The sequence below is a fragment of the Malus domestica genome, chromosome 15 (genome assembly GCF_042453785.1).
Source record: "Malus domestica chromosome 15, GDT2T_hap1".
Classification (NCBI taxonomy): domain Eukaryota; kingdom Viridiplantae; phylum Streptophyta; class Magnoliopsida; order Rosales; family Rosaceae; genus Malus; species Malus domestica.
In genome coordinates, this window is record NC_091675.1 from 50600349 (window position 1) to 50656831 (window position 56483).

The 56483-nt window shown below is 38.4% G+C and overlaps 4 protein-coding genes and 1 long non-coding RNA gene across 6 annotated transcripts; 2 read left to right on the plus strand and 3 right to left on the minus strand.

Annotated features, from left to right (window-relative positions):
* The first annotated feature begins 341 nt into the window (after nt 1-341).
* Nucleotides 342-1713, plus strand: LOC108169526 (uncharacterized). Of its 2 annotated transcripts, none has more exons than XR_001785776.3 (3): nt 342-589; nt 874-1055; nt 1506-1713. It is a non-coding gene; the product is annotated as an uncharacterized lncRNA (long non-coding RNA). The 2 variants fall into 2 exon arrangements; XR_001785775.3 differs by having other exon boundaries at nt 343-589; nt 1501-1713.
* A 4634-nt stretch (nt 1714-6347) lies between these two features.
* Nucleotides 6348-23432, minus strand: LOC114821433 (pentatricopeptide repeat-containing protein At4g28010-like). The gene is made up of 3 exons (XM_029093535.2): nt 23048-23432; nt 22876-22940; nt 6348-6668 (listed from the first exon to the last, which is right to left on the minus strand). The coding sequence occupies exons 1-3, from the start codon at nt 23430-23432 to the stop codon at nt 6348-6350; spliced, it is 771 nt and encodes a 256-aa protein (XP_028949368.2).
* Nucleotides 23433-30093: 6661 nt separating this feature from the next.
* On the plus strand, nt 30094-32472 carry LOC103402107 (uncharacterized). The gene is made up of 3 exons (XM_008340847.4): nt 30094-30569; nt 31706-31820; nt 32240-32472. Exons 1-3 carry the CDS (start codon nt 30342-30344, stop codon nt 32311-32313), a joined length of 417 nt encoding a protein of 138 aa, XP_008339069.1. The 5' UTR covers nt 30094-30341; the 3' UTR covers nt 32314-32472.
* Nucleotides 32473-34950: 2478 nt separating this feature from the next.
* On the minus strand, nt 34951-37332 carry LOC103425292 (GDSL esterase/lipase At1g71691). Its single transcript, XM_008363379.4, has 5 exons — nt 36856-37332; nt 36333-36454; nt 35938-36177; nt 35465-35714; nt 34951-35359 (listed from the first exon to the last, which is right to left on the minus strand). Exons 1-5 carry the CDS (start codon nt 37283-37285, stop codon nt 35121-35123), a joined length of 1281 nt encoding a protein of 426 aa, XP_008361601.3. The 5' UTR covers nt 37286-37332; the 3' UTR covers nt 34951-35120.
* Nucleotides 37333-44062: 6730 nt separating this feature from the next.
* Nucleotides 44063-54234, minus strand: LOC103402108 (suppressor of mec-8 and unc-52 protein homolog 1). The gene is made up of 16 exons (XM_008340848.4): nt 53936-54234; nt 53356-53566; nt 52097-52249; nt 51583-51631; nt 50963-51046; nt 49237-49340; nt 48846-48932; nt 48704-48757; nt 48274-48369; nt 47098-47225; nt 46622-46748; nt 46469-46528; nt 46230-46337; nt 45946-46046; nt 45486-45537; nt 44063-44485 (listed from the first exon to the last, which is right to left on the minus strand). Exons 1-16 carry the CDS (start codon nt 53962-53964, stop codon nt 44387-44389), a joined length of 1542 nt encoding a protein of 513 aa, XP_008339070.2. The 5' UTR covers nt 53965-54234; the 3' UTR covers nt 44063-44386.
* Between the last annotated feature and the right edge of the window lie 2249 nt (nt 54235-56483).

The following is a 56483-nucleotide window of genomic DNA, read 5'->3' on the forward strand; positions in this document are numbered from 1 at the left end:
AGAGTCTCATCACACCTTGCAGCTTCAATATGACCAATAAATTCCACGCTGCACTGTTAAAACTGCAATTGCATAAAAAAAAAAAAAAAGGAAGTCATGATGCGGTGCCATTGTTCTTCAACTGTGTTTATACCACTACTACAAAATAGGGCTTTCATGACACTTAGAATTTTTTTTAATGACATTCTTTTATTAAAAGCGTCATTGAAATAAAATTATGACGCAACTTATAAAAAATATAAATAAATTAAAATAAAAAGATAAGAAAACCAAGAGACAATTATCAAAAAGAGATCAGTTTCACACCCATTACAATTGCACGTTTGAACAGTTAACCTCTTCAGCCTAAATCTCATCCTTTTTCTTTAATATGCTCGTACAAAAAAATATAACATAAACGGTGGAGTGGGACTTCGTTCCCCATCAGGACTTTGTTCTGCCATTGGAGAGGACGATATTCAACAGCAAGGCTGCAAGCCAGCAAAAGTCCCTCCCGCGCTACCGCCATCCAGCCATCTGAACACCATGCGTCGTCGCCCTCACGGCTCCACGCTTTCGTCAGCCATCACCGGCCATCGTCAATTTTTTGGTAAATCCCTTATTTTCATTTACATAAGTTAATTGATGATTTGAGATCTATGTGATATGGATTTTATATGATTTAGTGTGAGTTTATCTGGGCTTGGTGCTATTTGTGGTTTTCATGTTCAATCTGTTGTCTAGTTTGAGTTGGGTATTTTGTTGTTTGAGTAGGTTTGGATGGATTTGGAGCCAATTCGGTAGTAATGTCGATTCACATTTTATTTTGCTGTGAACTTATATTGGTTTTGTTTTTCTAATTGTTAATTTACTGGGGCTGGCACTGGTGGGCAGTTTAATTATGTAAATTGTAGGTTTCAACAACTGCTGGTGCAAAACGTGTGAAGAAAGGCTCATTAGTCCCATAGATTTCTGCATTAAGTAGTCAGACAAATAAGGAGTCTGAGGCCTCATCCAAATCAAGTGCCTTTGCCCCTGCTACTAGTCAATCCTCCGTTCATGCAGATCCTATGCAAGTGAGATTCTTTCTCTTCTTGCCCTTAATTTTTTGTGCTATTTTTTTATGAAACAATATGATTACTGGATGCTTTTGTTACTTGTATGTACAGCTGTCCTATTTTCTAGATTATCACAGATTAATGGATGCCTTTTTTTATTTTTATTGCACGGTTACTTTAAATCAACCTTTGATTTTATACTAGAATGGTTAAAGAGAATTTATTGTGTTCGTTTATTTTCTTCCATGTGATCTTAAAACTACACTGCACTTTTGTTGATCTTTTTGTTTGACCTGATTCATCTGTGCAGGATACGGAAATAATGATTTTAAGTTCAAATTTTCCAAGATTCTAGAGATAATCAGAATGACCCTTTGCAGTTTTATTTTTGGTTTTAGCATGTGAAAGTAAGAATTGTTATTCTTATTGATTTTTTTAATTAATGTTGATAATTTTTGTGTAGAAAAGGTGGGAGTCTCTCCTGCGTCAAGGGAGAAGGATATTTGTTGTTGGTGATCTTATGCTCAACCAGATTGTGAGAAGAACCAGATTTTAAATTAAGTGAACTTACAGTTTTATTAGTAGGAAAGCTCTATACATTATATTGTCTTTTGTAATACTTCGATGGTGGATAAATTTCAAATTTATGAAGCAATATTGTTTCATTTGAGGTCAATATCTTGCTCTTTGGATGAATTATGTAGGTCATGCTTTCAAATTAAAAATACATTATATATGTCATCAAACATATTTCAGGACATGTATTGAACGGTTTATGACACGCTTTGCGTGTCATTGCTAATATTCAATGACGTTGCAAATGGTTTCGGTGCTATAGTACATGACGCTATATAGATGTCATGTTTAGTATACCATGACGCTCATTTCTCTGTATATGACACTTAATTTGCGTCTTAAATGGTTATAGATGACACAAGTTCTTAATTCAATGATGCTTGTTAGGCGTCCTTAAAATTAATACATGACACTTTTTCAACGTCATAAAAAGTATCTTTAATGACACCCACAAAGATGATGCTAAATGCTTGTGTCATTAAACTTTTAACATGACCCATAAACTGCGTCATGTATGTTAAAATTTGTAGTAGTGTACATAAACAAACTAAAGAAAACGCTTGATCTAAGAGTAACTGTGCTCAACATCATGCAAAGTCAGAAAGACCCACACCTGACATGAGCTCACCCAAACACCGAACAAAAGGGACAAAGATCACAGATCCTAGCAACAGGACAGTGTAGTAATAGATGCACCACGTCACCCCTTTCCTCTACACATAGAACACTAAACCAAAGCAATGATATTTCTCTCGGGAGAGTTCTCAATTTAAGGCAACCACTGTTACTGACATAAGGTTTGACTTAAACAAGAATTTTTCAGAACAGGATAGAGTGCAGACATTCTCTTTTCCAAACGCCAGCAAACGAAAGAGTGCAACCAAGTGGCACCAACAACCAAAATAAGTATAATATGTACAAATTGAAGTAATCAATGTTGTTTGTCCAAAGACCTCAATCTAAATGCTTCCAATGCAGGTGCACTTATACCCTCTAATGCAGTAAGGGTGCGTTTGTTGCACCGGACTATCTCGGACTGAACTAACTTCCTGGACTAAGCTGGATTGGCTTAGACTAGACTAAGCTGGACTGACTTAGTGAAGCGTTTGATGCAGTGACGGACTAAAAGAAGGATAAGTAACAACTACAATATTATATTATTTAATCTAATAATATTTTATTCAATCTTTTTTCATTTTGTCTCTAAAGTGTCTAGAACACTCTTTAGTTCTGTCCCCTTTATTAATTCAATAATATTTTAATTTTTTATTCAATCTCTATCTGGACTCTCTTTGGAGAGTTCTTTCTTTTCTTCCTTTAGTTTCGTCCCCATAACACTCCCTTTCTCCATCTTTTGTCCTGCAAAACCGCAACCTTCAAAATCATTTTTCCTCTGCAAAATCGTCCCCAAAAGTACTATCTCCTCCCTCTCCGTCTCACCATTTCTCTTCGTCCAAAGCTACTTTCTCCCCTTCTTTATCCATTTCTCTTCGGAATTTTCTGGGAAAAAGGAAAACTTTCTGGGAATTTTCGAGAATAAGGAAGAATTTTTCTATTAGGATTGTTGTTATCGTTTTGCTTTTTTTTTTTTTTTGAATTTTGGTGTTGAGATTTAGGCAGTGGTGAGGCTGGTTTTCAGATCTGGGAAATGGGTTGGCAAACAGAGTTGCCCAGAAGCATGCTTGCAGACTTGTAGCATTCATAAACTTGCAGCGTACGATCGTCTTTGGAGATGGGATTAGCAATCCCATGGTTTTTGGGGGGTTTCGTTAAGACCGGCTAGTCCCTTGTTTAGTCGAAGCGAGTGAGAGCTAGTCTCATTAAATCTAAGCCATGTAGGAAACAAACACAGGACTGGACTAACTCTTAGTCCAGTCCAGTCTAGTGAATTTTAGTGAGGGAAAACAAACACCCCCTAAAAGTATTATGAGTCTGGTTAAACTTACCAAGTACTAAGTAATAACTATGTATGGGAAACCTAATGGGTTTGACTAGCGGATTACTGATGTTAATGGGTAGTTGTTGGTATTAATGATGTATGGGAAGTTTAACGGGTCATTTTGGAAGGGTCTAGGAATTACTAATGTAGTATAAAGGGGAAAGTCCCGTGGGCGAAGGAGTTAGGCTGGATGTATTTTACTTGAAGTATTATCAGTTTCTTAACTTTCCTAAAGGCTTTTTTCGTTTGATTTGCCTTTAGAAACCTAGGCCCGGATGGTGATTGGAGTAACTCCCACCAAGCCAACATTTTCCTCCCTCTAACCCTACCCCTAAATCTACCTGAAAAACATTATAACCATAACTAACTACCTCAACTTTCAAATTGTTTAAGTGGAAAAAACATTCCATTCTACAGAACTAGACAACAAAAAATTCCTTACTTGATAATTTTGTCTTGAAAGAAATGATTGTCGTACACCTGGAAACTGGTTATTCCATTGTTGTACATTGGAAACTGGTTATTTCATGAGAAAGAGAATTAATAGGGTATTATGCAGAACTGTACAAAACAAAAGACAATACAAGACTTACATATGATATGATAGAACAAGCAGCAGGTTTGTCGTGGCACTGGAAAGTCCCTCTTGGAATGAAGAACATCAAGCAGCATATAATCTAAGTTCTGGGTGAGAGTTATTGAGTTTCACCAATAGCTCATCGCAGGTAATGCTGGCTCCTTTTGATGTTTCTTGGGAAAAAGTTGGAAGAATCTTCATCACATCAACATCATCAGAGATTTCACTAAGGCATTCCAAGATAGTAGAAGTTATTTCTGAGTCAAGAACAACACCCTTGTCTGCCATCTGATGAAGCAAATTAACGATTTCTTCTGTGTCACCCTTTAAACAATAGCCCTTTAGTAAAGAATCGAAAACAAAGGCATCAGGTTCAACACCACAAGCAATCATGTTCTTGAGAACCATTTTAGTCCAAAAGCCCAAGTTTCGGGAACCGGCTTACTAATATGGAAAGGTAATGGCATCATAAGTTAAATCCATTTTAAACATGTCTTGTAGCAAGTCTTGAGCAGATACAACATCTCCCGCTTTTAGAGTTTCATCAATTATTGTATTAAATGAGACCAGATTTGGCACACAATTTGTACGCCTCATCTCTTCAAATAGCATCCTAGCTTGCTCCAAACTACCCTCCTTGCACAAGGATCCAAACTAACCTCCTTGCACAAGGGTACCATCAAAACGTTGTAGTCAATCACAGTAGGACTAACCCCAGCAGCTCTCATTTGACTAAAGAGTCCTTTTGCAAACCTAAGCATGTGAGTTTTGCAAAACCCATTGATCAAGACACCATAAGTAATTCCGTTCAGAACCAATCCCAAGTCAAGTGCATGTCTCAAGAATTTTATGGCCTTGCCCACAAATCCTTCCTGTAGACATGCATCTATCAAAGAATTATAAGTAGATAAGTTACATGCAATGCCCCCTTCAACCATTGTATTGTAAACATCCATAACTTTATCAAGATTGCCTTCCTTGCACAGTCCATTAATCAGGATGTCATATGTGATTACTGTTAGGTTGATATAATAGGTATATTTTGTATCTCTTTTACCTATTAATTTAGTCATGGTTTGATATAAAACAGTTGGATTTGATGTATTTTGTGTGAATTTTATAGAAGTTATTTTTTCGGAGAAAACTGGATTTTTTAGAAGAATTACAAGGAAAGCACGAAAGAATAACGAAGTGGACTGATGCTATGTGAGAGTGGTGCTGGAATTTGGGCTTTATCAAATTAAGTCCAATTTGGGCTTCATAAAAACGGCATGTGGATTAGAGAACAAAAGGGATGGGATAGAAGAAAAAAAGAAAGAAAAAAAAGTCCAACCGGGGGATGTACGGAACCGACCCTTCTCTCCAATTGCTGGGGAGTAGATGAGAAGCAGCCGCAAAGGGGGGATATAAGGAGATTCCAGCCTTCCAGTGGAAAAAAACGCTGGAGAGAAGGTGGCAGTTTTGGGGTTTATCGCATACGATTCCAGAATTGGGGTTTTGGGGTTTCTTTATGTTATCGAATTCATCCATGTTTGTGATTAGTTTAATCATGAACTAAGTCCTTTTGCTTGGATTAGGGTGTACTCTTATCATGAACATCTAATTCTTATTATTTCACATTGATCTCGGTTGTTTTCCATGTTGAGTAATTGTTATTGTGCTTTATCGTTATCAAATAACTGGCCATTATTTGTGTGAAGAACTAAATTGGGACTGACAGGTTGAGTTTAGTAGATTGCTTCTCATAACGATTACCATGAATTACATAATTGAGTAGACATACTGGTTATGATTTGTGTAGTATTGTGAAATTATCCATTTAGCGTAAAGGGATTCGATTATCTACTTCTGTGGCTAGACATAGCAATGGTAGATAGTTAGAAACACAGTTAGTATATTCTGAAAGGAAATATTGACGAATCAAGGGATAATTGCTAGCAACATGGGAAAAAATTGAGTTTAATATGAATAACGGGATTAGATGGGATTGAGAATGAGGAACCTGATGTCCTAGTGCTTCAATATATTAATTTTTCATAATTCATTCACTTTTACTTCGTGTTTGTTCAATTGATATTTTCAATTTCGTTTGGGTTTTTGCATATTTGAATTTGTCATCGTTATCCATCTTTTATTTAAGTTTAGTTTGAAGTCAATCTCAATAGTAAATTTAGGTAAATCCGATCCTTGTTTGAACGACACTCTACTTATCACTATATTACTTGGACGATATTGTACACTTGCAATTATCAACAACAATTACATCTGGCTCAAGAAGGTTCTCATCCTTTGATATCACACTGAAAAGTTTCATTGCCTCATCTACCTTCACATGACAAGAAAGTCCCATCAGTAACATGTTGTATGTAATTGTATCAGGCTGCTTCCCCTTACCCTTCATCATTTCGAAAATCTTAAAAGCCTCGTCCACCAAACCTTTCTTGCACAGTCCATCAATCATAACATTGTACGTTACAGTGTTAGGCTCTTCACCCTCGATAACATTAGACTGAATAGCTCCATGGCTTTTGTATCCCTTCTGTTGATGCACAAAATCAGTGAGGACTTTGGTACAACAGAAAGTGTTAAGTTTGTGACCTTCGCTAGATTGCTCCGGTCACTAGTGTGGATAAGTATGTAAATGGATAGAGACAGGGAAGCAAACACAAGATGTACGTGGTTCACCCAGATTGGCTACGTTCACGGAGTAGATGAGTTCTCATTAATTGTGAAGGGTTTACACAAGTACATAGGTTCAAGCTCTCCTTTGATGAGTACTAGTGAATGATTTGGTACAAATGACATTAGGAAATATTGTGAGAGAATGATCTCTATTTATAGAAGAGAGTTTCTAGTTTCATTCTGACATTGACACGTGTCGTGTTGTAATTGACTTCTGATGTTGACACGTGTCACGCTATGATTGGCTTCTGATGTCGACACGTGTCGCACTGTGGTTGGCTCCTGGTTGGAGGGAAACTCTTCTGGGTCATTGACAGTATAACGTTGACCGGTGCTCAGTAGTTTCGGGATTGGTCAAGTATGGTACAAACAGTGCTCCCCTAAGTTCCCGAGTGAGGGAAGCTCTTTGGTTGGGGACTTGCAAGATCCAAGCTATTGAGTAATCACGAAACTTCTAAGTACCGATGTGTGGTATCATTTTCACTTGCCTTATCTGTCTCAGATATGGATGGGGCATCTTCTCTGGAAGTACTTTTCCTCCATCTAGGGATGGTATCTTTAACCGATGAAGATGCACAAGGTAATGCATCAATTTCACTTGAAGCTTACTTGTAGTTTCGGGCTTGGTCAAGTGCGATACAAAACCTATAGTAGGAGTCCCCCAAGTCGCCGAGCTAGGAGATTTGCCGAAAGAGGTAACAGACAAGGTAAGCAATCAGACTTCCAAGCAAGCAACCTGGATCGGAGGTTCGACTTTGGCTTCTGGTTGATTGTTCTCATTCTCCTTGTGTCGTAAATAGCACCAAGGATAAGGAGAAGCAAATGGAGAAGATATGATATGAGATACTTTTGCTTTTGAAGAAGTAACTTTCCACAAGTTTATTCTTGAACTGGGCTGGAAGGTTTTCCGGTTTCCTCCAGAGTATAAGGCCGACTCAAGAATTTGAGGGTCAAAATAATTCCATCAAATCTAGAGTACGTTCGACCCTGATGATATGGGATACTTTTGCTTTTGACAAAGTAGTGGATGTATCGACACGTGTTTTGTTACGCTTGTCTCCACATGCTTCCTTGTATCCTTCTCACTTGCCCTATCTGTTCCTCAGGCAGATGTGGTATCTTCTCTGGAAGTATAAGATGTTGAAGATGAGTACTCGAGAGCAATGCCAGGTAAGTAATCAGGCAAGGGGTTCCAGGCAGTCAGTTCCTGACTGGAAGCTTGATTCCAAGTGCTGACTGATTATTATCTTTCTCTTTGTCTTGTAGGTAAAAACAAGGTCAAAGGAAAAGACAGGGAAAAAGCATGATATGGGATACTCTTGCTTTTAACCCTGATGATATGAGATACTCTTGCTCTGGTGTGGCTTGTTTGCAGAGGTATTATCGAGAGGAAAAAAAGATGAGTATTTCGAGAAACTCTGCTGAGAGTGCCCTCCCAAATGTGAAGAAAAGTTGAGCATTTTTTTTATTTGCAGGTTTGCCTGGATGTAGAGGATGGAGGTCGACATATATAGGATTCTCCCTAACAACAAGTAGTAGTGCTATTCCTTTACCCTTTTTTGTCATAGCAATGTAGTAGGAGCTGCAAGCTTCACGTGTTTTAACTTTGTCAGAGCAATTAGAAAAAGTGGTCTGTGGTATCTGGAAAGCTGATGTTGCGTGTGAAGATTGCAGACAAGCTTTATCCAAGGAAATCTGGCTCTCGAAGTTTGGAGAGCGGTGCCTCTTCGGTTTTCGAACAAGCAATCCTGTGGGGGATCTGGCTCTCGAGATTCAGAGAATTATGCCTATTTGATTTTTGAGAAAGCAATCTTGTTGGGGGTCTGGCTCTCGAGATTCGGAGGGCAGTACCTCTTCGATTTTTGAGCACATAATCCTGTTAGAAGTTTGGCTCTCGAGATTCGAAGAGTGGTGCCTCTTCGATTTTTTAGAAAGCAATCCTGTTGGGAGTCTGACTCTTGAGATTCAGAGAGCAGTGTCTCTTCGATTTTTGAGAAAGTAATCCTGTTGGGCGTCTGGCTCTCGAGATTCAGAGGCCGGTGCCTCTTCGATTTTTGAGCAACCAATCCTGTTGGGAGTCTGACTCTTGAGATTCGGAGAATAGTGTCTCTTCGATTTTTGGGAAAGTAATCATGTTGGGAGTTTGGCTCTCGAGATTCGGAGGGCGGTGCCTCTTCGATTTTTGAGCAAGCAATCTTGTTGAGAGTGTTTTCTCGAACGTGAGTAAAGGTTGGGCATTTTTGCCAGTCTGCCTTGCCAAGGAGCACGGAGGTTGACACACATTGAGACTTTCTAGTTATCAAGCAGTGGTGTTGTTCCTTTACCCTTGTGGGTAATAGTAGGGTAGCTGGACCTTCAAAATTTATGTGTCTAAACTTTGTCAGGGATATTTGGCAAAGTTATCTGTGGTACCCGAGGAAATGATGTTGCGTGTGGAAAGTGGTGCCTCTTCGGAATCCGGAGAGTGGTGCCTTTTCGATTTTTGAACCAACGACCGTGTTGCCCTTTCTTTTATAAGGGCACCAATTGTGTGCAAGAAGTACATTCAGAGAGTTATTGCTTGTAGGAATTTTCCCTTTACTTCAGAGATTTATTGCACCTAATTTCTCCTTCATCATTTCTAAGAATGTCTGGCCCACTTGACCGTCGTTTTGACTTGAACTTTGGTGAAGAGGCAGCCATGCCTTCTCAAGACAACATATGACGCCCATCCTTCTTATCCTTTACTGGTCCTCTTACCGTTGGGGACTCTATGATGAAGAATGATATGACTGCTGCGGTGGTGGCCAGGAACCTTCTCACTCCCAAAGATAACAGACTACTTTCCAAACGGTTTGATGAGTTGGCTGTTAAAGATTCTCTGGCTCTCAGTGTTCAGTGTGCAGGTTTTGTGTCTAATATGGCCCAACGCCTATTTGTTCGAACCCGCCAAGTTGAATCATTGGAGGCTGAAGTGATAAGTCTCAAACAGGAGATCAGAGGGCTCAAGCATGAGAATAAACAGTTGCACAGGCTCGCACATGACTATGCTACAAACATGAAGAGGAAGCTTGACCAGCTGTAGGAATCTGATGGTCAGATTTTGCTTGATCATCAGAGGTTTGTGGGTTTGTTCTAAAGGCATTTATTGCCTTCGTCTTCTAAGGCTGTACCGCGTAATGAAACTTCGAATGATCAACCTTCGGTGCCTTCTTCTTTTAGGGTTCTGCCCAATACTGAGGCTCCGAATGATCACCTTCCGGTGCTTACTCTCTCTAGGGCTCTGCCGACTGCTGAGACTTCTCATGAGCAACCTTTGTGAATGCTCCCTCTTGTTTGTTTATTTTGATTCATGTATATGTACATATTTGTAACTTATCGGAGATATCAATAAACAAGCTTTGCTTCATTTCAACATATTGTATTAAATACATTAAGGCCTTCTTCACTAAGTTCTTTGAATTTTTTCTTTTGTTGAAGTTTGTATATTGAACCTTTGAGAGTGAAGCATGTATGTTGAGGTAGTGCTCCCTTAATTTCCCGAGTGAGGAAAACTTCTTGGTTGGAGACTTGAAAAATCCAAGTCACTGAGTGGTCGTGAGACTTCTGAGTATCAAGATGCAGTAGCATATGGTAGGTGTCCCCCAAGTCTCCGGTCGAGGCAGTTGACAAATGAGGCATTTCCTTTCTAAGTGGTAGCCCAAAACTCCTCCTTCATATATATTTGTTATGAAAGTTGTTAGGCCCAAAGAAGATGAGGCCTAGGCAATTTTTATTTTTTTGAATTTTCGAATTTTTGAATTTTCGAATTTTTGAATTTTGAAATTTCTGAATATATATATATATATATATATATATATATATATTTAGCTTTGTTGTTGAAGCTTTGTTGGGCACTATGAATTGATTTTGCTTCTTACTATCTTGATCAAGATAGTGTGAAGCTTTTATAGGTGAAGCTTTTATAGGTGAAGCTTTTGTGTTGAAGCTTTGTAGGTGAAGCTTTGTAGGTGAAGCTTTTGTGGGTGAAACTTTTGTGGGTGAAGCTTTTGTAGGTGAAGTTTTTGTAGGTCAAGTTTTTATAGGTTGAGCTTTTGTCGGTGAAGCTTTTGTAGGTAAAGCTTTTGTGGGTCAAGCTTTTGTAGGTCAAGCTTTTGTGGGTCAAGCTTTTGTCGGTCAAGCTTTTGTGGGTGAAGGTTTTGTGGGTGAAGGTTTTGTGGGTCAAGCTTTTATGGTCAAGCTTTTGTAGGTGAAGGTTTTGTGGGTCAAGCCTTTGTGGGTGAAGCTTTTGTGTTGAAGCTTTTGTAGGTAAAGCTTTGGAGTTGAAGCTTTGTAGGTGAAGCTTTGGAGTTGAAGCTTTTGTTGGGTACCATGAATTGATTTTGCTTCACACTATCTTGATCAAGATAGTGTGAAGCTTTTGAGAATTTGTAGTTGTCCTCCATTGATGAAGCTTTTATTGGTGAAGCTTTTGTGGGTGAAGCTTTTGTGTTAAAGCTTTTGTAGGTGAAGCTTTGGAGTTGAAGCTTTTGTTGGGTACCATGAATTGATTTTGCTTCACACTATCTTGATCAAGATTGTGTGAAGCTTTTGAGAATTTGTAGTTGTCCTCCATTGATGAAGCTTTTGTTGGTGAAGCTTTTGTGGGTCAAGCTTTTGTGTTAAAGTTTTTGTAGGTGAAGCTTTGGAGTTGAAGCTTTATAGGTGAAGCTTTGGAGTTGAAGCTTTTGTTGGGTACCATGAATTATTTTGCTTCCACATTGTTGAGCAAGAGATTGTGATGCAAGCCACACTTTGTAGTAGTCGAAGGTTTGGATGAACCATATAAATTGAATTTGCTTCGAACAGTCTTGAATTTACTTCGAAAGTTTGAGAATTATAGTTGCCCTCCATTGATGAAGCTTTTGTTGGCACCAGAAATTGGTTTTGTTTCACACTGTCTTGATCAAGAGTGTGTGAAGCTTTTGAGAATTGTGGTTGAACTCATTTGATGAAGCTCTTGTTGGCACCATAAATTGGTTTTGCTTCACACTGTCTTGATCAAGAGTGTGAAGCTTTTGAGAATTGTGGTTGCCCTTCATTGATGAAGCTCTTGTTGGCACCATAAATTGGTTTTGCTTCACACTGTCTTGATCAAGAGTGTGTGAAGCTTTTGAGAATTGTGGTTGAACTCCTTTGATGAAGCTCTTGTTGGCACCATAAATTGGTTTTGCTTCACACTGTCTTAATCAAGAGTGTGTGAAACTTTTGAGAATTGTGGTTTCCCTCCATTGATGAAGCTCTTGTTGGCACCATAAATTGGTTTTGCTTCACACTGTCTTGATCAAGAGTGCGTGAAGCTTTTGAGAATTGTGGTTGAACTCCTTTGATGAAGCTCTTGTTGGCACTATAAATTGGTTTTGCTTCACACTGTCTTGATCAAGAGTGTGTAAAGCTTTCTACGAGTTGTAGTGTTTGCATTGTTACAGAGGGGAAATGTTTGAAGCAGATGCAAGAGGGCCGAATAGCTTGATCTTCGTATGCCATGCACTGAAGTTGTTGTTGGCTTGCAATAAGACTTTGTTGGTGACTATAACTCTTGTTGGGCATAAGTGCTGCCCTAGTTGAGTTGTCAAGCTTGAGTGTTTTTGATTATTTGTGAATGCTGGGAGTTCATATGTACAAGTTGTACCACTCGTCTTCTGGTAGATGGAATGAATGGTGAGTTGCTTTCATCACTTGGTTGGTGGTACGAAGGTGAGTTCCTTCATCACCTTTCATCATATTTCATCATCTGGTTGGTGGCACGAAGATGAGTTCTTTCTTCCCCTGGTTGGTGGCATGAATGGCAAGTTGCCAAATGATATTAGAGTACAGGTTGTACATTTTATCACCTGGTTGGTGGTATGAAGGAGAGTACGAGTTGTACATTTCATTACTTGGTTTGTGGCATAAAGATGAGTTCCTTCTTCACCTGGTTGGTGGCATGAGTGGCAAGTTGCCAAATGATATTAGAGTACGGGTTGTACATTTCATTACCTGGTTGGTGACATGAATGGCAAGTTGCCAAATGATATTAGAGTACGGGTTGTACATTTCATCACCTGGTTGGTGGCATGAAGGAGAGTACGGGTTGTACATTTCATCACCTAGTTGGTGGCATGAAGACGAGTTCATTCTTCACCTGGTTGGTGGCATGAGTGGCAAGTTGCCAAATGATATTAGAGTACAGATTGTACATTTCATCACCTAGTTGGTGGCATGAAGGAGAGTACGAGTTGTATATTTCATCACCTGGTTGGTGGCATGAAGATGAGTTCCTTCTTCACCTGGTTGGTGGCATGAGTGGCAAGTTGCCAAATGATATTAGAGTACGGGTTGTACATTTCATCACTTGGTTGGTGGCATGAAGATAAGTTCCTTCTTCATATTTCATCACCTGGTTGGTGAGAATAAGGGCAAGGTTTCTAGGCATATTGTAGCAAGTGTCGAATGACACAAAGTATGTTGAACCCTTTCAAAGCAAAGTTGGCTTATGTATGAATGTGTTGGAATGTATGATTGAACGAATATACTGTGAAGCTGTTCGTTTATTTGTATAGTCTTGTTGACATATACTTAGACTTTGTTTCATGTTGGAAGCATTCATGTTGAAGCTTTGAACCCGAGTGTTTCATTGCTAGGAATGTAAGAGGATTAGGACCGAGTTGTCTAAATCACCTGTTTATTGAATCCATGCCAAATAGTCTTCGTTACATAGGATGCCGAACGGCTGAAACTTAACACTTGTACAATGTGAGTTTACTTGTAATTGTACTTCAAGTGATCAGCGTTCCATGGATGGCCAAGGATCAGCGGTCGAGGGAGTTTACAAATGAGGCATTTCCTTTCTAAGTGGTAGCCCAAAACTCATTTTTCATATATATTTGTTATGAAAGTTGTTAGGCCTAAAGAAGAGGAGGCCTACGCAATTTGTTTTTTTTTCGAATTATTATTATTATTTTTTTTTGAATTTTCCAATTTTTGAATTTTCGAATTTCCGAAAAAAAAGTTATATATACATGTATATATATTTTAAAGCTTTGTAGGTGAAGCTTTGATGTTGAAGCTTTGTAGGTGAAGCTTTGTTGGGCACCATGAATTGATTTTGCTTCACACTATCTTGACCAAGATAGTGTGAAGCTTTTGTAGGTGAAGCTTTTGTGTTGAAGTTTTGTAGGTGAAGCTTTTGTGGGTCAAGCTTTTGTAGGTGAAGCTTTTGTAGGTGAAGCTTTTGTGGGTCAAGCTTTTATGGGTCAAGCTTTTATGGGTCAAGCATTTGTGGGTGAAGCTTTTGTAGGTCAAGCTTTGTTGGGCACCATGAATTGATTTTGCTTCACACTATCTTGATCAAGATAATGTGAAGCTTTTGTAGGTAAAGCTTTTGTAGGTTAAGCTTTTATGGGTCAAGCTTTTGCAGGTGAAGCTTTTGTGGGTCAAACTTTTGTAGGTCAAGCTTTTGTTGGGTACCATGAATTGATTTTGCTTCACACTATCTCACACTATCTTGATCAAGATAGTGTGAAGCTTTTGAGAATTTGTAGTTGTCCTCCATTGATGAAGCTTTTGTTGGTGAAGCTTTGGAGTTGAAGCTTTGTAGGTGAAGCTTTGGAGTTGAAGCTTTTGTTGGGTACCATGAATTGATTTTGCTTCACACTATCTTGATCAAGATAGTGTGAAGCTTTTGAGAATTTGTAGTTGTCCTCCATTGATGAAGCTTTGTTGAATTTCTTTTTTTTTTTTTTTTGGGAAACTAGAAATTTGAAAATGTGAGAGAGACAACATATACAAATTTTGCTTCCACATTGTTGAGCAAGAGATTGTGATGCAAGCCACACCTTGTAGTAGTCGAATGTTTGGATGAACCATATAAATTGAATTTGCTTCGAAGGTCTGAGAATTGTAGTTGCCCTCCATTGATGAAGCTTTTGTTGGCACCATAAATTGGTTTTGCTTCACACTGTCTTGATCAAGAATGTGTGAAGCTTTTGAGAATTGTGGTTGAACTCCTTTGATGAAACTTTTGTTGGCACCATAAATTGGTTTTGCTTCACATTGTCTTGATTAAAAGTGTGTGAAGCTTTTGAGAATTGTGGTTGAACTCCTTTGATGAAGCTTTTGTGGGCATCATAAATTGGTTTTGCTTCACACTGTCTTGATCAAGAGTGTGTGAAGCTTTTGAGAATTGTGGTTGCCCTCCATTGATGAAGCTCTTGTTGGCATTTTAAATTGGTTTTGCTTCACACTGTCTTGATCAAGAGTGTGTGAAGCTTTTGAGAATTATGGTTAAACTCCTTTGATGAAGCTCTTGTTGGCATCAAAAATTCGTTTTGCTTCACACTATCTTGATCAAGAGTGTGTGAAGCTTTTGAGAATTGTGGTTGCCCTCCATTAATGAAGCTCTTGTTGGCACCATAAATTGGTTTTGCTTCACACTGTCTTGATCAAAAGTGTGTGAAGCTTTTGAGAATTGTGGTTGCCCTCAATTGATGAAGCTCTTGTTAGCACCATAAATTGGTTTTGCATTTCATCACCTGGTTGGTGGCATGAAGGAGAGTACAGGTTGTACATTTCATCACCTGGTTGGTGGCATGAAGATAAGTTCCTTCTTCACTTGGTTGGTGGCATGAGTGGCAAGTTGCTAAATGATATTAGAGTACGGGTTGTACATTTCATCATCTGTTTTGTGGCATGAAGGAGAGTACAGGTTGTACATTTCATCACCTGGTTGGTGGCATGAATGGCAAGTAGCCAAATGATATTAGAGTACGGGTTGTACATTTCATCACTTGGTTGGTGGCATGAATGAGAGTACGGGTTGTACATTTCATCACCTGGTTGGTGGCATGAAGATGAGTTCCTTCTTCACCTGGTTGGTGGCATGAGTGGCAAGTTGCCAAATGATATTAGAGTACAGGTTGTATATTTCATCACCTGGTTGGTGAGAATAAAGGCAAGGTGTCTAGGCACATTGTAGCAAGTGTCGAATGACACAAAATATGTTAAACCCTGTCAAAGCACAGTTGGCTTATGTATGAATGTGTTGGAATGTATGATTGAACGAATATACTGTGAAGTTGTTCGTTTATTTGTATAGTCTTGCTGACATATACTTAGACTTTGTTTCATATTGGAAGCATTCATGTTGAAGCTTTGAACCTGAGTGTTTCATTGATAGGAATGTAAGAGGATTATGATCGAGTTGTCTAAATCACCTGTTTATTGAATTCATGCCAAATAGTCTTCGTTACATAGGATGCCGAACGGCTGAAGCTTAACACTTGTACAATGTGAGTTTACTTGTAATAGTACTTCAAGTGATCATCGTTCCATGGATGGCCAAGGGTCTTGCCATCGGAGCTTCTAAGCTTGTAGGAGCCAGGGCGACTGATGCCAACAACTTCAAACGGTCTTTCCCAGTTTGGACTACGTGTTACTTCACTCGGGACTCTGTCGCAGAGTAATCTTTTCTTCAATACCAGTCCCTCACTTTGAAAGAACGAGGTTTGACCCTTGAGTCATAGTAGTTGGAGATGCGCTGGTTGTAGGCGACATTCCTCAAGTGAGCCTGGTTTCTGTGTTCCTCGACTAGATCTAAGTTGAGGGTAAGTTGTTTGTCATTTTCGCTTTGCACGTAGTTCTGGAGTCGGAACGTTGCTTGCTCAAGCTCAACTGGGACAACTGCCTCTGTACCAAAGGCAAGTGAGAATGGGTTTCTCCTATTGATGTCAGATACGAAGTACAGTATGACCAAAGAACTTGGGGTACAAATTCTGGCCAACAACCTTTAGCCTTGTCCAAGCTGCTTTTCAAAGTTCGCTTGATTATTTTGTTGATAGCTTCAACTTGTCCATTAAACTGGAGATGAGCTGGGAAGGCAAAACATAAGTTGATGTTGAACTTAGAGCAGAACATCCTGAACTTATTGTTGTCGAACTGTTACTCGTTATCAGTGACTATCGCATTGGGAATGCCGAATCTGCAAAGGATGTTCTTCCATACGAAGTCTTCTATTTTTTCCTCAGTAATGGTTGCCAATGGTTCTACTTTGGCCCACTTTGTGAAGTAGTCAACTGCAACGATTGCATAGCGAACTTTGCCCTTCCCTGCATGCATTGGGCCGATCAAATCAAGTCCCCATTGGGCGAAGGGCCAAGGGCTGATCATAGGAGTGAGCGGCTCAGGAGGGGAGTGAGGAATAGTTGCGTACCGTTGACACTTATCACATGAGCAGGATATTCTGATGGCATCTTGGTGGGGTGTTAGCCAGTAATATCCTTGGCAAAAAGCCTTGTGTGCTAGGGATCGAGATTCAGCATGATCTTATCAGACTCCTTCATGTATTTCCCGAATGACAGTTTTCACCTATGCGGGCGTAAGGCATCTTAAGTATGGTAGGTTAAAACTCTGCTTGTAGAGTTCGTCATTAATGATCAAGTAACTGGTAGCCTTGTATCGAATTTACTTAGCTTGGACTTTGTCATTTAGAAGGGTGTCATGAGTAAGGAATCTATAAATCGAGGTAATCCAACTATCCCCCTGTTGTAAGTTGCATACTTCCTCAGCCATGGTGCTTGGTGCTGCCAACAATTCAACCTGAATTTTTCTCCCAATCTTGTCTTCCATCGCTGAGGTGAGGCGAGCCAAAGCATCTGCATGACTGTTTACCGCTCGAGGAATTTGGGTGATCTGGTAGTGGAAATGCTTGAGCAACAATTGTGTTTGTGCCAGATATACTGCCATTGAGCTATCCTTAGCATTAAAGTTGTTGGTGACCTGGTTAACCACCAATTGGGAGTCACTGAAGATGTCAATTTGTTTAACCCCAAGGTGTTTGGGCAAACGTAAGCCTGCTAGGAGGGCTTCATATTCGGCCTCATTGTTCGACGCCTTGTATTTGAAACGAATAGCATACTCCATTGCCACTTTGTCAAGGGTTGTAAGAACTAGTCCTGCTCCACAACCCTATTAATTGGATGAGCCATCAACACATAGGCTCCATGATGGGGCTGTTAGTTCTGTTTTCTGAGCTTCCGAGGGTAATGAAACCATTTCTTTAGGCGTAGAAACAATGTTAATAGGATATGTGAAGTCGGCGATGAAGTCTGCCACTGCTTGGCCCTTCTCAGCTGGCTTTGGTTGGTAGGAGATGTCAAACTCACCCAATGTTATCGCCCATTTGATCATTCACCCGGAAATGTCAGGACTTTGGAGTATCTGTCTAAGAGGATGATTGGCAAGTACGATGATGGAGTATGCTTGGAAGTAAGGGTGAAGTTTTCGAGCAAACCTGACTAATGCTAGAGCCAATTTCTCAATGTTGGAGTATCGTGTCTCCGCATCTTGTAAGGCCTTACTAGCGTAATAGACAGGCCGTTCAACATTACCATCATTTCGAATGAGAACAAAACTTACTGCTGAAGCCGATACCGACAGATAGATAATGAGAGTGTCACCAACCTCAGGTTTGGAGAGTAGATGGGCTTTACTCAGGTAGTCTTTGAGGTTCTTGAACGCCTCAGCACATTCATCAGTCCATGTAATGTACTTCTTACTTCCCTTAAGTGCTTTGAAGAAAGGAACACATCTGTCTGTGGCCTTAGAGATGAACCTAGTTAAGGCTGCCACTTTGCCAGTAAGGCTTTGGATGTCTTTTGAAGTTACCGGTTCCTTCATGTCGATGATTTCTTTGATCTTCTCGGGATTAGCCTCAATGCCTCGTTGGCTTATCATGAAGCCTAAGAATTTGCCAGAGCCTACGCCAAAGGCACATTTGTTAGGGTTCAACCTCATTCAATATCTCTTCAGAATGGTGAAAGTTTCAGATAAGTTGGTGATGTGTTGGTCAGCATGTTTGCTCTTAACTAGCATATCATCAATGTAAACTTCCATGCTCTTCCCAATCTGCTCGGCGAACATTGAATTGACTAGTCTTTGATAAGTCGCTCATGCATTCTTTAGGCCGAAGGGTATGACTTTATAGCAACATAGTCCCCTGTCAGTAGTGAAGGTTGTGTGTTCTTGGTCCAGAGGGTTCATGAGGATTTGGTTGTATCCTGAGTAAGCATCCATGAAGCTCAGGAGTTCACACCTTGTTGTAGAGTCTATTAGTCTGTCTATGAGAGGAAGAGGAAAGCTATCATTCGGGAATTATTTGTTTAGGTCGGTGTAATCGACACACATTCTCTACAAGACCTTTTGGAGCAGGAAACTTTCCTTGGTCGGATTCTTCTTAACAAGGACAACATTTGCTACCCACGTTGGATAATTGACTTGCGGACGAAGCCTATGCCTTTGAGTTTTTGACTTCTGCCTTCATTGCCTCGTACCGTTCAGCGTCATAGGATCTTCGATTCTGTCTCACTGGCTTGGTCTTGGGGTCAATACTTAAGCGATGACAGATGATATCGGGAGAGATCCCTGGCATGTCATCGTATGACCAGGTGAAGACCTTAGTGTTCTCTTGCAAAAAAGAGATCAATGCCAACTGAATAGGTGGTGACAAGGTGGTGCCAATCTTCACCATATGATCCAGATAATCTTTTGAGATAGAGATCTTCTCCAACTCTTCAGTGGGTTGTGCTTGCTGGGTGAAAGAGTCATCTCGATGATCGTCGAATTGATTGTTGCTACCGTGAAGATCCAAGTTGGCGTCGTCTGGGCTGGTCTTTATGACTTGGTTATGTATAGAAAAGGTTTCCTTGGGCACATCCAGGTGTTGTTGCTTGACCGAAGTGTTGTAACTTGATCGTGCACTAAATTGATCTCCTGTGATGTAACCATTGCCATAGAGGGTTGGAAATTTCATCAACAACATATGTGTGGATACCATAGCCTTGAGATCATTGATGCCTGTGCGTCCCAAGATGACATTGTATACCGTTAGGCAATCAAGCACCAGGAAGTTAGTGGAAATGGTAGCTATGTAAGGGCCTGTACCAATGGTGAAAGGTAAATGTATGCTCCCCAAAGGTTGCACGATATCACCGGAGAAGCTTATCAGAGGGGAAATCGAGTGATCGAGCAAGTGTTCAGCTACATTAAGTGCCCTAAAAGCTTCGGCAAACATGATATTGACCGAAGCCCCCGTGTTTACCAGGATTCATCGTACTTCAAAGTTGGCTATGTGAGCTTCCACGATCAGTGGGTCATTGTGAGGGTAGATGATACCTCTTTCTTTCTCAGGGTAGAAACATATTGGATCCCAGTTAGGCTTTTGATGCTTGCCTCTCCTGATGTCTTTCACGTGAAACATTTGGTGGCCAGACTTTAAAGCTCGTTCACTATTTTTCATGGCCCTGTTGGAAGATTTAGATATGGGTGTGCCACCACTTATGGAATATATCACATTCACCTGGCGTTGGTTACGGTTACCCATTGGAGGGTGAATGAGGAATTGATCAATTTTTCCTTCACGTGCCAAAGCTTCAATATGATCACGAATGGTGATACACTTCTCGTCGTCATGGCCGTTATACTCGTGGTAGAAACAAAACGTGCCTGTGTTCTTCGTAGACTTGTAATCCGGGTGCCTCGGCTTTGGCTTCGGTATCAGGTGTGCTATGCTGGGGTAAATGGCCATGCATGTGGTGTTCAAAGGTGTGTATGCCTCATACCTCGAGGTAGGGACTGTCCTGACACGTGCTTGACCCACTGTGTTGACTGTCTGGGGTCGGGGATTATCGTGGTGATACCCTTGGTTATTGCGGTAGTGTCCTTTACTCCTTGTACTAAAATGAGACTGGTGAGGATGGAAATCTTTCCTTTTGCCCTGAGATTGATATGTCTGTTGACTTGGCAAAGTATTAAGTAAGGCAGGGGGAGACACCGCCATCGTTTAGAAGGTCGAGGTCTTCTTATTTGGTTGAATCTGGCTTTCACTCCCTACTTGCTAATAAGGGGTGGCTGTAGGGGGGTTTCCCTTGATATGTTTTTGCCTCGGCGGAGGCATGGTTGTAAGTTTGTGCCATCACCTCAGAGTAAGTCTTCCAAGTGTTGGCATTGATCATGTACTTGAAGAAATAATCACGTAGGCCTGCCGTGAAGGCTTTGAGGGCGGTCTTGTCATCTACCTCAGCGCAGCGAGAATACTCATGGCTGAAGCGATCGGCATACTCTCGTAGTGACTCGTCTGGCTTCTGGCGAATAGTGTACAAGTCATCTGCAGAATGCAAGCGATCGGTCTGGAAAATGTGTTGAGAAACAAACAGTTTCCTCAATTCCTCAAATGAGTCTATCGTCTCAGGTGGAAGACGGCAATACCAATTTAGAGCTCCGCCAAAGAGGGTAGAAGGGAAGAGAAGACATCGCTCTTCGTCGGTGTGCATCTGGTATGCCATTGTGGACTTAAAGAGGTTAAGGTGTTCAATCGGGTCCTCCTTTTCAGTATAGAGTTGCAAGCCAAGCTTCTGCTTTGTCTTTGCTTGAAGGGGGTGTCGATGATCCTCATTGTAAGCGGGTCAGGCCTAGGTTGGTTCCAATCAGGTATCTCAGCTTGTCGTTCGGCCTTCAACTTGTTTACTTCCTTAAGAAGCTGTAGGACAAGAGGGTCCTGAGTGGAGTCATGTACCACTAGAGCTTTCTTTCGTAAATCTCCATCTCCTCTTAGAAGTAGGAAGGTTTGATCAAGAGCATGTGTTTTTTCCCTGGACTCGCCGTACTGACTTTCAAGGTATGTCTGTCGAAACATCTCTGAGTCCCTTATACCTTCATGTTTCTCTAGGATTTGTTGCCCCTTCCCTAAATTGGTAGCCAGCCTGGGACGTGAGAGGGGACCGAGCCTTTCAGAAACCCTTAGGTCATTGATCTTCGAGCTTATGTGGAAGGGATTCTCTCGACGTTGCTTTAGAAAGTCTCGGCAGTCACGATAAACAGCTTTCGATCCTTCCAACCTTTCTACAAGAATGTGTCTTCTTCCACTTCTTTTGCTTCGGGTCGAAGCAGCTGGGTTGAGAGAAGTCTCATATTGATCAATGTTTTGATGATTAGCTCGCTCCTCATCAGGGATACCCATGTCGAAGGAAGGTGACCCTCCTTGTTGGGAGGCATCCAGATGATGGTTGATGTCCACAGGGGTAACGAGTTCGCGTGTTTGAGTACGCCTAGTTTTGTGGAGCATCTCAAAGAGCTTATCATACTGCTCCTGGAGAACCTCATTCTTCATTGTTATCTTGTTGTTTTGAGATTCTAGCTCATCGACTTTAGCTTGAAGAGCAACCTTCTTTCCTTCATTCTTTCGTTGTTTCACACTTGGTGCAAGAGGGGTGTCATTCTGTGTGCTGTGGCTTCCTTCACTCCCCATGTTGGAGAAGGATGCCTGGTCAAAAGAGAGTGTACGAATGGTGAAAACCAGCTTAACAAAGCTGAAGAGAGTGAGAATAAGTGTCGTTCCCACAGACGGCGCCAAATGTTAATGCACAAAATCAGTGAGGACTTTGGTACAACAGAAAGTGTTAAGTTTGTGACCTTCACTAGATTGCTCCGGTCACTAATGTGGATAAGTATGTAAATGGATAGAGACAGGGAAGCAAACACAAGATGTACGTGGTTCACCCAGATTGGCTACGTCAACGGAGTAGATGAGTTCTCATTAATTGTGAAGGGTTTACACAAGTACATAGGTTCAAGCTCTCATTTGGTGAGTACTAGTGAATGATTTGGTACAAATGACATTAGGAAATATTGTGAGAGAATGATCTCTATTTATAGAAGAGAGTTTCTAGTTTCATTTTGACATTGACACATGTCGTGTTGTGATTGACTTCTGATGTTGACACGTGCTATGATTGGCTTCTGATGTCAACATGTGTCGTGCTATGATTGGCCTCCTGGTTGGAGGGAAACTCTTCTGGGTCATTGATGGTATAACGTTGACCGATACTCAGTAGTTTCGAGAATGGTCAAGTATGGTACAAACACATTCCATTTTTGAAAAGCCCGTCAAGTAAGCCTATATAAGTAACAACATCAAGGCGAACTCCATACTCTATCATATCATTTAACATCGCGGTGGCTTCTTTCCATTTCCCCATCTTGGATAGATTATTTATGAAACAATTATATGTAACCACATTAGGAGGAATACCCTTCTTTAACATCTCATCAAAAATTTCTTTGCCTATATCAAAACTCCCTTTATCACAAAAAGCACTTATAATGGTATTGTACACACTACAACATCCGCTTCCAAACCTTTTCACTTCAATTCCTCGAACAAACCCATCGCCTCATCTACTCAACAATCCTTGCAAAATCCATTGATCAAAGTGCTGTATGTCTTCACATTCGGGTCAGATTCAGACAATTCCATATCAACCAGCAACTCCGTTGCTTCTTTCAAAATTTTAGCCCTGCAAAGTCCATTTATAAGAGTGTTGTAACTAACAATATCCGGGGTTACATAATTTCTTCCCGTTACACGAAACAACTCCATTGCCTTGTTAACCTCATCGTTAGCGCACAAACCCTTCAATGTAAGATTCAGAACATACGGACTCAACTGAAATCCACGCTTTAACAACAACCCCAATACCCTGGGTGCAAATTCGGGGTGATGGGTGTTAACAAAACAAGCAACTAAACAACTCAATGATATAAAACTCGGACGAACACCAACATGAAACATCTTACAATAAACCCGAAAACGCCAATTCATAATTTTTCGACTTTGTGAGAGCGTGCAAGAGCAAATTGCAGGCTGCCCCAGAAGGCAAGCTGTTTGAATCGACGGCGCGGAGGAAACCAGAAACCGCCTCTGAAACTTAAGGGTTGGACTTGCCACAAAGAAACCTCAATTGGGTTTCGACACCGGAGGAAGAAGTCACAGATGGGAGTGAAGAGAAGAGCTTTGAGTAAACGCAGAAGCCATAAGAAGGAAAATTACAGCTTGGGTACAATTTAGGAAGTTGCTTTATCATCATTTTTAGTATGTAATTCGGAGGATTGGTGATGGTGGTACCTTAACCGACGTCGTCCCCGCCGTTGCTGCTTGACACTAAAAATGTTGTTGCTGGAGTTAAAGCAAGCATGCTGAGCTCCGAAAGCGCACGTACAGAGAGAGGCCTAAAAAGTTGTCTCAAACTTGAATTACGGGGCAAGCGGGCATGTAAGGCTATCTCCAACCAATGGTTGTCCAATAGGAGCCTCTGGTCCTCCAAGATTATCTAAGATATTAATATTTTAATAAATAGTATAGGGTCATATATACCTCCGTCTCAACCGAGGGTCAGAAGGTTAGAGTGCTCGTTTTAGCCATGTCATAAAAAAAACCGTCTCAATCCGAGAGCCAAATGGCCATAAGGTCAAACATAATTTATTATTTACTACAACTTAAATTCAAATCCAACAGCTAAGTGACGTTAGCTAGCCGTTGGATTTGAATTTTTTTTTGCTATAAATAGGGTGGATATTGGGATATAATCCACACAACTTTGAATTCAATCTATTTCAATTCAATCTCTTTCAATTCAAGTTTGCAATGAATTACAACTTTGGATCCTCTTCAGATTCCAACTGGGGGTCCTCATCCAATTCCAAAAGAGAATCAAAATGGGCGTAAATGAGATGAGAAGATGAGGAGTCTGATTAAGAAGTTCAAGTAAGGCGCAACAAACAAAACAGAGCAGGCCAACTAAGGAACAACCTCAATGGGGTGGCTCTATTGCTGGTCGCTCTTACAAACCACGAAACAGAGCGCTGACGCATGCCAATCTGATTAACAACTACTTCGACCCCAACTCGGTGTACACAGAAAATGATTTCAGACGTCGCTTCCAGATGAGGCGTTATGTCTTCGAGCATTTACTTTGTGATGTCCAGCAGGTCAAGAAGGGCTCGTGCAAAAATATATGATGAGCCTAATTTGCCTTTCTATCCAAGAACTGGTAGTATCTCTATAGATGAGCACATGAGGCGCTATAGAATGATACGTTCTGGTGCCACAAACAAGTACCTACAACAAGATCTTGTTGCACATCTTTGGGCCCAAAGAAGCATGGAGTAAGCATTACGTTTTATGTTTTTAAATGTTTTTAAAAATGTTGTTTAAGTTTCATGTTGTATAATTTTTATGTTGGTTAATGTTATTTAATGTTGTTTCATATTGTTTAATGTTGTTTCATGTTACTTAATTTAATTTAATGTTGTATAATGGTTTAGGAAGTTATAGGATAAAAAATAGAATTTAAAAAAATATGAAACAAATTTTGTGAAATAGAAGTTATAGGAAAAAAAAATGGAATTTAAAAAAAATATGAAACAAATTTTGTAAAATAGAAGTTGTACAAAAAAAAATATGAACCAAAATTTGTAAAATATAAGTTATAGAAAAAAAGTTATAGGAAGTTATAGAAAAAAAGGGTTTAAATTCATAAAAAAAAAAAAAAAAATTGAATACAACGGCTAGTGACTGGCTAGCCGTTGGAATTCAAATTAGTGTCGGTTAAAACTGCTATTATATTAACATTGCTATTAGTGTCGGTTATAACCGACACTAATAATATAGTATATATTATTTCTGTCGGCTATAACCGACAGAAATAACAAAACATTAAAAAAAAAATGGCCAGCCCTCCAGCCTTCTCCGATTCCGTGGGGCCCTCCCAGATTCCAGAGCCATCTGTCCTAGCCCTTGGTTGGAGACAGTTTTCGAGCTATTTTCGGCCCTCTGGCCATCTCTACTCCAACCGATGGTTGGCCAGATGGCTCGTTTTAGTCCTCTAGCCCTCCAAGATCCTCCAAGATATTAATATTTTAATGAACAGTACATGGCCATATTTGCCTCCGTCTCCAACCGAGGGCCAAAGGGCCAGATGGCTCGTTTTAGCCCTGTCACAAAAAATCGTTTCCAACCGAGGGCCATATGGCCAAACATAATTTATTATTTAAATTTAAAAATAACAACTTAAATTTAAAAACTATAACTTATATTGAAAAACTACAACTACAATTTAAACTACAAATTAAATTTAAAGGAATGGTGAATGAATGGTTTAGGTATTTATAGGAAAAAAAATAGAATTTTTAAGAATTAAAAAAAAAGGCCCAAAAAACCTTTTAAAAAAAAATCCAACGGTAACTGGCGCCAGCTAGCCGTTGGATTCAAATTTTAGTTTAAGCATTCCTGTCGGTTATAACCAACAAGAAAGATGATTTTTCTGGCCAGCCCTCTAGCCCTCTCCGATTCTGTGGGGCCCTCTCAGATTTCACAGCCCTCTGGCCTAACCCTCGGTTGGAGACGGTTTTCAGGCTATTTTCGACCTTCTGGCCCTCTAGACCCTTCGGTTGGAGATGGCCTAAGCTTTTCGGTCAAGGGCAGCTACGACAAGTTCTGACAACTCAAGTGGTTGTAAAGTCTCCAAACTCCTATCCTTGGAGACTTGTAGAGCCACTTGCTAGAACTTGTCATAGCTACTTGGGGTTCGAGTATAGGGTTTGTACTTAAGGTTCACTCACTCACTTCTTGTTGGAGTGGAAAATTTCGGGTATTTCAATTTTCCACCAACGAGTAATCTTGAACATATTAAGAAGCTTAAGACATCATCTTCGATTGCCATCAATGAGGGAGGAGGGGTGACACACCCCGATCCCAATGTCTGAAGGACAACATGATGGCCATGTGCTGGTCAATACCTGAGGGTGACGCAAACCATATCATTTAATGCATATGCTGAGAACATGTAAAACATGCATATAATTTTTGTGTGTAACCACGCAAAGTAATATCAAAATGCAAAATTTAACAAAATAATAGTAATAAGGTACATGTCACTAAACCAAAGGAGAATATTCAACTGCCAACATTGAAAAAGTGATAATGCATGAACATGTTCAGAGCATACTACTAAGTCGAAATACAAGTAGAAGGGATATTAGAAAGTGCGATTACAAGAGATGTCCTACGCAGACAAGAGGACACAAATTCATTGATATGTGAATGCCTCATAGCTCAGATCGTATGCCTTGTTCCTAGGTCCTAAGGGGGCTCAAAAACAAAACATGAGTGTACCAAGTTTATATATAAGTAATACTAAATCACTTTCTCTTCAAATGTACTAGCCCCCAGTTTTAGAAAACCCATATAGCATAATAAGTAATAGGTTTTCCGAAAACCCTAGCATGCCATAAAACCTTCGTAAAACATATATCATAAAAAGTGTGCTAAGTAGTGATATCATAATTGCCAAAAGGCACATCCATTGCCCGCTCGAAGGCACATACATCGCCTGCCCGAAGGCACCTACATCACATGCCCAAAGGCACTACATCGCCTGCCCGAAGTCACATTGTATGAATATCCACTAAGTAAGCGCATAAAATCATGAACATAATCTTTCCAAAATATATATCATTGGAGCTCAATAGCTCAAACATCATATCCTAAATCCATGTTCATAAATATTTCAGTAAACGTAAATTTGATAAAGCATGATATTGCATAAAAGCATAAATCCGATAACTCAATAAGTTTTCATAAAATGTAGTCATAAAATCATGCTTTTCATGTATGCATTTCTAGTAATAAAAAACATACATTTTGAAAGAGGTCCACTCACCAATACTCCGTCACCGAAGAGCCGTTCAAACTAGAGAAGCCAGGGTTGCCACTAACAAACGCATCTAACCATATAAAAGGACTACTTAGTAAAAATATATTAAAATGATTGAATTTGGGAAAATGGAGCGCGGATTTGGAATCAGGACGTCGAAATTAGTCTAAGAGGGGTCCCGGCCAAAACCCGAAAAAAGTCAACCAAAAGTCAACATTGATGGTCAACGGTTGACTCAACCAAGCCGAGCTGAGCCGACCCGAGCCACCGGAGCTCACTAGAAACTGAAATTTTTGGCAAGAAGTTTGGGCAAAATTCAAAGCTTCGTAACTTCGTTGTTTCATAACAAAATTCGACCCATAATATATTAAAACGAAGCTAGAGAAGTGTAGAACAGGATTAAACCTGTTTGGAATTCAAAAAGCCTGCAAAGTGTTAGAGGTTGCCAGAAACTGTAGAAAGTTCAAATGGATATAACTTCTTCAATACTCAACTAAATAGAGTGATTTAAAAACAAAAGTCATACATCTCGACGGGACGAAGAGAATGGTACCTTTTCAATGGCTAAATAGTCATAGTTTGGCCAAAAAATGGCTTGAAAGTGGGCTGTCTCGCTGGAAAACTGGGGAAGGTTTCCCCAAGGGTTTGCTACGTCTAAACATTACCAAAACTTCTCTAAACTACTCCCAAACATACACTAAGACATGATCTACAAGTTTTGGATGAGGCTTACCTTTGCCGAAGAAGGCAAGAATTCACTGGAGAAACTCGGTGAACAGTGATGATGCCGAGAGGAAAAGAGGGGTTTAGGGGGTTTCATCCTTGTTCTGGGTTCGTGGGTTCACCTAGAAGGGGGGGGGGTGGTGTCTTTCTTGTTGTTGTTGTTGTGTTGTGTTATTTGTGTGTGTGTGTGCGCGCCCTTGGGGAGGGCAGTTTCAGAGAAAGATAGAGATGAAAGTTTAGAAATGGAGTGAATTGATAGAAAAAAAGAAAAATAGGGGGGTTCACACGGGAAGGGATAGGGCCGAAGGACAAAGGACAAAGAGTGGGTTCCAGTGGCTTACAAAATAAGACTACTAAAGACGAAATGTGAAATATCTTCCAAACGTTTTGAAAATCGTAAAAACTTCATTCTAGTTCCAAATTCGAATTCACTAGCGTCCAAACGTTTGTGGCGTCAAGTACAAAAAGAATAAATTAAGAAAATTAGTCATATGCGTCACGACGAGATGGTCAACAAAAGTCAACGTTCATGCTACAAGAGGCAATTTGGTAAATTCACGCATTTAATAATACAAATACGTAAATATTAAGACGGGGTATCACAAGGGAGATTTGCAAGAAAACACTCCAGCACTCAAGTCAGTCTTTGTTCAGGATGCTTATAAAATTTAGAACGATCGCATACTTCCTTTTCTCCTCCTCTTGTTTTGGTGGGATCCTAAACTTTTTATAGGCAGAAAAGGCTTGGCTCCAAGTCTCATTATCTCACTTCAAGTTCCTTAGTAGTGGTTGATTCATGTTGCTTTATTTAAGCCCCACTCTCCTAATTTAGGATGCATGGGAAATGACTAGTTACTTGACCCTTAATATTTACACCCACACTTCTCACACATAATATATCTAGTTAACGATCTAGAAAAACTCTGATGCCATGTTAAAGTACACGTCATTGCCATTATAAATTATATATTTATCTCTCTCTTACCAAACTACTATATAGCATAAAATTAATCAAGTATAATGAGTCACTACTCATTTTGTTAAGTTTGAAAATCCTTTAAGTTAGTTTCTTGGAGAAGATTTTTATGGGTTTAGCTCTTTAAACTAGTATTCCAAGAGATATGTTCTAATGTAGACATTTTTACACTCTTCAAGGCTTTTAAGACTCCCTATTAATTTTATGAAAAAAAAAAAAGAACTTTCACGAGTCTATGTATACTATTAGTCACTTGGTTATATTCTATTTGAAACGAAAACTACATTAGTGTGAACGTAACCTAACCTAACTTAGAGTTGCCCAACTTTTGACATAAAATTAGAAAAGGGGCCAATCCTTTACCAAATGATTTTGGCTAAAACCCTGTCTCTATTATTGTTAATAAGCCGTCTCGATAGAGTTGAGAATAAAGCCATCTCTAACCGAAGGGTTGAAAAACGCTCGAAAACCGTCTCCAATCAAGAGTTAGGCCAGAAGGCTCATGGGGCCCACATAATCTAAAAGGGCCAAAGGGCGAACCGGCTGGCCACTTTCAGCCAGCCAACCCGCTAGCTAGCCAAATTTCAATTTTTTTTTTTTTTGTTCTTTTCCATTGCCCAGCCCACTTTAGGGTTTAGAGCTTAGTTTTTTATATGGTCCCAACCCACTTTTTGTTTTTAAGGAAAACTAATGAAAATGGTTTGAAAACTTTGATTGTTAACGAAAAGAACAAAAAGGTGTTGTAAGTGGATAGTATTAGGATTGACTTTTTAAAGTAAAAATGTGGTTTTTTGTTAAAGTGAAAAGTACCAAGAGTTTTTTGTTAAAGTTCCCTTGTTTTTATGCCCAACAACTTTTTTTTTTTTAATTTCTAATTTTTTCCTACACCATTTCTCACATATTTTTCACTATTCCATATTATCTTACTTCATTTTATTTTAATTCTTCACATTTCATACTATAGCCATTTGGTCCTCGGTTAAAGACGATTAATTTGTGACAGGGCTAAAACGAGCCCTATGGCCCTTTGACTCTTGGTTGGAGATGGTAAGGAATATGAATCTGCACTTTTCATTAAAATATTAATTTATTGGACGACGATAGGGCTAAAACGACGATAGGGCTAAAACGAGTCTCTGATCGGCATTCGGTTCGAGATGACCTAATGTATTCCTGATGGGCGAACAGAGCACAACTGCACCCACATCCAAACACGACCCCTATCTATAACACGCTCCTTCTCCTCATCCTCAGGCTGTTCGCCAGGAAAGTACAGCGACCGTCGAACATGTCGAAGTCGAAGAAGCAGTTGATGTCTTCAGCTCCGTGGAGGGTGGAAGAAGAGGCGGAGGATGAATTCCCAGAAGGGAAGCTTAAGGTGACGAGTCAGCCAGGGTCGACTCCAACCATGCACGTCCCTCGCAAGAAAACCAAGCGCTCTCAGGACCAAGACGATCAAGATTCTCTCACGGAGATCGATCCTGAGCTCCGCTACAGCTTCCAGCGCAACTTTCAGGTCCTTTTAAGTTTACCCAGTTCGCAATTTCATCAGTTCTTGCTGTTGCGCTCTCAGACTCAAGAGTATCATTTAATTTGGTTGTTTTTGTTTATTTTTTGGAATTATCAAATTTGGCACATAAAAATGTGTTTATTTAAATATCAAATTGGCAATTTGTTTGGTTATCCTGCAGTTAATTGCTAATATCAGTTTAGTTTCTTGCCTTAGCCTAATATGATTCTGAAGATTTTGGGTTTTCTACTTTTCTGGGTTGTGCGTGATTACTGTGTTTTGATTAATTTTCTATCTAAATTTGGTTGTCAGTAGTTGCTTTACGCATGAGATTTTGTGAGAATCACAGCCATTTGCTTGCAAAGTTCTTGACAAATTTTGTAGTTGTACGCCTCAAATGCTTGAGCAAAAGGGGTTACAAGAAATGAGTTACGAGTGGCGCATCTTGGGTAGATTAACGATGTAGCTTATAGCTCATAAGTCATACTGTTATACATATATCTCATATTGGCTGTTTGATGTACTTTATTTACATGTATTCACATGGCCCCTCATGTTCCCGTGCATACTTAATAACTCTGTTGGTGGTATGCACGGAGAACTGGGGCATGGCCTGCCAAAACCAGATTTCAGTAAACCCCTTCTGCCACTGTTTCAGAAGCATTTGAGTTCTTTCTTGACCGATTCGTGTTCTTTAGTTTCATTTAGTTACTAAATCTGGAAGCAAGACATGGCAATAGTATGCAAGTAGGATGGTAAAACTTGGACTTGTTGGAACCACCTAGGTACTGGTCTACTGGCATGCCTCTCCAACTCTGTACTAGAGTCCCCGATTAAAACCCCCTTTCCTGAAGCTAAGGGACAAAGAAAATAAGAAGATGACTTTACTAGTGTTTCTGGCTCGTTTAAGTAATTTAGAAGACAGTCCAAGCTAACTATGGTCTTCATGTTGAATTGACTATCTAGCTGCTTTCGTTCAGTTATGTTTTGTAGATTATTTGCTTTTACATCATTATTTGCTTGGTTCTCTATGATTATCTATTTGGCATATAATTTCCATGTTCCATTTCATTTTTGTGTCTAGCATCTACATCTAAAATTTATTCTTTGATAATTTTATGCCTGACAAATTCGTTTTGCAGTTCCTTCAACGGGTGTTCAGCATTGATACTGTCGTGAAACCTCTTCCTCCCGCCATGGCATACAATGTCTCCCGCAACTTGAACTTCTTCACTCGTATTTTCACACAGTTCTTTGGTACGTATATCTGCTTACACTTTGTGGGTACCGACACTGAGTTGATGAAATATTAAGCATAAATAACAAAATCTGGGATCCTGCCCTCAACCCATTGTTTCTGTGAATGAAGTGGCAATGCTATAGCTATGCTTATATACTACGAGTACTAGAAGCGTGATAACTGTTTATATCTTATTATACTACAGTGAGAGAGATTTTATTTTGCCATGGTTCATTTACATTCCAATATCTGAGGGGAAGCTTTCCTGCTCACGATCGGCCTGAAAACCTCAGAACCAAAGTCAAGAGTCAAAATTTTCGTGGATATGCGTACATATTACGCATGATCTCTTTACTTAGAAGCCAGTTAATTGAAAACTTGGACATATGATAAACCTGACATTATAATCTGGTTAATTTGGTTTCTTGTATTGCAGATCCTGAAGGTATTGCAAATGCGCAAAAATCACTTGGGCTAGGACAGGAAGAAAAAGTTCGTAAAGTTCGTTGATGCATGTTGAGGAATATAGAGTTGAGTAATAAACATTTTGTAATTCTAGTTTTGACTGTGTTTAGCTTGAATGTTGTCCATGACCATGATGGTATATTGTCTCTAAATATTGGGAAATTTGATCTCACAATTTAAATGGCAACACATCTTTGTCGCGAAGTCTGTCTCGAAAAAAGGAAGAAAAATCTATTTGCTTGCTATCATGGAGGAGTATGGGGAAAGGGCATTTCATTTGTTGATGCATATATGGATTATGGAGGCACAATACTCGTACAATATCTTTCTCTCGGGTTCCATTTTACGTACAATTGTAGCCTCATACCACTTGATGTGTCATTGCTTGTGATCAAAGGATGAATATGTATTATATAGGGTTATCAACCCTTAGAAATAACATATCACATTTGAGATGGCGTCGTTTGTCAAAAGATGATTTGAGGTCTTTACCAGCAACAACACAATCTTATCCACTAAGCGGGGTCTATTGTACGAATGAGGCGAATTTGAAACATGGTTCAATCATCCAAACCGTTCTCATTTAAAAATCATCATAGTAAACTATATCACAAAAGTTCTGATGTGGTTAGTAATGAAACCATCATTTATAAGTAGTAACGTATTTTGTCAAATTTCCGATGTGGATCTACGCCGCTTTAAACAATGGTGCAGGTTTTGAAGTGATAGACGAGGTGTTATGGAGTAGGAAGGAACAATGGGCAGATAACTTGTCTACCTCTTCAGCAAGCTTGTAGGGATCGCACGTAGTACTTGTTTTTAGGGTACCTTCTATCCAACGGAGGCTGCAAACATTATGATGGGCAAGGCATCTTATAGTGGTTCCAATACACGATCATATGCTTACCCAATCAACATTCAACAACGGGCTATCCTATGAAAGCCAAGACAATACAAAGCTTTTGGAACTTCTTGCATGCAACAACCTCATCACTGATTGATTCCTTATGAATTGTAAATTTCTTTTAGAGTAAATTGTAGTAATAGTCACTCAACTTTAATCAAATTGGAGCCTCAACAAAAGATCCATTACCATTGGTCCCTCAACTCATCAAAATGTGTAGTTATGGTCATTTTCGTCAACTTCGTTAGAATTTTATCAAAAGAAGTTATGTTGGAAGGACCGTTGGAATGACCATTGCTACAATTGGGATCCCTCAACTCATCAAAACGTGTAAATATAGTCTTCTTCGCCAACTTCATCAGAATTTTGTCAAAATGAGTTATGTTGGAAGGACTATTGCTACAATTGGTTTAAAATTGAGGGACCATTGTTCTAATTGGGTTAAAGTTGAGAGACCATTTCTCTAGTTGGATTAAACTTGAGAGACCAATGGTAATGAATTTTTAGTTGAGGGATCATAGTTGCATGTTTTGATAAGTTGAGGGACCAATGGTAATAGATTTTTAGTTGAGGTACTATTGCTCTAATTGAGTTAAAGTAAAGGGACCATTGCTACAATTTACTCTTTGTTTGATGGTTTTTTTTTTTTTTTTTGTCAAAATAAAAATAGAATAGATATAATGTGAAGAAAGTTGAAATTTCACTGTAAAACTAATTGACTTTTGATGCTTTTTAGCTATTAGCTAATTTAATAATGTTAATAAATATTTTTCTATTTCAGTAATTTTTGCTTGTGCTTACTGATGCTCCAGTTAGAAGATGCGATTACGAGACAGAAGTTCAGGGCCGAAGGGGTAGAAGAAGACCTAGGAAGACTTTGGAAGAGACTCTAATAAAAGATTTAGAGTACTTAAATCTAACGAAAGACGTGACACATAACCAAGCACAATGGTGTTCTAGGATTCATATAGCCGATCTCACTTAGTGGAAAAATGCTTTATTGTTGTTGTTGTAGTAATTTCTGCTTGTACTTAAAGTGCTGTCAATTCATGCGGGTATATCACCACTGGTGGAAATATATTATTGAATCATGCATCTTTTCAAGCTAGGAAGGATTCCCTTGAATTAAGTATTACTACTAGGCCATGGTGATTTTTGAATCTTTCCAAAGGTTTATAGCATGAAAAGTGAAGGATAAATTCAGAAAATCTAGTCCAGACGGTTAATTTTATTCATGCTCAATCAAATCAAATCACAGCTCAACTTAAGGTAGCTATGATAATTAAATACTTAATTTGTGTAGCCATCTTTGTTAAGATTAGTGAGAAACTCTATACGAATCAAACGAAAGAAAAAAAAAAAAAACCCAACACATGTCAATTGTTAATTTCGTATACAGTTTTCATTTTTTTTCCACTAAAAACGGTGTTAAAGGGAGTGTGTTTTAAGTGATTTTGACTATGAAGATAATTTTGAGAAAGTTATTTTTGCAAAAGCCCAAAATTATATTTGTTAAGGTTCCCATAGGGCTTGTTTACTATTTTATTGATCTCATAAGATCATGGTGGGATAATGAATCTACCAACTCTCCAAGAAAGAGGAAACAAAAACGAAAGAATGAAAAACAAAAAAGAAGAATAAATGTATAATAAATCATAGAGATTTGACAAGAAAATGGAGTACCGTCTGTCGACTACTTAACGCCCTCTCTTTCCACTTTTATTTGGACTTGGGACTGGGAGCGAAAGAATAAAATGTATAATAAAAGAGAGAAGAAAAGGATAATCTACTGCTACTAATACTAGCCAATTCCAAACAACAATCTAAAGTTCAAAACCAATAAAGTACAAGTCCGAGATTTGTAACATTTCTCTGCAGCACTCGAACAAATTAGTAGAAACAAAATAGAAAGATAAAACCAAATGGTAAATTTGAACCACCGCACTTTCTACTGGTTGCTTTCAATGTCAAGAGTGGCAAGCTGCTGTATGTTCATGGGATAAACCTCGGTACGGTCCCCGCTGAAAGCTTTCCTCCCAATTATGATGTTCACCGCTGATGTCGGGTGGAATGCATCCCAGAAGATATATTGGTCTCGATTTGGGCATGGTGTTTGGAAAGGAAGACATGTAACTTGGCCTCTGTTACGCCCAATACCGCAGCATCCACGATTTGCAATGCTGAATCCTACAAACAGAATTGCACAAATATTGAAATTGCTAGTGTCGACAGACGCATAATTAAAGTTCAATCAGGAATGACTTCAGCTTAAATATACAGTAGCAAGCATACCATAGGATCTAGAATTGAGGAGCATGTCTTCGAACATACGAGCAATGTCTACGTAAATGAACTTTGAGCCTGGTAAGTTGGTATTAAGATTGTTGATCATTGTCTTCACATTTGTATTAAAAGGTAGAACAAGGCGATTCACTTCATCCGAGCAGGTTCCACTTGGATTTTGGGCCAAAATACTTGGAATGCAACCCATTCTCCCTAATCCAGCAATGACAAATTTTCGGGCACCAAGATTGTAAAGTCTCTGGAACATGTCACATATTTTAATAGGATGCTTAGGTAATTGTACGAGAAGTTATGCATGTGTTGTTAAAGTTAGAGCATCCAACGTAAAACCAATTTACAGTACGCATAGTGCCCCTAACTTTCATCGATTATATGATGCAATAACGCTTCAAATACGCAATGTAAGATAATTATAAGATCTAAACATATGGAGCGTCTAGTTAAGGAGGTGAAGTTCTTACAGTGAGCTGCTGTGTATATTCTTGAGCCAAGAGATCAGCATATTGTTGGGCATTGTACTGATTCCTAGTTTGATAGTTGGGCATAAGGTAATTGTTTAGGTAGTCATTGCTGCCCATTCCAACGAAGTAGATGCACTTGGCAATCGATCGAGCAGCATCATCAGCACCAAGATTGTCTGTTATCTGATCAAGTGTATTCTGAAAGTTCCTTATTTGTTCACTAAAAGGTATTCTTCCCACCTGCAGAAAACAATTGTGACAAATAATTCAACTGAAATAATTTCGGATCAAACATGCAAAGCTATGGTTCTGCCAAATCCATGCGAAGTTTAAGATAAATATATTCAGTTAGTTAGTTAATTAAATTCTGAAGCATGAAGTGGTTAATTAATTACAAAGTTTCCGCCAGTGTCATCAAGGATTCCAGCAGCTGCAGATGCATAATTGACTCCATGGCGCATTTGATCACCAGAAGCTTCAGAGTGAGCAGGAATCAAGGGAAGTCCTAGCAGTTCAGCTGCAGGAAGATCAAATTAATTAATTTTTTTTTTAAAAGGAGAGAGAGAGAGAGAGAGAGATGACAAGAATGTTTAAGTTTTTTTCCCATCATTTTATGGAAGTATTGCCTGGTTTTTATGCCCTAATGAGGAATGTAAAGGTGCCCTTTAATTAGTCGAATGAGCAAATAACATGGATCTCCATGACTTCATTTATGTGTAATTAACAAGTAGGTTAACTAAAAAATTTCGGAGATTAATATCAAATCATATACCAACCCAAGTTGTCTATTCTATATTAAGCAAATAGAGTACCCATAAAACCAAAAAGTAAAATAAAAAAGCAACGACCAATTTCCTTAAGGTAAAAAAATAAAAAAATAAAAAAATAACATAAAAGCAGCAGGCAAGAGAGAGAGACCTATTTCATCAACCATGGTGTAACCATTAGAAAAACGGCCAGTAGGACCGCCATTGAAATCAATGCCATAAGGGAAATAGTTAGCCTTGGCAAATGACGGAAGGTCGTTGTTATTCCCATTGTCAATTAGAGAGTCTCCAAATATAAACATGGCAGGCACCGTTTCTGACAACAATCTCCTCCCACCGCCACCGCCACCGCCACCGGCTGACGGTGATGATAAGTTCACGTCTAGGCACCAAACTTCTCCAGCTTCCAGTACCACCATCACCAAAATAACCAAAGAGAACAACCTAATACTGCTACTTGGAAGGTGCCTAGCCATCAATGGCTGAATATTGATGTTTTGAGATGGTCGGGGGGGGAGAGAGAGAGAGAGAGAGCGAGAGAGAGAGAAGAAATGTAGTTGCTGTATTTGCAGGAGGAGCATGCAGTGATGATTTAATAGGAATGGCAAGGTGGTGGTTGTGAAGGTAATAAATGTTCACGTCTATCAGCTGCAGTAATTTAATACAAAATTTCCCTTCCCAAGCATCCTTCTCTTTTTCCTACCGCTGTTCTAATTTCTTGAAGTTTTTCCAACTCTCTCTCTCACACACACACACACACACACACACACACACACACTCACACAATTGTAAATTGATAGCCATTTCCATGCAACGAATTAATATTCAACCCTAATTAGGTGGTGCACAAAATTAACACGTAAATAATTGGCTAAGTTTATTAAGGCTAGCTTGAGCATCCATATCTGTTGTATAATTTGGAAGAACGGTTAGCACTTAAAAAATTTCATTCTATACTCTTAATTTTTTATAATTATTAAGAAAATAGAAAATTAGATTTTAATTCCTAAATAAGATGAAGTTTATAAAAATGTCTTATACAAGATTAAAAATTAATTTTAGTCCCTAGACTCTATTTAATGCCAGCATATGTATTCAATGTCTTTCTTTTTTATTTATAATTTTATGGTGTTCATAAATTACGTTTCATAAATTACGATTTATGAAAATATTATAAATTTTAATTCTTATTATGGTGAGTTTCTTCTATAAGAAAATATTTTCGTAGAGAATTTTCGGTACACTTATGTTTTTGCATATTTTCTTATGTGCCACTAATTCATTACAATATATTTAGGTACAAACATTTCGGTACACTGGATTAGTATAATATGTTTAGGTACGAATATTTAGGTACACTTGTGACAACCCGTCCCGAATTTTACGATTTTATAAATTTTAAAATGTGAATTCATGAGAATACCCTAGAGGCGAGAGTATTGATTTTCGTTGATCGCTAGTTCATGACGCGTATGAACTATTACCTTACCGTATTTCAAAAGTACGGTGGTAAGGGTTGTTATTCATTATTCTATTCATTCTTATAGTTATTGTTATTTTTTTTATTAATTGAGGGGTTAGAAAAATTAAAGGGAAAAAGGAGGAAGGCTGCATGATGGCAGCGAAGTGGAGAGGGAGAGAAAGAAGATGGGCACTGCCCAATCAGGAAAGGAGGAGAGTGAGAGTGAAGAATGGGATAGAAGAACTAGGAGGGAAAGGAGGGAGGTGTGGAGCACCCCACCCAGCTGACCCGTACACCCACGGCAAAACCGGTTTCGACCCGATTCTAATTTCAGCTAGATTCCACCACTTTTTTCGACGAAGTCACCCATTCTTCACCTAGAAATCATCCCTTGATCTCCCCTCTTCCATTTCCCCCCAAATTTGGAAGGGATTTGGATGTAAATCATTGAAATAAACCACGTGGGTGCCGTGAGACCCTTGCTCGAAATCCATCAATCGTGAAACCATCTCCTTCAATTACCACCACTAGAACACTCCTCTAGAACCCAGGAACAAAGCCCAGGCAGTGGTGGAGGCGTCGGAGCAAGTTTGGAGGTCGAATCGAGCACACCTAAGTGTAAGGTTTCTGACGGGTTTTTATGAAATTGAAGATCTTCCCGGCTTATTTGGCCTTGGTCATAGGTATGAAAGTTACTCTAATCATTGAGATATTCATTCCTGTAAATTTTGGTAATTTTTGGAAATAGTTGGATTTTCCGGCCAGTTAGGGCGGCCGACCGCCACCCATGACGGCGCGTGGCTAGGGGGCCGTCGAAGTTATTCTTAGGCTAATTAGATGCCTTGAGTTCAGTTTTAGTAATTGTATGACGTAGGTTGATTGTTAGAATCAAAATTCTCTACGATACGTTAATAGGTATTTATGTGAATTGACGATCCGACTGTTGGATCGTCACCAAAATTTAATATGTTTTAGTACGTAGTATTTGAGGACCATAGGAACTTACAGATTAGGAATCCAATATACAGATCTTCCTGAATTGAATTTGTAAGTTCATGAAATAAAAGGTTAACCGCCACTTAGTTTTGGCAATTGGTGGAGATCCGACCGTTGGATCGTAATGGAACTTTAGGATGTTGTTCTAGAAGTATAATGTGTATCTTTGGAAGTAAGGGATCGGAAATCCATGATGTGGATCTTCCGAATCGAATTACATAGGGATGTGTTTATGTAAATTGTGTATTTTATCAGTACGAACTCTGAGATGTGATTTGATAATTGGTTATAGGCGACGATGGTTCGTGATGTCTCGATATGCGTGCTAGGGAGTCGTAGTGCGGACCTCAGGTAAGTGGGTCTTTTCCTTTTTATCGTATGTATATATATATATGATTGACAATTCCACAACGTTTATAAATTGCTTATTGCGTATAATTACTGTGAATGCTTTGAAGTACTTATGTGAACTACGAATGGCTTGATCCTTGTTTAGGGTACGTAGGCAGTCTAACGAGATGTTAGATGCAGCCATACAATATTTGAAACAAAAACCTTGTTTGGGAATTGAGCAATGTGAAGGAAATTGGTGAAAATATGAGATTTAACCTTATGTTTTTAGTGATTGGATGTTGCTCATAAATCAATGTGGAAGGAATCAAGAAACTGAAATAAGGAAATGTAAGTAATGATAGTTAATTAAACTAGTGTTTAGTTACACTTATCCCCGATAATTATTTCTGAAAATAAATAATTCAGGAGTAGGGCATTATAGATTGTGCATTATATATATATATATGTATGTATGTATATATTGGAAAAATACTATGATATGGTTGAGTTTTAGATTTACATTATGGCATATCCATGTGTATACTACCTGCACAAAATTATTATGAATGCTTTGAAATGCGAAGATGAATGTGGAACACACAGGTAAGTTCAGGTGAGTTATGATATTAGTTGAAATGATTGAGTCATGATCACATTATGTTTTAGGCAACTCCGACATTGTAGTACAAATTGCCTATGAGTTGTATATGTCACATGAGATGCATTTAGAGCTCATAAACCTGCACCCCGGTGTTAGTGCTCCCGTCCGTGGCCAGGGCACAGTCTTTCACGTGATGTTCACCTCTCGCACCTTATGCTCACCTTGGATCCAAGGTAGGTGCACAATCCTGTCGTACATACCACTATAGGTGGTTACGACTCATAGGTGACCCGTGATTATTCGCACAGTCTTCACGTGATCGTAGCACTTGAGCGTACTTATTTACACCTAGTCCTGTTGTACAGACCACTTTAGGTGGTTCCGACTCGTGTGCAGGTATACTGATTGAGCTATGGATAAGTCGTATAGGTCACTAGAAGTGACTCCAACTTATGAGCTAGCATATGTGATGAGATATGTGATGAGCTAGCATATGCAATGAAATATGTGATGAGCTAGCATATGCGATGAAATATGTGATATGTGATGAGCTAGCATATGCGATGAAATATGTGATGCGCTAGCATATGCGATGAAATATGTGATGCGCTAGCATATGTGATGAGATATGGGTAAGTCGTACAAGTCACTATAGGTGACTTCGACTTGCGTACTAGTATGGGTTATTAATCACATGATTATCGATATTGCTGATGAGATGCTGTGTTGTTGTATATTTATGATTTTTCTGGAAATTATACAGGTGTTATAACGTGGGGTTATAATGTTTTATATGGGTTCTCATAAAATTTTATTTCCAGGGCCACTCAACCTTATTTTGTTTTCGCCCTCCAGGTTTTATTAGTTGAGCTTTCTTATCGTTGAAGATTCGTGGCGATCCTTAGTATTGAAGATTATTTTGAGGGTACGATTCTTAATTCACTCTACTGTACTTACTTATGCTCTAACGTCATGTGTGAAGTGGATTCATTCCCGCTCACCAGCATATTCTGGTATTTAGGTACTCTTAGGTTTAAATTTATTCACATTTTCCACATCATCATACTTTATGGCTTCGTCACCCTCCAGGTGTCGGCCAACACAACTTGATTCGGAGTCCTAGTGGACATCCCGGGTCGGGATGTGTCAACACTAGTTTAGTATAATATATTTAGGTACCGACATTTCGGTACACTAGTTTAGTATCATATAGTTAAGTATAGAATTTTCGGTACACTTATGTTTTTGCATATTTTCTTATATATATGTCACTAATTCACTACAATATATTTAGGTACGGACATTTCGGTACACTAAATTAGTAAAATATATTATGATACAGACATTTAGGTACACTAATTAGAAGAAGTCAAATAAAATTAATGAATTAAAATGTGTATAATAATAAATTTAAAATTTAATGTAATGACATTAAATAAGATATCTATTAAATATTAAAACAAAAATATAATATTAATTTGAATTAAGTACATATTAAGGGACTAAAATCAATATCCAATATAACACCAGGTTTTTGTTCCACGCAGAAATTCTAAATTTCTATGTTTATGAATCCAAACAAGGAAATTGGTGCATGTCAATTTATACATTCTGGCTTTTATCAAAATTTCAAGTCTATTTCCCTCATCCAAACATAATGTAAGCTTTTCCACTTCAAAAGGTACAGTAATAGGATGTCATATTGTCTCTCTTGCGTTACTCTTCCACGTAAAACTATTTTTCGGGACTGAGCTGGTGCACTAGCAGCACTCGCGCGCGCAAAAGAAAGGAGAGGACCAACCAAGACATACGTGCAGTCACGTAAACTCAACATGTGAGTCGACAAATATTTATCTGCGTTTTTTGTGGTTTTGTGGAATTCGTTGTAGTTGATAAATTCCATTTTTGTTGCTGAAATGAAACCTTGATGATCTTCACTTCATGTCTAGAACTCTTCAAGACTTTCTTTTAATAAATGTTTTGAGTCCTTGGAACTCCAAATTTGGCCACTTACTCTAATTAACCCCATATCCAAATGATGTTTCACATGTATGCATCCAGGTGCAGGCCAGAACTCTTAACAAGAACCTTGAGTTATGAATGCAAGAAGTCAACACGTGATGTGCCCAAGGATCAAGATAAATGATCCTAGTGAAGGAAAACAATTTATATGGCACGCGTTCGTGCTAATGAAACAATAATACGTAAGTTAAAATCTACACATATTCTTGTTGGTATTAGATATATAGGCACTACTGTTACAGAATTTGTGCCGTGTACGTCCCTTTTGAAGGGTATGCTTAAAACACATATTATAAATTAAGGACTCGTTTGGAAGTGTTTTTAAAATGATTGAAATGGTTTTTAGATAAATAATTTTGAGTTTCAAAAGCACTTAAAATGTTTTTTGTGAGAAACATCAGTTATGTTTTTCTCATAGCAAACACTTCAAGTATTTTTTTAAGATTCACTTGTATTTATTAAAAATTGATTTCAAAAATATTTTGATCAGAAACCATTTCAATTATTTTAAAAACATTTTCAAATTTGCCTTGGTATTTGCGCAAATAAACTTTGTGTGAGTCTAAAAGAAAGGGGAGAGAGAGAGAGAGAGAGAGAGGAGAGCTGATCGATTGGTGGTGTTGAAGGCGGATTCAGAGGTTGCCATGCCACTCCTAATTCCTAGGTCCTGTGTTGTTGTGGGACAGTTGGCCGTTATACCTGCTGGGAGAGGGTGGAGCAGGGGGCAGCATTCCTTTGCACTTTGACTTTTGTCCCAAGGAAATAAATAAAAGAATTGATTCTCTCGGGGAGAACAAAGTTGACCATTCTTTCTTCATGTACATCATTTGTCTCAACAGTTAACATGAACTTTGTTGTTCCCTACTCAACTCAAGTTTCGTTATGAGTTTAAAATTTGAAATTTGTGTTTATTTGTTACATAAATTTCAATTAAATTTGTTTACGGTGATAAATAAGATGGTAAATAAAAATGTTCATATACAACTTACATTACTATTTGATCTATAGTTTAACCTAAACCAAGCATCTAGTTAGGGAATAAAGCTGGCAAAGTGAACTCAACTCATTAACACGACTCAATTGCTCGCAAAAGAAATTTCAAATAACGGGTGAAGACTTAATGGGGGCTAGTAATGGTGAACTTGTTAGCAACCCATTAGTTAACCGGTGGTTTCTTACTCAACAATCAATGGCAGTATGCCTTGAGTCCATGTTTGATTATTAGCTAAATCAATGACAGTATTCCACTCAGTACTACAATATGGTATACAAGGGGTTTTAGGTTCGAATATTATGGATGGCGAATTCGATACCAAATTAGGTTGATTATGTGACTTAGCTGAACTCCATCTTCTCCTTAATGTAAAATATATCATTGTACTAATAAAAAAAAAAAAAAAAAAAAAGAGGTGTGGTTTCTTTTTGGCTTAATTACGATTTTCAACTCTAATTCAATATATTGGGTTTCAGGATTTCTTCTCAGAGCTCCTCTTCATATTCTATATTTGATTTTTCTTCAAATTCGAGCATTTTCCATCTGTTCGTCCCAAAAATGGGGGACAATGTTCCACCAGTTTCAGTCCCGACTAATAAAGGCATATAAATCGATGCCAAAAAGCTCTCATTCACTCTCTTCCATCAACACAGCACAAGTCAGATTGGAGTTCATTTGATGCCATGCAGAATTCAGATCGGACGATTGAAGCATAAATTGGAGGCAACTTCTTACATCCTTCTCGCTATGTGTGAGCCGAACCTAAAACCTCCTCTTCTATCAAGACCCAATACAGCTAGACTAGATAGTCATATGATACGCTGGAACCCTCTTAAGTAAGAGGACCACTGCACTCAAATGTATCAACCAAGTTTTACACGCTAAATAACAGACGGTTTCAATTATTCGAATCAAAGCCTATTCTTCCCACAAGTACTTAGCAAACCATGTCTACAAAACTAAGCACTTTATTCGATTTAATCGAAAACAGATTATGCCAAATCTTGGTTCTAGAGTACATAACACGAATACGAGTTATGAATCAAAATTACCGACGTTGCTTAGTAAAAAGCTATACAATATATCCAAACCATGATTGATCGATGAGTAAATGTTACGAATCCAACGTCCTAATGGGCTGTGGGTCTGAGTGAGTTTTTGCAGACACCGCTTATATTCTGTTTCTCAAATGCCAACCAAATATGCATGTCAGCAATCTAACTTCACGCAGCCGGAAACAAAATTACATACAGTACATACAAGTCACCAGAGATTCAAGGCTTCCATAACTTCAGTGTGCAGTCTTCGCTATATGTGGCGACAAGATTCCTGTGAGGATGGTGGCTGATGCCAATTACCTCCTTTTCATGGACCTGCAAGTCACAATAGAAAGCACTTAATAACTCTTTGGCATTCATTTAGGCATTTTAGGTTATCAAAAGAGGATTTTGTAAACACGGAGATCGTTTAACATGCGCAGTCAGATCTCAGCAAACAATCAACAGTGTAATCCCAGACGTCCACACATGCACACACCCATGGATGTGAATCGTGCAGGTTTCGGGACCAGAAATAGCTGGAATTAGAATGCGGCAAGAATTGCAATTACCGTACAAGCCATTCAGGGATCAAAGCAGACTTTGTCTTAAATTTGCCACATCTAGGATGAATACACATCCAGAAAGATGTCATCTGCATGCAGTATGCTTACAGGTATATATAGATGACAAGGGCCAAATACTTATATCGGCCAGCACAAACAAAGATGTCATCAGATACCTCTACTAGTATTTTAAACAAGACGGGGCGGATATTTATCTAAGCGAACATACACAGGATTTCTCCTTCACACCTTATTTGTATAAGGTATGAAACTTAACCGATGTACACCTTTGAATATAGGGTTTCATGCCAAGCAGAAAGAATATAATAAGACGCAATGCTGAGTGATCGGATCTCAATCAGTGAAGCAACCAAAACTGGTTAGAAATACTAGAAGATCCATGTCTCAATGAAGTTTGAAAAACACCAATTTAACTCAACCAAGGAAAAATCATCACTAGAACATTCAGTTGTCTTTTCAAAGTACTTTGTGAATTTAGAGCAATAGCCATGTTTAAACAAATACGTAAATTCTCGTTTAATGTGATTCCAGATGTGCAACAAGTATTTGCATTCTAAGTCCTCGTTCCGTACCATCTCAATCTCCATTACCAAAATACATACGTCAATTAACAAAATTGTCAATAATTGTTGTGATTCCAGATATGCGTCAGGTATATCATTCTAAACCTAATTCGGTACTTTGTTTGGAAAAAAAAAAAAAAAAAAAAAATTCATTACCAACTCAATCTTTATCAACAAAATACGTACCTTCATTAGATGCTCTAGTTTACCAGATTGGTGACTGAAACAGTACATATTCCTGCAAATAGATGAAATATTGGTAAGCACCGTGCATGCTGATGATCACAAGAACAAAGCAGGTAGCACGGTCTTTGTAGTTTCCAACTGGCAAGTACCCGTTGGTGGAATAAAAATAACACAAATGGCTCTGACTCTAGTGAAGGAGAAGCCCAAATTATCTCTTAGATTCTAATTTTGGAATTCTAATGTTGGAAAAGCAAAACTTCATCTATCCAATGATGCTAAGAAAACAAAATAGTTCTCTTGAAGACGAGGATAAACACCGCAAAGTGTATAAGAGATCTTTTGAATTTGGCAAGATTTCATACATAACAAACACAAAAACATGCATATTAAGAACATATATTAAAATAAACAAATGAAATATGAGCATGATGAAAATTTGAAAAAAGTTTATCTGGAATACCTGTCTTCACCAACACAGTAAATCCATTCCCCTTTAGGTGACACACAAGCTGACAAAAAATCTCCACCTTCCTTTTTACCAGATGAAAAGCTCTTCACAACCTAAGCCATGATAATCAGACAGTCTCAGTAATAATAAATTCATTTGCACTTGACAACAAAACAAAATATTTTGGCTTTAAAACATGAAATTTTCAAAAACAAACTTTAAAAAATGTTAAACCAATCATCACTGCCTGCCAAATACATTGTGACATGTTGAACAAAAGTGAAAAAAATATATACCTGCCCTTGAAGTGTCATGACATAAATGGATGACGTCTTATTACATACAATGATGTGATCTGTATTTTTTGGGTAAAGATGAACAGAATTCACAGAAGCATCACCTCCCTAACAGTTCAAACAAAAAACCACATATTAGATGCAAAAACAATAAAAGAAAAGGCAGAAGTTCAAAGGAAATGTAGCTAGGTTCCTCTAGCTCATGATATATAAAATATTAAAACAATAAACAGGAATACCCTTAAAGGAGGAGGTGGCTTGAATGTCTGCAGACAGTCTGTAGTCTTCAAATCCCAGACCTAAAAAAAAACATATTTATGCCCCAGAAAATGGAAAGGTGTTGAGCAACAACAGCATCTACGAGATAAAAATACATATCGCAAGAAACTTACCTTGACTGTGCAATCGCTAGATGCAGTAATTATACGAGCTCCATCACTTGTAAAGATTGCATCATTTACATAAGATGAATGTCCACGAAATTCTTTCAACGCCTTCCCAGATTTTAGGCCATGGATTCTACATCAGTCATAAACAGTCACCTTTAAAATAATAGCAATGAATATAAATATAATTATATATGAACGAAAAGAGGAGATGCGTGTGGTGGCCAATAATGCACTTTTTGACATTAAATCATAGTAACCAAAACATAAAAGTGATAAACAAGGAGATGCATGTGACAATGAGTGATGCATAACTGTTACATAACTAATACAATTCAACGGATGTATTAAAAATGAAAACGTAGGAACAGTCAAAACTCAATGTTGAAACAATATTAGTGATAGAGTAAATGTTGACATGTAAAGTAATAACTAATGTACCAATCTAGGAAACATATGCAACAAGAGATGTGAAAAAATACTTTGCAGTGCTGTCAAATGATGTACTAAGTAACTGGCTTCCATCACGAGAGAAGGAAACACTGGTGACACCCTTTGAATGTGCACGTTCAAGACGGCGCAAGCACTGCCCAGTCCTAATACGCCAAACCTGTAAGAAGAATTTAGACAAATTAAGTTCAGGAACAAATTCAATAAAACTGTATAACATATCAAAACTGAATTAAGTCAACAAATGCTAAGTAGCAATATGGACAGGAACCAAAAAAATTAAATAACATTCTGCAAACTATCTTCTAGCTTCAAGATAAGACGCCAAATCATAATTACTATACTAGGTCCTTATCTTGGACAAGAAAAAGGAAGCATACTCAGAAATCTCAACAAACACAGCTTGAGTTATGTTCATACCATAGACAATAAAATTTGACCATAGGCAACCACACACAAATATAATCACAAAACAAACAGAACATTTGCATGAAATGGGCTATACACTCCAAAAACACCCAAACAAAAATGTAATAACACGAAATAAAACAGAAATTTAAATACAATGAGCAATACCATGTATAGAAAACCCATGTGAAACAATTAGCAACATGTGATCATAACATGAGATGAATCAAGTAAACAAAAGTTTGGCAGTCAATCTATCTTTCCTAGCAACGACATCATAATGCACTTTAACCTACAGCTTGGGAGATATACTAATAGAACTATAATCAGAACCAGAATCCGACATTAAAAACTCCATTTGTCACTCATTACAATTTCTGGAACACCTAAGTGTCGTATTCACACCAACTTTATCCAGTGACATGTAAGAAAATTAGGGTACACAGTAATGAATGCTTACAAAGCAGTGGGAGAATCATATGGACTCTCTGAAAGAGAAGTAACTACATAAAACTAACATCAGTTTTATAATAATAGGGCAGCCATCCCCATATTCAAATGGCAACATTTGCTCAGATTAGTACTAGAGGGCACTGGTTTGGACTGTGAATAGTATTTGAAGACAGGTGTGGGAGTAAATTTGAAGGACTCTCTAATTATTTGACTATACATGTGGTCATATGATGGTTTCTAATGGGAAATTAAAACAAAAATTTAAGAAAAATGTATGGAGAATTTAACTTCTAGAAGAAAAAACAAGAACCAAACTGTTCCATCCAAGAAAAATGAGCATAATTTACTTTGATCTTTCCATCTTGTGACCCAGATGCAAGCATCTCTGAATCTCGGCTAAATTCAACACAGAGGACAGCATCCTCGTGCATCATGAAACTTTCCTGCAATATTGACAGCACATCAGAAAATGCAGAAGGCAAGTTGCGAAAAAAAAAACAATTGAGTCATGGTCCGTGTGTGTATAAGGACACGACAAGCAGGCCAGTGCCCAAGTTGCATTCATCCAGACCTTTGAGAGGGTAAAAAACACAACATTATCCCCACTTCCAATAGCATGTTTCTTGCTCAGAACCAATGATATCAAGGTCATAATGGTACAACTTTACAACTAATTAACCTTACAATTGCAATGAAAATATATACTTATATTATATATCTATGTATGTATTATTGTTGTAGAATGCACAAGACTTCAGAAAGAAAATAAATACTCACATCAGCCTGGTACTGAAGATCCTTCTTGAGTTTCCCACTTAAGTAATCCCACACCTGGAAGTGACACAAACATTGGAAAAAAAAGGCACTCAAATCACACCAAATAATTTCATATTAACAAAAGCATCTTAATCATATCTACCTCAATAAATCCATCAACCGAGCAAGAGACAAGAAACTGCCCATCTGGTGAGAACCGGGCACATTCTGCATGACTTTTTGTCCCAAACTGCAGCAAAACACCGCCAAAAACAGATTAGAAGTTCAGAAAGAAATTGTTACAAATAATCAGGCCACTACTTAATATAAATCGGTAAGATCTTTCTAATCTATTTAAATTTCTTCATAGGCCAATGCATGGATAAAAGAACTACCATCGAATATTGATGTTACTGTAGTCTAAGTTCCTAAAATCTGATTTAAAACGAAGTTCAGTATCCAGCATTAAGAGCCCTGAACGCTAAACCAATAAAGGATACTGAACAATGTATCAAAATGATATATAGCTACAATGCTACTTATAAACTCCCTGCCTTTATTGTGTGTGAAAGAGTTGTTGGATACAAGTCATCCACATCTTGTTTCATTGCAGCTGTTCCCCGAAATAAGTCAAACTGTGTTCCTGGGGGAAGCAATCCTGAAAGAGAAAAAAAAAGTAACCACATAAGTGACTGTTCCTGTTAATAAAAAAGGAATCTGATTAGAATATATATTGATAGAGAAAAAACCTATACAAAGTGAACCAGAAGTCCACTTCTTTTAATAAGAGACTGTTAACCTAGGCCTCATTTGCTAGGCAGTAAGCAAGGCCTGGAATAGGAATTTGTTTCCTTTCCATCAAAATTGGATGTTTATTTAGCTTGGAATGAAAATAGAGTTAAGGAACTGACTAAACTCAACTACATTGACTAGGTGGAATTGAAACAGGTGGAAGGATGGAATTTCTATTATGTACTTCTAATGGGATGTAAATTTGGGAAAAGTACCCTCCCACAACTGTTTTCTCTACCATTTTGTGCCTTTGTATATTAAACCTATTTTTTCTTTAATCTACATACTTCGTGAAACTCTTCTGTGAACATGTGCAATTCTCACTTGTAGCAAATATGTGCAAAAAATACCATTTATCAATTTATCACCAGCAAGCAATGCTGAGATATATTGGGCTCAAACCCAGGATAGATTCTTTGATAGTCTTCTTTACAGGATAGATTCTTTGATAGTCTTCTTTACTGGTGGTGGAGGTGAACTCCACCATGTCAATAGGAGCAATCATGTTCGTCTTCTTTATTTTCTTCTCGATTCTGGTCCTCGTTTCATACCAAACATAATATTACGTATATATAAATTTGGTCTTTTATATAAAGATATATTAATTTCATATATGCAGAAGTAGTTGGCCATCTCAATTATCATAACAGCAGTTTTGATACTGATTTTGAAAAATTCTTTTGAGTTTTGAAAATTTGTAAGTTGTACAATAAAAAGTGTAAAATTGGAAATATGTTAGTCCTTCAGCCTATTCCTATTTTCAATTCGTAACATATATGCCAAATGGTGGAATGAAACGATCATAGCCATTCCGTCCTTGAAATTGTATGCAAATTCTATTCCTATTCTAACATTCCAATCAAATGAACGTGGCCTTACAGTTATAAAGATAAAGAGCTATTACATGTACGGTGAAAAGCAGTCCATCAATCACTTCAACAAAAGGAAGTGTCATTCAAAAGTACAGAAAGGGTAACATTCATTTTTTGCTTACTCTGCATTTAATAAAATTTGTTTCTTCTCAAGGAAAAAAAAACACAGATGGAATCCACATATATAGCACATGAATCTTTCATCTCAATGCATATGTGAACCATCCAGATGAAGAATTATTAAGGAGGACAAGGCATGGCAAGATGCCGAAGCTAAATTAACAAAAAAATCTCTGTATTCTCACCTAACATGTACGGAGAAAACTTCTTGCGAATAGATAAAACTTGGTTTCAGTGGCACTAAAATTCACAATGCATAAAAGTGAACATAGATTTTACAGCCATGAAGGGTATCTATAAGAAATATAAAGTACTCTCATCTATGACAGGATGGAAATAGAAGGGAGGGAGGGAGAAAACAGGAAAGCAGAAATGAATGTTAAGCAACATATCCACTAGAGGATTTTCTTTAAAGCTCTTCCACGGGAGGATAATTTTCAAAGAGAACCTCGTACCAAATAATCAACAAAACAAAATAACAGATGCAAAAGTTCACCTTGGTGCTGCTGCCACTTCAGAGCCTGACCAATTAGAGCTGTCAATCTTGATGGTGGCACCACACTAACTTCCGCAGCAAGTGCTGAGAAATTCAAAAGAAAATAAAACTCGTCAACGACCATAAACTTCAATAACTACATAGATTTTTTCATTTGCTATCTACATTTTTTGTCAGATTTCAATGTCAGACACCTCTGACTGTATTTCAATTTAAACTCTCCATATCCAAGGCCTGGTCTAAATCCATAAACAGGAACAAGTAAAAACAAATTAAAGGAAATGCTAAACGGAAAATTTAGTAATAACAGATCTTTGCTTTTATTAATGTATTATGACATTGTATGACCATACGAGTATATTTCAGTCCCTAGAAGTCTTCAGGCGGCAAGCATATCAGATTTTTTCTCCCAAAACTATGAATTGAACTGTTATCTGAAGATTGAAGCGAATCCAAATTGTGCAGGGTTTTTTTCTTCCGTTAATTATGTTCCTTCAGTGATTTTTCAGTGACAATTTTTATCTCTAATCATAGAGGAGAGATACCTGATGTATTCATTGAGATTAAAAACCTATTGGAAATATTTAAAGTTCACTTATAGAAGGGAGATGGAGTGAAACCTTGAGCAATTTGAGCACGCCGCTTTTCTTTTGTTGACTCTTGATAAGCCTGTTACAGACAACATAACCTTTAAGTTTCTAATAGAGCACCATACTGATTGAAATGAAAGCACAAAATACTCCAAGACAGTGGAATGAGCTAACAGCAAAAGATTCAGGTGCACCATTTAGTTAACCTTCAATCTAATTTGATGGCATTACGGAGAACAGACAAAAATTATGACCAGACCAATATCATTTTTTTTTCCTCGAGCTGAATAAATAAATGTAATGCGTCATTAGTTCTGGAGTACTGGCTGTTGTTTGGGACCTTCAGGTGTTTGTGATATTAAGGTTTTTGGGACATTCAAGTGTTTGGGAACCTTTAACTGACTAACATGTTTTTGGCAGGACTTCATTGCACATATTCTCATTGTAGATAGCAATAAAGAAATAAAGGTTGAAATTCTTTCTCATTATGACCAATAATTCAATAACTAGTGAGTCAAATAATTATTCGAAAGCTATTTCATACCTCATTTGGATCAAAATAGGTTCTGACAAGGAGGTGCTCAAGTCGCAAGAATCTTTCAGGTTGTTCTTGCTTCACTACACCCATTACCTGAGTCTGTCTTAAGATAGCACGAGCAGTATCCAATTCTCGAAGTTCAATCATTTCGAGTACAATCTACACAATACATAAGAAATAAAAATCATAACATGGACAGAAGAAACATAGAAAAAATTACTCCACTGTCAATCCATTCAAGTTGGCTTTCAGGGAAGTAGAGCAAACTAAACCTGGCAGAGGTACACAGCGATCATACTAACATTTACGGCCAAACAAAGACATAACTCCGCAATCCAAATTAACACAAACTGAAAAATCCATATCAAAGACATACAACGACAGCAGCAAAAAATGGGAAAAAAGTATCCAACCCCACCACACAAACTTTGGTTTATAGACAATGATCTGATTTGCCTTCCTGTCATTCATTCTCATGACATCTGATCAAAACCAACAGAATTAGGCGCTACCATTCCTAAGAGTACTAGAAATTTTAATATGATTGAGCCTTCTTACATCAGTACTAGTTTGATCCATTCCGTCAAGGGTTCTAGGGATTAGAAGTTGACAATGTTATTTGTGCATTTAGACAATGGCTAGGTGTGGTGTGTTCCTATGTGTACACTTGTTTTTGTTGGGACATTTTTCATATTCAATATTTCAAATTATACAGAATATGTCTCCACCTTACAATATCAATACAATCCTATTGCTGACTTCAGAATACCTTAAACCTACTTTCTCCTCTCGAATGAGTCTTAACTAGTTCCTCACCTCAAATATACCTTTATACATGGGATGGGCCACTTGAAAAACTTTCCTATATCAGAAATATACTTTTGTGTTCTACAACTAAATCAAACGTGCATTGTTGATTCTGTCCTACACTTTAAACCCTTGATCACTAAATCCCGGTAGCCATATCATGCATCCTAGCAGGAGAAATTCTCTCATATAATATTGGCATAATGTAAATTGGAAGTTACATAAGCGCACACAAAAAGGACTAGCCCAGTAAGAATCATATTCAATACAACTAACACCAATCCTGAGCATTATAAATCACGACAGTGAGCTTATAAGTTGAAGAATATGCAAAACAAGTAACATTGTTCATACATCACAGCAGCTGGAGTTAAACGGTAGTGTAAACATGTCGGAAAGTGAAAGGACTAATACCAGGCTCGCAATATACATATTCAAAGGTAAGTACTGTTACAAACCTGCTCGTACAAATCCTCCAATTTATTCCTGGGAAGCTTAAGTTGAGCCACTTGAGGCAAAATTGCATCCCACCTTCCACTATTTATGTCAGAAACAAATGTCTCAACGCTGTCGACAGTGTTCAAAGATACCTGGCACTCACTCTGCAACATTTGAAACGTTTGGTGCAAAGAATTCTCTTTGCAAAATTGAAGCACAATCTTGATGACACTGAAAAGAGAGAAAAATAAAACAGATTTACGACATCGAATTTTCTAGTACACTCAAACAGTACAACGTTGTACTCTCAGTGAATCTTTAGCAAACAAGTCAATACCCCTGTTACCGAAAACCAACATATTCGACAACATCCCCGAACTTCCCAGGCATTGTTTGTCTTTGAACAAACAGAATCCAATGATTACCAAAAAAATAAAACCAAACATAACCCAGTTAAACCTAACTTAACCCTACTCTACTCCTCCAGTTGTCTGCCCAGAAAACAACACAAGAACTTAAATATTGAACCCTAGAAAAAAATAAACATAGGATTTATGTGTGTGCAATACAACGTTAAAGAGGAAAAACAAAAAGACATACTCTCGAGCTTCGATTTCTAAGGTAGACATTGTGCCGACGAAGTTTCAGTGGGAAGGAAACAGAGAGAGAGAGAGATAGAGAGAGAGAGGAAGATTAGGGTTTGCAGCAACGTCTAGGAAGAAGAAGAAGAAAGAGAAAGTTTGGGTGGTGTAAGGAAACTTGTGTAGTGGAGGGTGAGGGCTGCGGCTTCAAGGAGGCGGAGGGAAGGGGAGGGGGACGCAGTGGTTGTGTCTTTCTATTTTTTTTTGTTCGTAAGGGGTTTGGGTTTGAGTAAAACACGGTTTTGGTAAATTGTGTTTAGGCCCCAAATTACTTTGGTCACCGATAGAGGTTGGCAAACGGGTCCTGGACTCACAGGTCGGGGCAGATTTATGCGGTTCGCGGTGGGTACGAGACGGGTCCAGGGCGGGGCGAGTCCAGGTAAATATCGGGGTGGTGCGGTTCTAGAAATTGGAGAAAATAGGCCCCTAACTCGGACCTTTGATTTCTTACCTTGATTAAATCTCTACCATCTATCACCCTCTCTCTATTATTCTTGTCTAAGTTGTCTCGTCCCAGGACTCCCAACCTCGTGTTCTCAGACCCAATTCACTCAACTCTCCCCTCTCTAGAATTCGAGCCTCGACCTCGAGGTTTCTATCTTGACTTCGACACCACATCTCTACTCTTCTCAACGTAACCACCACCATCTGCTCTCCTCAACACCGACAGACTCTCTCTCCCTCGAATTCCCAACTGGAGCACTCGTAGCGGGCGGCGACTCTCTCCTCCCTGAATCTCCTTTCCTCTCTTGTCTCAAACCTTAATCTCAAGCCCGGGCTCCCATCTCCGTCTATCGACTCTCCACATTTTCTCGCTCTCCCTCCCACCCATAGTGACTGAGTCGACCTCAACTGTGTCAACATCATAGCAACCATCCACCATCACCATCGTGGCATTTTCTCCTGACTCTCCACCGGTCCTCCTAATCACGAGTTTCGACCACCACCACATCATCCTTGCCATCAAGAACACCACCATCATCATGCAAATCCCTAGGTAATTTATGAATTAAGGTTTCTGATTTAGGAATTTAGGGTTTTTGCATAAACTTTTCGATTGATTTAGGAATTATGCGAGTTTTTTATTGGGGAAATTAGCGTTTTTGAGGCTGTGATTGCATAATAAGTACTTTTGGGAAAATCTGCTTCTGAGTATGTAAGATTTTGTTTTGACTCATCAACTGATGTAATTTGTAATGGCGAGGGTGGAGGTCTTGGATCCCTGAGGAAGACGACGTCTCTCTGGTTCAATTTATGCGTCAGGTTCAGCAGCTTCAACCGAAGTTGCTGGTGTGGCTGGCCTCAAGCACAAATTGTAGACTCAACGAGGTTGTCCTTTCTGTGGCTGACCAAAAAAAAAAGATATTGGACCAGTGGACTCGGCCCGTTTCAAACGAGCCGGGTAAGGTCCAGTTCCAAATTCTCAAAACCCATTACCCAGCTCGGCCCACCCCGTTACTATTTACAACGGGTAAGGTTCGGTTCCTCTAAATTTGGGTCCAACCCGACCCATGCCCACCTCTAGTCACCAACTCACCGAGGTTCTAAAGTGAATTAAGGGACGCAAATAAAAGAAATAAGCAAAAAGAGAGAAAGAAGGTTAATTTCCACGAAAATTTCTTACAAAATTGATCATTGTATTTCTCGTTGTTGCAATTTAAGTCCCAGTAATTAATTTCAGTTAGTTAAGTTGATGGAACGCAAGTGGTCCTTTATCACAGTAGTGGAAAGGTGTCGAGCTCTTGTATGAAGGTGTGAGTTCGAACCCCTTTATCACAGTGTCAAAAAACTATTTTAGCTACCCAATTTAACTTTTCATCACTAACAACACTTTCTATTTTAGCAAACTCATAAATATTTTATTATTAACAATTTAAAAGCAGCCCACTCTTTGATAAAAAAAATATAAAAAGAAAAAGAAAAAAACCAACCCCCTCATTTTCTAAAACAAGTGAATAGTTAGCAAGTGAATAACTCTAGGTTTTATTATTATATTTTTAATATTTAGCAAGTGAATAGTTGTTTTCCTAAATTTAAACAGTTAATGTTCATTTTGCTACAATAGAGACTCTTTTACAACGTCTTACCTTGCATGTTCACAATTGCACCCGCGCCAGCTCCCCTTCCCATTGATATAAATTAAAAAAAATTTAAAAAGTTAAAAAAACTATTTGCCAAACAGTTTTGGAAGATTGATGGACATTTATCTAAGTTGACATATGTGCAATATAATAAAACAACAATGTTTGATCTCATGAATAAGTAGGAACTTTGGAGAGCAAACGTGCCGAGTTCCTCCACAGCTGGATCTCTTGGAACAAAACGTCCATCGGTAAAATTTAACGACTCAGTCCTCGAATAAATTTACATAACATGAATTTTTTTTTTGCTTAAATATAATTTATATATTGTGATATAATAATAATAATAATAATAATAATAATAATGATAATGTAAGTGATTAAATTAAAATAAAAACGATACTTTTGCCGAGAGGACATGATGAA

Coding starts and splice junctions, on each gene's coding strand:
- LOC103402107 (XM_008340847.4), top strand. CDS start 30,342: ATGTCGAAGTCGAAGAAGCAGTTGATGTCTTCAGCTCCGTGGAGGGTG. Junction 30,570..31,705: donor GCTTCCAGCGCAACTTTCAG/GTCCTTTTAAGT, acceptor TTCGTTTTGCAG/TTCCTTCAACGGGTGTTCAG. Junction 31,821..32,239: donor TATTTTCACACAGTTCTTTG/GTACGTATATCT, acceptor CTTGTATTGCAG/ATCCTGAAGGTATTGCAAAT.
- LOC114821433 (XM_029093535.2), bottom strand. CDS start 23,432: ATGTTTCATGTTGGTGTTCGTCCGAGTTTTATATCATTGAGTTGTTTA. Junction 22,941..23,047: donor CAATGGATTTTGCAAGGATT/GTTGAGTAGATG, acceptor TTTGTGATAAAG/GGAGTTTTGATATAGGCAAA. Junction 6,669..22,875: donor AGGGTATTCCTCCTAATGTG/GTTACATATAAT, acceptor GTGCATCAACAG/AAGGGATACAAAAGCCATGG.
- LOC103425292 (XM_008363379.4), bottom strand. CDS start 37,285: ATGCTCCTCCTGCAAATACAGCAACTACATTTCTTCTCTCTCTCTCGC. Junction 36,178..36,332: donor ATGACACTGGCGGAAACTTT/GTAATTAATTAA, acceptor TGTTTTCTGCAG/GTGGGAAGAATACCTTTTAG. Junction 35,360..35,464: donor CCTCAATTCTAGATCCTATG/GTATGCTTGCTA, acceptor TTCTGTTTGTAG/GATTCAGCATTGCAAATCGT.
- LOC103402108 (XM_008340848.4), bottom strand. CDS start 53,964: ATGTCTACCTTAGAAATCGAAGCTCGAGA. Junction 51,632..52,096: donor CCTATTTTGATCCAAATGAG/GTATGAAATAGC, acceptor TGTCTGTAACAG/GCTTATCAAGAGTCAACAAA. Junction 48,370..48,703: donor ATCTTCAGTACCAGGCTGAT/GTGAGTATTTAT, acceptor TCAATATTGCAG/GAAAGTTTCATGATGCACGA.